General features: G+C 50.8%; 1 non-coding gene and 1 pseudogene across 1 annotated transcript; both read left to right on the top strand.

Annotated features, from left to right (window-relative positions):
• The first annotated feature begins 12,893 nt into the window (after positions 1–12,893).
• On the top strand, positions 12,894–13,998 carry LOC132234156 (doublesex- and mab-3-related transcription factor C2-like; annotated as a pseudogene).
• A 26,863-nt stretch (positions 13,999–40,861) lies between these two features.
• On the top strand, positions 40,862–40,963 carry LOC132236263 (U6 spliceosomal RNA). Its single transcript, XR_009453219.1, has one exon. It is a non-coding gene; the product is annotated as a U6 spliceosomal RNA (small nuclear RNA).
• Positions 40,964–71,248: the final 30,285 nt, after the last annotated feature.

Raw genomic sequence — 71,248 nt, 5'->3', positions numbered from 1 at the left:
TCACTGTTGCAACATCACCTCACTTTTATGAGGACGGCTACTATAAACAATCAAACAGAAAATCACAAGTGCTGGCGAGGATGTAAGGAAATTGGAGCCCTTGCGCATGCACGGTTGCTGGGAATGTAAAATGGGACCGCTGCTGTAGAAACTGTATGGGAGTTCCTTAAAAAACTAAACTTAGAACTCGCACGTGATCCAGCAATTCCACTTTTGCGTATACACCCGGAAGAATTGAAAGCAGGGGCTGAAAGAGGTACTTGCACACCTCTGTTCACAGCAGCATTACTCACAGTAGCTAAAAAGTGGAAGCAGCCAACTTTCCACTGACGGATGAATGAATAAACAAAATGTGGTGTATGTGTACAACGGAATATTATTCAGCCTTAAAAGGGAAGGAAAGTCTGACACATGCTGCAACACGGATAAAACCCTGAGGACATCATGCTGAGTGAAAGAGGTCAGTCGCAAAGAGACAAATACTACATGATTTCACTTACATGACACATGTAAAGCAGTCAGGCTCAGAAACAGAAAATGAAACGGTGGTTGCCAGGCGTGGGAGGAGGGGCACGGGGAGTTGGTGGTTAGTGGGTGTAGAATTTCAGTTTTGCAAGATGAAAAATTCTGGAGGTTGGTTGCACAACAGTGGAAAGGTGCTTAACACTATTGTGCTGCACACTTAAAAAATTTTTAATGGGTTTTTTACCCCTTAAAATTTTTTTTTTTTTTAAAGAAAGGAAATTCCGACACATGCTACGACATGGATGACCTTTGAGGACCCGATGCTGAGTGAAAGAAACCAGCCATAAAAAGACAAATGCAGTATGACTCCGCTTTTATGAGGTCCCTAGAGGAGTCAAACTTATTGAGACCGGAAGTAGAATGGTGAGAGCCAGGGGTAGGGGAGGAGGAGGAGACGTTAGTACTTAATGGGGACAGAGTTCCGGTTTGTGAAGATGAGAAAGTTCTGGAAATGGATGGTGGTGATGGTTGCACAACAATGCTACTAAACTGTCCACTTCAAAAATGGTTAAGATGCCTGCCGGACATGGCTCAGTGGTTGAGCGTTGACTTATGAACCAGGAGGTCACAGTTTGATTCCCGGTTGCCGGCTCGATCTCCAGTGTTGGTCCTGCAGGAGGCAGCCGATGAATAATTCTCTCTCATCATTGATATTTCTCTCCCTTTCCCTTCCTCTCTGAAATCAATTAAAAAAATATTTAAAAAAATGGTTAAGATGGTAAATTTTATGTTACATATATTTCACCACATTAAAAAATAAAATCCAGGTCAGGGGATTATAAGGGGCCACACACTGTTTTCTTTTCCTTTTCGCCCAGACAGTAACCAGGTGAGAAGGAAAATCTCTGAAGCATTAAACCATGGAGATTTGGGGTTTGCTTGTTACTAGAGCAGAACTGAGCCCGCCGTGACTCAGATGTGGCAGCTGACACCTGAGTCCTCTTCGTGTGTGCTGATGCCCTCAGTGAATCCCAGGGCTGGGAATATGATGAGAAGTGAGCACTTGCCTTGGGAGCAAAATTTAAGGGGCACCAAGGAACTCAATAGTCAAGGTGACTATTATTCGAATGCAGTGTTTTTAATAATCAAAATTAATGCAAAACATGCAGGGTGATTGAAATAGTAAAATGTTAAATTAAGACAGGATCTGTCAAGCAATGTGCCGAGACATTCATGGTAGAACAGAGGCCTAGGGAACAATCAATCTTTGTGCCTCGTTCGTCTCCCTGTGGTCCCTGCTCTGGTGAACACCCGTGACGTTCTGCCTGGGGCTTTCTGTGGGCCAGGTGGCTGCAGGTCAGAACTGATAGGGAGTTAGCATCCCTGGGAATGACCCTCCACCACTTTCGGTAGCTCAGTACCCCAGCTCCCTCACTGCTCAACTGTGTGTCCTACATATTCTCTGAGGTCCCTGGGGGGACTGAGCCCCAGGTGCCCACCACAGAAATGTGCTCATTCAAATTCAGAATTTGCTGCCTACGTCTCATCTTCCTGCTCTGCTCATGCTTTCTAAGACCCCCTTTTTATAAAGTACCTGCACTCAATCCTTGTCTCAGACTCTGCAGTCGGGAAGCCAGCCCAAGACAGATGTATTTCAACCTGTAGCCAACGCTGTAACTCCTGACTCACCTAATCTCTGGCCAGATCAGCTGCATTCGTGAAGTATTGCTATGCAACAAATTGCCCCAAACATAAGTGCTGAAAATAACAGTAATGACCTCAGTTTCTGTGGGTCAGGGGTGAGGTGTGGCTTCTCTGTGTTCTTTGCTTCAGAGTTTCTCATGGGCTGCAGAGTCGGCTGAGGGCTCGAGGAGAGAGGGTGCACTCCCAAGTGCACGCAGGTGTTGTTGGCAGGACCCAGTTCCTCAGTGGCTGTTGAGGAGGCAACGCTCAGCTCCTCACCACAAGGGCCTCTCCACAGGTAACCTAATCTGAAAGTCAGCCCTGGCCGGTTTTGCTCAGTGGGTAGAGCGTCGGCCTGCAGACTGAAGGGTCCCGGGTTCGATTCTGGTCAAGGGCACATGCCCGGGTTGCGGGTTTGATCCCCAGTAGGGGGCGGGTAGGAGGCAGCCGATCAATGATTCTCTCTCCTCATTGATGTTTCTATCTCTCTCTCCCTCTCCCTTCCTCTCTGAAATCAATAAAAAAAAATATTAAAAAAGAAAGTGACACTCATCACCTTGGTCTTTCTCTACTGTTAGAAGTGAGTCGTGCCCTGGCCGGTTTGGCTCGGTGGATAGAGCGTCGGCCTGTGGACTAAAGGGTCCCAGGTTTGATTCCGGCCAAGGGCACATGCCTGGGTTGTGGGCTATATCCCCCCCAGCGGGGAGCATGCAGGAGGTGGCCAATCGGTGATTCTCTCTCATCGTTGATGTTTCTATCTCTCTATCACTTTCCCTTCCTCTCTGAAATCAATAAAAACATGTTTTTAAAAAAAAAAAAAAAGAAGAAGAAGTGAGTTGTGAGGCCATGCCCGCACTCAAGAGGAGGGGATTACACACGGATAACAGGAGGCAGGGGTCACGAGGGCTGTCTTGGAGTCTGTCCGCTAATTTCCCTTTCTTAGTGCTGGTTCCATCACCAGCCCAGGTCCCAAGTGGAGTGTCATCCTGTCCATAAGGCATTCTTTTTTTTTTTTTTTTTTTTACTTAAATTTTTAAGTTAATTTCAGAGAGGAAGGGAGGAGAGACAGAAACATCCATGATGAGAGAGAATCATTGATCGGCTGCCTCCTACATGCCTCCTACTGGGGATCAAGCCCACAACCAGGGCAAGTGTCCTGACTGGGAATCAAACTGTGACCTCCTGATTCATAGGTTGATGCTCAACTACTGAGCCACGCTGGCTGGGCAAGGCATTCTAACCTTGCTCCAAATGGCTCATCTAATCTCACCTCCTTCCTTTATTCTTGTCTTGGCCTTCCTTTTCTTCTTAAAAGCACAGTCCCACCTCAGGGCCTTTGCACCTGCTGTTCTCTCTGCTGAGAACTCTCTTCCCCCAGACATCTGCATGGCTCCTCCTTCAGGGTCTTTCACAGGCTGCTGTCCAGGTGTTGGCTGGGGCTGCAGTCTCATCTGAAGGCTGGCTTGGGGAAACATTCCACTTCCTTGTACTTTTAGCTTTAACATGAACTCTGTAGCCCTGTCCAGTGTGGCTCAGTTGGTTGGGCATCAGTTCAATTCCAGATCAGGGCACATACCCAGATTTCAGGCTCGATCCCTGGTGGGGGTGTGTAGAAGGCAGCCAATGGATATTTCTCTTCCTCTCCCTTCCTCTCTCTCTAAAAATCAATTAAAAAAATCTTAAAAAACAAAACCCAAAAAACCTCAACTCCTTAAGTATGCATTCCTGTTCCACTATTTAGTCCTGCCTAATAAAGAGTTAACTCAGGCCTGGCCAGTGTGGCTCAGTGGTTGAGTGTTGACCCATGAACCAGGAGGTCACCAGTTGAATTCCTAGTCGGGGCATATGCCTGGGGTTGTGGGCTTGATCCCCAGTAAGAGGTTGGGAGCTGGTGGGGGGGCAGTCAATCCATGTTTCTCTCTCATCAATGTTTCTATATTTCTATTGATCTCCCTTCTTCTCTCTCTAAAATCAATAAAGACATATATATATATTTTTTTTCAAAAAGAGTTAACTCAGTGGGTTTGGGGTGCTCCAATCCTGCACCTTCCAAAGGAAGGCCTGTCCCCCTGATGCCCTTGCCTTGCTCCTGGGAGGTCATCTATAAGGCCCTGGCGTGTCCTGCCTGATAAGAGTGTCTTTGTACCTCAGATCTTAGACCACATCAGAGAGTCATGCTCACAATGTGATTCATGGCGGAGGCGTTGGGCCACCGATATGATCAGTTTGTCCTCTGAAGGGGCTGAGGTCAGCCACCTGAGTGGTCAGCCAGGCCCACGTGCTAAACTCCAGTAAAAACCCTGGACACCAAGGCTCAGGTGAGTGTCCCTGGTTGGAAGTACTCAGTGCAGGTTGTCCCACATCGTTGCTGAGTGGGTTGAGAGCTGGGGCTGCACTGGGAGGGGACAGCTGGAAGCTCATGCCTGAGTCCCGCCCATATGCTCTGTCCTTTGCTGATTTTTAAAAAAATGTATTTTATTGATTTTCTACAGAGAAGAAGGGAGAGAGATAGAGAGTTAGAAACATCGATGAGAGAGAAACATCGATCAGCTGCCTCCTGCACATCTCCCACTGGGGATGTGCCCGCAACCAAGGTACATGCCCTTGACCGGAATCGAACCTGCGACCTTTCAGTCCGCAGGCTGACGCCCTATCCACTGAGCCAAACCAGTTTCGGCTGATTTTTTTTTTTTTAACACACATATATATTTGATTTCAGAGAGGAAAGGAGAGGGAGAGAAAGATAGAAACATCAGTGATGAGAGAGAATCATCGATCGGCTACCTCTGCAAACCCCCCCACTGGGGATGGAGCCCACAACTCAGGCATGTGCCCTTGACCGGAATCAAACCCAGGACAACTTCAGTCGACAGGCCGACGCTCCATCTATCCACTGAGCCAAACAAGCAAGGGTTGCCCTTTGCAGATTTTAATCTGTATCCTTTCCCTGTAATAAATTGTGATCCGGAGCAGAACGGCTTTTCTAGGTTATGGGAGTCCGAGTGAATCATTCAGCCCTGACCCAAGCCCCCACCCCCCATCCACCCTCTTCTGAGATCGTCATCGTCCTTGTCACTGAATGTTATGTTCTTGCTCATTTGCTATTTCCTGTCTCTCCTCGGGACTGAACGGAACGGAAGGCTGGAACTCTGTCTGCGGCTCCCATGAGAGCAGAAAACCAGAGTGGTCTGGGGTTAGGTCCTAGCTCTGCCACTGTCTGGCGGTGTGGCCCTGGGTGCAACCTCACCTGTCTGGGTCTAGTCTCCCGATCTGTAAAACAGGAACGAGAAGAGGAGTTCCTCTTTCATAGACCATCGGGAGAGGGGTGGGCTGCTTCATTAAGGCCCAGAAAGGCCGCTGTAAGACTAGCTTCCAAGTGCTGGTCACTCTCCAGTAGCCAGAGCTCAGTTGAGGACAAATGAGTTAAGACAGTCCCTCTGAGGCCTTTGACATGGAGAGGCCGGAGGCAACCAGAGACGCCCAGATGGTGGAGAGGAGGACAGCAGAAGTACCAGAGACAGTTGGACCTCCGCCCTCTGGCTCTGGTCCCACACAGGCCTGCCAGGGCTATTTGGGACTGCCTGGGAGCCAGGCCCATGGAGCCACTGGGAAGGAGGCCCTGGGAAGAGACAGAGCTGGATAGCCAGGGAGAGGGCGGCGAAAAACCAAATCCCACGGCCAGGGCTCCTCGGAGGAAATGTGTGGGAGGGCTGGGGGTAAGGGGGGTCAGGGCAGCTGGAGCCCTGGCTGTGGGAGGGCACTGGACGGCCCCAAAGAAAAGCTGTGCTGGTGGCCGCCCGTCTGGCCTGGCCTGGGAGGACGCCGCCCATCTGCTGGGTGCCCTGGAGATGCTGCTGGGCGTCTGGACACAGCCCTACCCACCCCGAGGGAGGAATGTGCCCCATCCCCACCCCTGCTTCCAGCTTCTTCCACATAAGGCTTTCGTGGGTGCTCATGCCATATGAGTTCAGGACAAAGGAATCAGAAGCACATGGTCTGAGTCTCCAGGGAGCAGTACTTCTGGAAACAAGACTGAAAGGAAGAGAACAGAGCCAGAGGGGGAGCACTGGGGTGTGGACTTGAGAGGCAACGGGAGGAGGTGCCTGGCTCTGAGCAGGCTCGGCCCCTCAGGGTACCTACACCGCCAGGGCGCTCACGTCAGGGCCAGGCCGTGGCTGGGGATGAGGCCACTGCGGACCCACGTGCACCCTGGGGGCTCCCTCTGCCTCTCTGGGCCTCAGTGTCCTTCCTAGTGGCCCAGATGCTCAGGTCAAAACACTGGGGCCATCCATGTCTCTGTCTGTCTCTGTCCCTCTCCACCCCCTACCCCCACATCAGCAAACTCTGAGGGCTCTACTTTGAAAATCCATCCTAGCCCTAGCCAGTTTGGCTCAGTGGATAGAGCGTCAGCCTGCAGACGGAAGGGTCCCAGGTTCGATTCTGGCCAAGGGCACATGCCCGGGGTTGTGGGCTCAATCCCCAGTAGGGGGCATGCAGAAGGCAGCTGATCAATGATTCTCTCTCATCATTGATGTTTCCATCTCTCCCTCCCCCTTCCTCTCTGAAATCAATAAAGAAATATATATATATTTTAAAAATCCATCCTAATCATATTTCAAAAAATATGTTTTATTATTTTTTTTTAATTAAATCTTTATTGTTCAGATTATTACATTTGTTCCTTTTTTTTCCCCCCCCATAACTCCCCTCCTCCCAGTTCCCGCCCCACCCTCCGCCCTCACTCCCCACCCACTGTCCTCATCCATAGGTGCACGATTTTTGTCCAGTCTCTTCCCACATCTCCCACACCCCTTTCCCCCCCAAGAATAGTCAGTCCATTCCCTTTCTATGTCCCTGATTCTATTATAATCACCAATTCATTCTGTTCATCAGATTATTTATTCACTTGATTCTTAGATTCACTTGTTGATAGATGCATATTTGTTGTTCATAATTTGTATCTTTACCTTTTTCTTCCTCTTCCTCTTCCTCTTCCTCTTCTTAAAGGATACCTTTCAGCATTTCATATAATCCTGGTTTGGTGGTGATGAACTCCTTTAGTTTTTCCTTATCTGTGAAGCTCTTTATCTGACCTTCAATTCTGAATGATAGCTTTGCTGGATAAAGTAATCTTGGTTGTAGGTTCTTGGTATTCATCACTTTGAATATTTCTTGCCACTCCCTTCTGGCCTGCAAAGTTTCTGTTGAGAAATCAGCTGACAGTCGTATGGGTATTCCCTTGTAGGTAACTGAGTTTCTTTCTCTTGCTGTTTTTAAGATTCTCTCTTTATCTTTTGCTCTTGGCATTTTAATTATGATGTGTCTTGGTGTGGTCCTCTTTGGATTCCTTTTGTTTGGGGTTCTCCGCGCTTCTTGGACCTGTAAGTCCATTTCTTTCACCAGGTGGGGGAAGTTTTCTGTCATTATTTCTTCAAATAGGTTTTCAATATCTTGCTCTCTCTCATCTTCTGGCACCCCTATAATTCTGATGTTGGTACGCTTGAAGCTGTCCCAGAGGCTCCTTACACTATCATCGCATTTTTGGATTCTTTTTTCAATTTGCTTTTCCGGTTGGATGTTTTTTGCTTCCTCGCATTTCAAATCATTGACTTGATTCTTGCGCTCCTCTGGTCTGCTGTCAGGCGTCTGTATAATATTCGTTATTTCAGTCCGTGTGTGCTTAATTTCTAGTTGGTTCCCCAATATAAGATCGAGGGTCTTATTAGTTTTCGTGTAGATCTCATTAAGTTTATCGGCAGCTTCTAAACAGTTCTTGAGAGACCTTAAAAGTGTGGTTCTGAACTCTATTTCTTCCATTGACAATTTTGTCCTGTTTCTTTGTCTCCGCATTTTGTTATGCTTCCTTGGTGCACCCCCTAGTGGTCTTTGTTCGCAGTCTTATAGATAAATCTTGATTGTTGTAGCTAATTCCAGGGAGGGTTTGACCTCCAGGCCAAGTGGCTATGAGAATCAGCTGTGTCAGCAGTGAGAGAACTTCTGTCCTCTAGGGAGGTGCTAATCTAGCCTTTGCCTGAGGCTATCCGGCAAATGCCTCTGTGCAGGGCTTGGGCGGGGCGGGTCGCACAGGATCAACAGGGTGGGCCGGAGAGAGCAGTTATGGCGGCTCTCAGTCCTGTCCCCAGGGGCTCTGCCTCTCTGAGTCCCAGCACCCGCTGCAAAGCTCGGAGAGAAAGCTGCACTCGCTCTGACAGAAGCCAGACAGTCCCGCTTCTCCGTTTGAGTCTGGGTCCCTAAAGACTCGCCCGGATCTGGAGCTCAGAGTCTGCGACTCCCTCCGGATTGAAAACAACAACCGCGCCCTCCGCCGCCAGCCCGCTCGGCGCACTCCGCACCTCAGAATTTGACTTCAGCACTGCGCCTCCTCTGAGTGTCCATGAGCGTTTCTCTTTGCTCCTAGTTGTAGGACTTCCACTCAGCCAGCGTTCCTGTGGTTCTGGGTGATGTCCCTTCCGTTTTTGGTTTCACTTTTGAAGTAGTTGTTCAAAGCAGCAAACTCTGGCGTTAACCTATGCCGCCATCTTGGTTCTTCTTCAAAAATATGTTTTATTGATTTTAGAGCAAGCATGTCAAACTCGCGGCCCACAATGAATATTTTTGTGGCCCAGCCAATAAAACGCTGTGTAAGAAAAGTTTTAATAAAAATTTTGTAACTTAATTTTTACAATATTCTGTTACACATAATTATTAATAACGAACTACAACGTTCACTAATGACTGATTACTATAATCGTGTTGCATTCATTTCCCTTACACACCTTACGCACAGGTGCACCATTTCTCTCCACTAATACCAGCAGCGCATGTTTTAGCAGCCGACTGCCACATCCTTAGTCTTGTACTGACTTGCTTGGTGTGCGCAACAGGAAATATTTCGCTTTCGGAGAACGAGAAAAATAGGTTTATTTGCGTTACGCTTATTAATTTGTGCAGTTATTCAGTGTCTGGTAGGCTAATGTTCAAGAAAAAATATTAATTTTTATTAAAATGTTCCATTATTTTATGTTAACAATGACTCATTTATTTCAGCCCTTTGTATTCAGCATGTCTCTATCAAAAGAAACCTATGTTTCTATGAAAATTGAAGCTTTTGTTTTTTTTTCGTCCCACATAAACTTAAACCTTGTTTCTTTGGCCCGTGTTAGCCTTTGAGTTTGACATGCTTGTTTTAGAGCAAGAGGAATGGAGAGGGAGATAGAAACATCAATGATGAGAGAGAATCATCGATTGGCTGCCTCCTGCACGCCCCCTCCTGGAGATTGAGCCCGAAACCCAGGCATGTGCCCTGACTGGGAATCGAACCGTAATCTCCTGGTTCACGGGTCAACACAACCACGGAGCCACATCGGCCGGGCATGAATCCACCACTTTTCACTTCCTCCATGACCCTACCCTGGACCAGCCCCATTATCTCCCACTTGGACCAGTGCAGTGGCCTCTGCCTTGATCTTTCAGCTCCCACTCCACCGCCTCCTAGAGGCTGTTCCCCCTACAGTGGCCAGAGGGCAACCTCTGCTCCCACCTCACTCAAAACAAACAGGACCCACAAGGTTCTGTATGTCCTGCCCTGGCCCTCCCTGCCATTATCTGCATCCACTGTCCCCTTGCTATTTCCTCCAGCCCCACAGCTTCCTACTGATCCTGGCACACTCTCCCCGCCTTCCACCCCCCTTCCCGCCTCTGCACTTGTGGTTTCCTTTGCCTAGTTCCCTTCTCCCCTAGATCTCTACATGGCTCTCTGCTCGCCTCCCTCAGATCTTCACTCAAATGTCACCTCCTAAGAGAGCCTTCCCTCCTCCCCTGACCCCTGACTATGAACTGCACCCTCCTTTCTTTTTCTTTTTTTCTTTCTTTTTTTTTTTTTTTTTTTTAAAAATCTATTTGTATTGATTTCAGAAAGGAAGGGAGAGGGAGAGAGAGCTAGAAGTTGAAGTGATAGCAGTCGTCCTTTTCTTGTTCTAATCTCAGTGGGGAAATCTTCCATTATTTCACAACGAAGTTTGATATTTGCTAAGGGTTTTTTGGTACCTACCTTATATCAGAGTTTAGAAGTTCCCTTCTACCTTACTTCAAGACTTTTAAACATGAATGGACGTTGCATTGTATTATTGAATCTTGGGAGCTCTTTATATATTGTGGCTACAAGACCTTTATCAGATATGTGATTTGCACAAATTTTCCCCTGGTCTGTGGCTTGTCTTTTTGTTTTCCTGATGTCTTTCCAAGAGCACAAGTTTTCATTTTGATTGTGCTTTGGTGACAAGTCTAAGAAATCCTCGCCTAAGTCCAGGTTACAAAGATTTCCTTTGTATGTTTTCTCCTCGGAGTTTTATAGTCTTAGGTTTTACATTTAGTTACTTTTTGTGTAGGATGTGAAGTAAGGTCTATGTTCTTTTTTCTTTTCTTTTTTTTCTGCATGTGTCTCTCTTATTCGTAGGAAAATTTGGAGGGAGGTTATTCCTGTTTCTGGTAGAGTTAACAGTTGGCACAGGCTCCCCTGGCTGTAATTCTCCCACCATGGCCAGGGCAGGGCTGCAGGAGAGAAAACCATAGAAGCCTGTCCAAACAGGGCGTTGCCCAACCCTCGGGGCTGAAATCCAACCTCAAGGGTCCTTATCAGCACTTCCATCGCAGCTCTGGCCTCAGGGCCCGCCACCCCAACCCTTCCCCTTCCTGTGCTTAGCGGGGCAGAGCTAGGTGCCAGTGAGGCCCCAACCCACTCTGTTCCTTCTCCACGGGGCAGCCCCTGCCTCTGCAGCCTTTCCCGCCTGGGTCTGGGGTCTGGGTGACCCAGCTTCTCACTTTTGCTCCATCTCGAACTAGATCAGGCCTCCCCCTGTGCCCTGAGCCACATCTGTTCCGACCAACTTAGGAAGTGCAGAGAGCAAACATTCCCAGCAGCCCTGCCCAAGTGTGTCCTGGATTGGAGTAGGGCTGGGGCTCCTTGTCTCCTGGAGGTGGGGGTGGAGGTGCAACCCCAGGTGGCCTGTCCTCCCAGTCCCTCACCCCACCTGTTTCTCTGCCCATGGATGGTGGGGAAAGGCAACAAACCAAACCACAGATGGCAGACATGCGGAGGCCATAGGCACTAGAGACCCAGCCTGTGGCCAAGGACAGCTCGCTCTGAGGCCAAATCTAGTTGTTTATACATAAATATCTCTCTGTGTAGATGTTTTGTTGTCTGACCATCAGTCTGACCTTCTATTCTTCCTGTGAACACCTGAATGGGGTCAGATCCCATCTCTCTTCTGCTCAGAACCCTCTGTGACTCCCACCTCACCCGGGTAAAATCCAAAGTCTTCCCCAAAGCCCATAGGCCCTGCACAATTTGCCCCGTCACCTCTGTGCCTCACCTGCCACTCTCCCCCTCATTCCCTCCCTCCAACCACAGGCCTCCTCACTGCCCCCCAAACACACCAGCCACAGCCTAGCCTCAGAGCCTTTGCATGGACTGTTCCCTGTGCTTAGAGTGCCCTTTCCCAGATATTTTCATTCCTTTGGCTTCAAGTCTTGGCTCAGACACCACCTCCTATTTCAAATCTCAGCTCCTGCCCTGGCTGGGTTGCTTAGTGGTTACAGCGTCGGCATTTGGACCAAAGAGTTGTGGGTACAACTTCAAGTCAAGGAGTTGCCCAGTCCCGGTAGGGATACATGTGGGAGGCAATCAATTGATGTTTCTCTCTCTTCCCCCCTTTCCTACCCTTTCTAGAAATCAATGGAAAAAATATCCTCAGTGAGGATTAAAAAAAAATAACAATAATAATAAATTAAAAAATAAAATCTCTGCTCCCTTCCCCAGTCATCCCTATCCTTTCCCCCTGCTTTAATCTTCTGCATAGCATGTCACCTTCTAATATCACTGTAATTCACATCATTATCTAGCAGTGGTTCTCAACCTTTCTAATGCCGCGACCCTTTAATACAGTTCCTCATGTTATGGTGACCCACAACCATAAAATTATTTTCGTTGCTACTTCATAACTGTAATTTTGCTATTCTTATGAATCGTAATGTAAATATCTGATATGCAGGATGCATTTTCATTGTTCGCAACCCACAGGTTGAGAACCGCTGTCAGTCAGCCCCACAGGAACTTCTGTATCCCCAGCACCTAGGGCAGTGCTGGTGAACCTATGACATGCGTGTCAGAGGTGACACGCGAACTCATTTTTTTTGGTTAATTTTTCTTTGTTAAATGGCATTTAAATATATAAAATAAATATCAAAAATATAAATCTTTGTTTTACTATGGTTGCAAAGATCAAAAAATTTCTCTATGTGACACGGCACCAGAGTTGTTAGGGTTTTTCTTTTTTTAAAAATATATTTTATTACCCAACGCCTGGAACAGCACCTGGTGCAGTGAGCCCTCAGGAAATGTTGCTGACCGGGGTTCTGGGGGATACTTTCCCAGTTCCAGGTTCTAGTTCACAGGAAGTGACTATAGCTTGTTTTCTGCCCTTGGCTACTGTAAAACAGTCCCTTATAATAACCTTTCCTTTCCCTGACCTCCTTCGAGTGGCTTCTTTCCCTTAGCAGCACAGGGCCATCCCAGAACACATATAGGAATCTACATCATCACTATATGTCATAATAATGACATATCCCTGGGACAAAATCTAGGGGATATGTCAATGCTTAATAAAGGGAAGAGCCACAAATATTTAAAAATTAAAACAGATTTGCTTTTGCCGCCTCCCGAGTCTGACCCAGCTCGAGAGTGATCCATGGAACCCAATGAGATGCTTGCTGCCCACCACTGCTCCTCAGACTCCGCCAGGGGATGAGACCAGAGTCCCCCAGGGCACCGAGCTCATGCCTAAGAGAGCAGTCAGTCGCTCTCCAACCTGTGCCCGCTGCTGCAACCACGGTGTCCCTGCTCACCTCAAGGGCCACAAGCACCTCTGCCTCTTCCAGGCTTGCGAGTGTCACAAATGTGTCCTCATCTTGGAGCGCCGAAGGCTCATGGCTGCCCAGGTGGCCTTGCGTAGGCAGCAGGAGGCACAGCTGAAGAGGCCCCTGGCTCAGGAGCTGATGAGAGGGGCGGCTTCTCCTAAAGCTCACAGCCACGTCAAGAAGGCGGCCATGCGACCAGGGCTCCCCTCGCCCCTCCCCCCCCAGAAAGGAGAACATAGTGCCCCAGCCTCAGACCCTCCATGGGGCAGTCCCACTGGCACTGACCGCCCCTGGGAAGGAGAATTCCCAGGGGCCTCTGCTGCTTAGCCGTCCCCCAGAACCCTTGCCTTTGCCCTGGACTCCAAGTGCTTGGACCCCTGGACATTGGCTGCCTCCAGGCCTTTCCATGCCAACCCAGTAGTGTGCCGCTTGCCATGCCAAAAGCCTGTTGTCCCTCTGTATCCCTTCCCTGGCTTTGACCCTGGCACCTCCCTCCGGCTGCCCACTCATGGGCCCTTCCCAAACTGCCCAGGATCTCACCCAATACTGACTGCTCCTCTTCCTGGAGAACCCCAAGGGCCCTCTGCCCTGCCCCACACATGCTCAGCTTTGATACTTCAGCCCTGTGGTACCCCAGACGCTCTTCTGCTTCAACCACAGGCCCCCAGAGCCTCTCGCCTGGCCTGGACCTCTGCCTCCGCAGAGCGGCAGCTGCAGCAGGAGGCAGCTGAGGCTCTTGTGGGGCTGAAAGATTCACCCCAGGCTCCCTGCCTGACCCCTTCTGTCCCCACTAACTCTGCCTGGATCTCCCTGCTCCATCCAGCTCCTGCAGGAGGAAAAGGATTCCAGCCTGTTGGCCCTTCTCTCCCACCCAGTCCAGCCCCCTCCATGGCTCTGCATATTGGGCATCTGGGTTCCATCTCCCTCCTAAGCTAGAAGCCCAGAAGTGGGGGCCTTACTGGGGCAGGTGCAACAGCCTGCAGACGCTGCATTTTATTGAGGGATTTGTGCAGTAGGAGCTTCAGCTTTTTTTTTTAAGCCTTCAGGTGCTTTGTTATCTTTCGGTTCCTTTTTCAGCATGGGCATTTCCTTAGCCAGTGGTGGATATTTTCTTACCCCCTTGGGTCTTGGGACCTTTTTAATATCCCAACAAATATAGAACTGTTCAATTTAAGCTTCAAAATAGGTTTTTGCATGAATTCATGTTCCAGGATATTTATTTGACATGTGATTCTGTACATACCTGTGCACTTATGTCTGTCTCCATGCATGCAAAAACAGAAGAGTATTTTCATTTTGTGTCTAGGTTTCTGTGAGTAAGGAAGAAATAAAGCTTTGTTGTTGTTTTGAAAAAATTAAAAAAAAAATAAAAATAAAAATATATTTTATTGATTTTTTTACAGAGAGGAAGGGAGAGGGATAGAGAGTTGGAAACATCGATGAGAGAGAAACATTGATCAGCTGCCTCCTGCACACCCCCTACTGGGGATGTGCCCGCAACCCAGGTACATGCCCTTGATCGGATTCGAACCTGGGACCCTTCAGTCCTCAGGCCGAGGCTCTATCCACTGAGCCAAGCCGGTCAGGGCAAGTTAGGGTTTTTCAAAATGCTGACACGCCGAGCTCAAAAGGTTCGCCATCACTGACCTAGGCCAAGGCCAGGCACGCAGTGGAGCTCACTAAACATTTGTTGAATGAATTGTCCCCCCTCCCTTCCACCCTTTGTCCTTTAGTGGCTGGCTCCCCCTCCAGCACCGGGAGTGGTCACATGACCCCGGCCTGGCCAATGGGCACGTTCCGTCCTTTCTGGCCACAGTGATTGGTTCCTAAATGACATGGGCCCCCAGTCTGTCCAATGAGGTTTCTGCTAGAATGGTTGGCCCAGGGGCTTTCTTGTTTTTCTCCGGAGTTTCTGACTAAACCTAAGCCAGGGATTGCGAAGGTCTTTTCATCCCCATGGGAGGTGGCTGCTGGGCATGAAGCGCCCCACGGGAGGGGAGAGGTTCCTGTGCTTGACCCCTGCATCCAGCTATGCGTAAAGTCCACATGAAACAATACGTTCTTTTTTCCTTAATCAGTCAGTTTGGGTTTGGATTTTTAATTGCAACTAAAATAGACCTGCCCGATTCCTCCTTCCTCCCTCCCTCCCTCCCTCCCTCCCTTTCTCTCGTCCTTTTTCCCCTTCCTTCCTCTCTCCCTCTCCCTTCTTCCTTTCCTCCTTCCTTTCTTCTCTTCTAACACTAACTTAATTCTATTCCATCTTGGCCTGAACCACCATCCCCTGTCACACAGCCAAACCAAAACTGTACTGTTTACCTCCTGCCGGACGGCCTCCTCCCACCGCCCCCTCCCCAGGCCTACCTCTCCCCCTGGCCCGTGGGCCGCTCCCAAATGTGAGTGTGAATCCCAGCTCTCCCACTAGAGGGCTCTGTGCCCTCCATAAGTGACCCCACCTCTCTGGGCCCCGCTTCTTTCTTTTTCTTTCTTTCTTTCTTTCTTTCTTTCTTTCTTTCTTTCTTTCTTTCTTTCTTTCTTTCTTTCTTTCTTTCTTTCTTTCTTTCTTTCTTTCTTTCTTTCTTTCTTTCTTTCTTCCTTCCTTCCTTCCTTCCTTCCTTCCTTCCTTCCTTCCTTCCTTCCTTCCTTCCTTCCTTCCTTCCTTCCTTCCTTCCTTTCTTTCTTCTTTTTTAAAATATACTCTTATTGATTTCAGAGAGGAAGGGAGAGAGAGATAGAAACATCAATGATGAGAATCATTCATCGGCTGCCTCCTACATGCCCCCTACTGGGGATCAAGCCTGAAACTTGGGCATGTGCCCTGACCTGGAATCATGGAACCCGTGACCCCCTGGTTCATAGGTCAATGCTCAACCACTGGGCTGGGCCCCAGTTTCTCCATCTGTAAAATGGGAGCGTAAGATCCTGACCCCAGTTCCCAGGGCCGCCTCCTCTCTAGCTCTTCTGACAGTGGTCACCTGAGCTCCACTCTTGCCTGCCCTGCCTGTTCACTGTCATCAAGCTCTGCTGTGAGCTCCCTGAGTCCATCATGTGACCTACAGAAGCAGGTCTCACTGCATCTCGGCCTCCGGGACTACCACAGTCAGGACGCAGGGCCCTGAGCGGACTGTTGACATCACCCCCATTTCACAGATGAGGAAACTGAGCACCAGGTCACTCCGCCAGGATCTAAGCAAGGCTGTGTTTTCTCAGAGGGGTAAATGCACGATAGGTTGGAGAACTCCCAGGGAGGGAGTGATTCCTGGGGAGACGCTACAGTCAGAGCTTTGTGGGGGGTGACATCTTAGGGCCAGAGCTTCCCAGGCTCAGCACCATTTAGGGGAAGAAAGCCAGGCAGGGGGAACTGCAAGGGCAAAGGTGGGAACCAGCAAAGGGGTAAGGAGGACAGCAGCAGGGAAATCAGGACCTAATACTGGCATTGTTATGAGCCCAGGCAGAGGGCACCCCGGGAGGGGCTGGGTGGCTGGAGGGGCTGGTGAGCTCCCACTGGGGCTGTCACCTTGGGACCCATCAGGGCCTCCTCTCTGTGAAGACAGCTGTTCTCGGCTTGCCTCCTTCAGTTTGGCTCTGGCCCCATTTAACAGATGGGGAAACGGAGGCTCCATACAGGCCCCTCCTAGGTCAGAATCATCAGCTTTTCTAGGCCTTGCTGCCCCCCAAGTAAAACAGGATCTTAGGAGCCCTGGGCCCAACTGGGGGATCACTTTGAAACCAGACAGCAAATGGGTCCCGGCTGCCTGACACTACTTGAGCCAAGTAAGCAGAAACAGGGTTGAATCACGTATGAGCGTTTATTCCAATAATGCCGGCGGTATGGAAGAGCAGCAGGTCAGCCACACCCTCCCCCGCTTAAGCCAGCTGCTTATATGAGGTAGGAGAAAGATTCCATGGGGAAGAGGGCAAAAAGAATAAGAAAGGATATGCAGCCCTGGCTGGTTTGGCTCAGTGGATAGAGCATGGGCCTGCAGACTGAAAGGTCCCGGGTTCGATTCCGGTCAAGGGCATGTGTCTGGGTTGCGGGCTCGATTCCCAGTGGGGGACATGTAGAAGGCAGCCGACCAATGATTCTCTCTCATCATTGATGTTTCTCTCTCTCTCTCTCTCCTTCTCTCTTTCTCTCTGAAATCAATAAAAATATTAAAAGATAAATATAAAAAAAGAAAGGATATGCAAAATGAAATAAAGATGGATATTACAAGAAGGGAAAGTAGGCAAAAGGAATCGAAATGGGTATAATGGTTACAGATTGCAGGCAATGCATGCTGGGGGCTTGCAGAGAGCGGGTGCCTCCGAGACTCCATTGTTTTGGCTGCAAGGTGGTTAGTCTTTCCATGATATTAGGCAGTTCTCAGGTAAGGAAGATGGAGGAGCATTTCCAGGTTAACTCCCAGGCCCCGGGGGTACAACTCCCAGCCAGGTTGGAAAGTGCTTCCTTTCATCAGAGCAAAGCAACAACAGTTAACAGAGCGTGATTAATGGTTTTTATAACCATAGCTAGTCTCCACTATTCTGTTTCTCCTTCCCTCCCCAAACTACTCGGGGCCCTTAAAACCAGCCCTAAACCACCTCATCCAGGAAGTCTTCCCAGGTTTCTCCGGCCAGAGCTCTCCCTCCTCTGAATTCAGCCCTTGCCTGTGTTAGGCCCAGAAAGTGGGGTTTTTGCAGGCAGACTGGTGGTTTGGGGTCTTCTTGACTCTGCCTGGCCTACCACACACCTCTGTGCAGGGAAACTGAGAAGATGGGGGTGGGAGACTTTTAGGAGGGGAAGTATTTTGGTTCTCAGAAGGCTCACGAATTGCCTGATTCCCAGCAGATTAGGAGTAATTAACCCTTCGAGAGGCAGTAATTAAGTCTGTGCCTCTAAAACCATAATTAGAAGCTCCAGGAGGCCCCACACCCTCCCCAAGAGCCAGGCAGTCCCCAAAGCTGAGGCAGCAGGGACCGGGGACAGGGCTCTGTCCCCCCTCAGGGCTGAGGGAGATCCACATGTCCCTCGGGCCCCCTCCCTGAAGGCAGGGTCCCAGGGAACAGCATTCATGGGACCCGAGCACATCGCCCCACAGTCTCTTTTGGGGTTGCCAGACCACACCAGGGGACTTTGCTCTCGGTGGGATGAGGGCGGGGATTGGGCTGGGTTGGGGTCTGGGATGTGGGACTGGTAACAACCCTTGAGGGCTTTTCTCTCTGGCCAAAGGCAGCTGAAGCAGAGACCCAGCCTCAAATGAGGTGAGGACACCAGGGACACAGGGCGGCCGCAGGAGGAGCAGAGCAGCCCTGGGTGGGAGGGGGGCTCACAGAGGACAGGGGATGCCCTCTGTGGGAGCGCTCACCACAGCCGAGGCGCTGTGGTTCCTGGCTCTCCCAGGGGGGACAGAAGGAGGGGGTTGCCAGCAGAGCCGACCGCCTGCCCCAGTGCTCATGGAGTGCCTGGTTGGGGCAGCTGGTACACAAGGAACCGTGGACACGCAGGCCACACTGTTCCCTGCTTTGCCCTCTCCCAACAATCCTCCCCCCAGGAACTGTCTCAGGTCAACTCCCGGTCCCCCCAGCCCTAGGCCAGCTAACTCCCCGCTGCTCATGCCCCTTGGTGGGGTCATTACCATCCGTGTCATCAGAGGCAAAGGCCGGGACCATGAGATGGGCAAGCGGGCTGGGCTTTTCTCTGTGCGGGAGGCCTGTGCGGGCTGCGGTGGTGGGCGGGGAGGGTGTGCCCCGGGGGCATCTGTGTGGAGCTGGGTGGTGATGAGGGCCTTCTGGTCACAGTGAGGTTTATTCCTCTCCCTCAGGAATGTGGGGCTGCATTTGTCTCCAAGAGGAGCCTTGATGTCCCACCACCTCTCCTGCCATCTCTCAGCTCTGCCCAACCTGACTCCTTCCTTGTCCAATGCCCCAAGCTCCTTTCTGCCCTCGGAACTTTACCCTCGCTGTGCCCGCCACGGGGTCCCATGCCCCTCTCTTGACATGGCTGGGGCCATATCTCCCTCCAGCCGCATGGTGTCCTGGGAGAGCTCTCCCCACCACACCTCCCCCCCCCTCCCCACCTTATCCAGAGCAGGTGCCCCTCCCGCCACACCCCTCTGTTTATCTTCTTTGAAACACTGTCTCCCCAGCAGTGGCTCCAGGGGCGGATGTCCCCTTCCTCGCCTGTCTTCCCCCCGACTGTAAACTCCAGAGGGCGGGGAGGCTTACCTGTTGGGCTCCTCTGTGTCCTCGGAACCCAGACAGAGCCTGGTACACAGTAGGTGTTCAGTTAAATGTTTGCTGGTAGTGCTGGTGGATAAATGGACAAGGTTAGCATGAAAAGAGCGGCTGGGAAAAGGGGAACGTGCAAGAGAATTTCCTAGGTGTGGGCTGTATTGTATACTGAGGCCCCCCCCCCCCCCCCCAGGAGAAGTAAAATGCCCTCAGCGACCCCCTTCCTCAGGAATCGCACGCACCTCCCCCCGGTGGCCCACAGGTGGCGCTCGATCCTCGCGCTGCAGCGGCGGGAAGCAGAGGTGGAAAAATCCAAGCGTTGGGAGGTGGGGGTTCCCAGGTTCCAGACTCCAGATTTAGCCCCTCCCCTTTCTGCCTCTTGGGGTCAGCCCGGAATTTGGACGCCAGACCCTGGAACCCTGCCTCGGATCCCAGCTCCTGGGGTCTGAGAGGCACAGGGATGGAAGCTGAGGGTGGAGGGGAGCTGAGGGCTCCGCCCCTCTGCCCCACACAAGCCCCTGCTCCCCACAAAACTAGTTAAGTGGCTGGGTGGGAGCTGAGGGGGGAGGAAAGCTCCTACTATGCGCATGTCCCGCCTTTAGAGCTAGGCAGGGCGCAGGGTCCTTACTGGGCCCTCGGTGCACACTTGTGCAATAGTGAATAGGTGAATCCCCATTTTACAGATGGGGAAACTGAGGCTCGAGGAGCCTACATGGCGAGCCCAGCTTCACAGACCCCAAAAATGGCAAGACTGGGGTTGGAGCCCCAGGTTGCCCACCTCCAGGGACAGCCAGTTTAAAAACATTTGAAGATGGATGTTTTAGTTACCCACATCCCCCTGGAGAGCTAGACTTCTGTGCCCTCCTTACTTCAGCCCCCAGACGGCAGGCATGCCCTTCCAGCCTTTGCATCCGCGCACATGCCTGGGGTGGGTGGCATCTGGATTTCTGGCTGGGTCCTGGCATACACGTCCCCTCTCTGAGTCTGTTTCCTCCTCTGTAGAGTGGGTTTGGTGGTCATTAAGGCATCTCTCCAGTGGCCTGTGAGGATTGAAGGAGTTACACCCACCAAAACTCGACAAGCAGAGCCTGGCACACATGGGCAGCGCCCAGATGGGTGGGTGCTCTTGGTGGTCTGCACGTCCTGTGGGAAACACGCAGGGCTTGAGTGTTTCTGCTCCCTTCCCTCGTGCGAGGGCCTGGCACAGGTGGACCTGTGGTCTGAGGCCACCTGGGAACCCACTGTGCGTCTGTGTTTGAGGTGCTGCCCTCAGCTGCTTCCACGTGGAGGTCAGTGCATGTGCCAGGGTGTCCTGGCAGCCGGTTCCCGTAGACCAGGGTTCACCACCTTGCACTCCGCGTGGGTACCCGATCACTCTCTGCTGTGGGGGCTGTTCTGGGCCCTGTAGGGTGTTGAGCAGCATCCCTGGCCTCCACACCCCCATGGCTCAGCTGTGACAGCGCCACATGTCTGCGGACTTTGCTGAATGTCCCCTTAGGGGCAAGATCGCCTGAGTTGGACCCCACGGCTGAACACCCTTCCATTGTGTGGCACGCTGGTCAGGGCACGCATGTGAACTTCTGCCCCGGGTGCCTGGGCTTGGATGACCCAGACACGAGGATCAGGGCACTTGGCTGATCTGGGAGGCGCAACGGTCTGAATGTGAATGTGCGTGTCCCTCTCAAATTCTTATGTTGAAATCCTACCCCCAACGTAATAGTGTGAGGAAGTGGGGCCCCCGGGAGGTGATGAGGTCATGAGGGGGAAGCCTCGTGAGTGGGATCAGCCCCCTATCAAAGGGAACCCAGAGGGCTCCCTTGTCCCTTCCACCATGTGAGCACACAGCAAGAACGCGGCCATCTATGAACTTGGAAGTGGGCCCGCACCGCAAACCCTGCCGTGATCTTGGACTTCCAGCCCCAGATCTTCCAGAAATAAATGTCTGTTGTTCATAAGCCACCCCGTCTATGGTATTTTTGCTGTAGCAGCCAAAGCCGACTAAGACAGGAGATGTTCGCAGGGAACTGGGGAGGGGGAGGAAGGGAGACAGGCTGGCCCCGCTGGGATGCTGTGTGGCCCATGCACTGGCCAGGAGAGGAAGCCAGGCTCTTTACCCACTAGGTCCCTCCCACCTTCGGCCCAGGGCTGCTCCTGGGCGTCCATTCCTGAACTTGTGACTCCTGGCCATGTGCGCTGCTGTGCTGGGGGCCCAGATGTCTGGCTCTGCCGCGCCTGTGCCAGAGAAGGTGTGGGTGTGGGGGTGTGGTCGTTCCTGGGTGTCTCCGGGCTGTCTGAACGAGACTGCAGGAGGCCCCCCCCCCCCCCGAGTTCTGCAGCCGGCTGTGTGTGCATGGAGTGTGCCAGTGTGTGTTTATCTGCCACGCATGTGTTTGCGTCTGTATTTATCTGGCGCGAGTGTGCTGTCTTTGTTTTCCCTTCTGCTCCGTCTCCGAGAATGTGGGGGAAACTTCTGTTTTTAATCAGGGGCCAGGGAACTGTCGCGTCGTCGCCACGGTAGCAACGGTGCTATCAGGCTGGTGGGGAATGATCTTCCTGGGCCCTCCATGACGTTGGGCTGGAGGTGCCTTGTCCTGGGAAGAGCAGCAACAGGAAGGTGCCCTGTGACAAAGAGGGAAACTGAGGCACGTGGCTGCAGGAGGCCCCTCGGTCGGCAGCCCGGGGAAGGGAGTTAACATCTACTGGAAAATAATGATGTGTAAAGCATTTTACATGCATGAGAGCTTGGTGAAGCCCCTTACACCTAGAAGACAGTAAATTCTCATCCCCATTTACAGATGAGAAAACTGAGGCTGGGGTGGGACCCAGAGCTCCTGTGAGGCCGGAGGCTGTCAGGTCTCCAAGGCTTAACTCCTTGTTCCTTCAAACGTCAGCCACTCGGGGGCTACTTGGTCCTCCTCTGTGCCTCAGTTTCCCCTTCTGGTCATCGTGAGGCCTTCCCTGCTAGCCAGCCTGAGGGAGGCCATGGTGCCTGGCAAGGTGCCAGCTTTCCCATACTTTCCTCCCTCCCTCTGTGATCATAGAAGTTAATTAGTGTTAATTAATAACCCCTGTGGGGTGGAGGCGTGGCCTGTGGGTCCCTAAGCTCTGAAAGACCCGGAGGCTGGCGTGGGTCCCTGGTGTGTGGTGGCTGGAGCCTGGGGACCTGGGGACGGGCAAGGGCAGGCACCGAGATCAGGGCCCAGGGCCCATGGATGGCACCATCTGGAAGGCCTTCACGGTCAGGGTCGCTCCGGGTCCAAACCCAGAAGGCCGAGACCCAGGCCTGTGTCTTCCTGTGGTTTCAGAAACTCATCAGGGCTGGAGGGAACCCTCACCCCATTATCTGGGAGATGGAGCCTGCGATACCCAGAAAGGTCACCTGTCCGGCTCAGATCCGCATTCCGACCCCTCTGTGACCTGAGGTATGTTGCATGCCCTCTCCTGGCCTCGGTTTCTCCATCTATGTCACGAGGGTAATGTCCACCTTGCAGAGTTGTCGGAAAATATTAACAACCTGTGCATTTCATGGGACGTACACACTGTCCCCATGGAAGTCAGTAACCAGTAGCCACAGTTGTGACAAAAGGCCGCTGGGGTCAGCTCTGCTGCTTGCCAACTGAGTGACCTGAAAAAGGGCATTCAGTGGACTGGGTATCAGTTTTCTCATCTGTAAAATGGGGCTAACACGGTATGAATCTCATGGGTTTGTTGTAAAAATTAAATAAAACACACCCCTAAAATGCTTAGGACAGTGCTGGGCATGTTATATGTGCACAGTGAAATTGGTTACATCAAGGGCGAAAAGAAACAGCTGTGATTGGGCTAAAGCTTCGAGGCGTGGGAGTCCAGGTGGGAGAATGTCCCATCCTAACAGAAACGCCCCAAGAGTTTATCTCAGCTGTGGGCTGGAGCTGCCCAGTGATGCTGCAGTCTAGTAGCATCTGTTCCCGGGAGACCTGCAGAAGCGGTCTTAGCCCATCCTGAACCCCAAAGCCTGAGGCAGCTGGGAGAGCCAGGTTGCAGCTGGGAGGTGAGCCCAGGAAACAAGGGTGGGTGTTGGGTGGGGGAGTGTTCATGAGCGAGTCTCCACTGTGGGCTCGGTGCCGCTGGCGAATGCTGAGACCGAGCAGAACACACCTCCCAGAGTTTTCCCACGGGGGCGAGGGAGCTGGGGTACTTATCCACCGCCCCTCCCCCACGTGCCCACCCCGTCAGTCCTGGGGCCAGGGGTGCTCCCACAGTGGGTTTGCTCTCTGGCACGTTCTGTCCGCCGTGGGGCTGGTCCCAGCAGCGAGGGGCCGGTTGCTGGAAGCCGTGGGGTCATTGTGTCCAGAAGTGCCGTGGGGATATGGGTGGGCTCTGACATTCTGGGGAAGGCGATAAACAGAATAAGTCAGTCCCTGGGCATGTTTGAAGGGGTACCTGTCGGAGAAAAATAGGGAGATTAGAATAAGGCAGAGCTAAGGCGACGGTGCTGTGGGTGAAGGTTGCTAACACCTCTCAGCACCCAGTAGGCTACTAATAAATGTTCTGTGCTTCTCTCTAGTCCTCGGAGAGACAGCGAGAGAGGGAAGCCAGTGTGAAATAGATGGCTGGGCAGGGCGGGAGGGAGGGAGGGAGGGTGAGGCGGTAATGATGTGAAAAGTAATCGGCCCTTCTCTCTGGGAGGCGGTGAAACTCTAATTAGAATGAAAATGTGGTTTAATGAGGATGAAAACGGTAATTGTGCCGGGCAGCTCAGTCCCTGCTGCCACTTTCCCAGGGGGCCCCTTCTGGGTCTCTGAGGGGTTGGGGCAGAGGCATGGGTAAGAAGGACTTAGGGCTGGGGAGAGTATTGTTGGGCCTCAGTTTCCCTCCAGAGGGTCCACCCAGATGCCCTGCAGAGACCCACCAGCCCCCCTGGGCTGGTTCCAGGTGCCCAGGGTCCTGCTTTTCCATCCCATACCCTGTCCTCAATAATAATACAGCAAGCAGTGGAATCGAAACAGTGATGTTGTTTATTGAACACCTACTATGTACCAGGTACTGTTTCAGTCCCTTTACAGATGCTAAAGCATGTGATTGTTAAAATCATCCCCATTTTACAGATGGCAAAATTGAGGCACAGAGAAACCATGGGCCCTGATAGGAATATATTAAAGAGCGAATGAGAAAGGTAGGCTCAAGTAGCCAGGGGCCTCCTTCTTTCCTTAACCAGGTGGTTGCTGGGGGCACCAAGGGGTTGCCAGCCATCAAGGCCAGGGGACTCCTCCTGCCTGATTCCCACTCCTACCATTTCTCTGACTATGGTGCCACCCGGCCTTCTCTATCTACCCCTTCTGTCCACTAGAGGAGGGGGGCGTGGCTGGATGCGGAGAGGGGCGTGGCTTTTAGGTATTGATGGGCGTGGCTGCATTTACCAGCCCCTCGGAACCCAAGGAAAGCAGAGGCTGAGCCTTTGCAATGGGCTGCAAGCTGGAACGCAGAGCTGGGGCTCCTGACTCCCAGGCCTGAGCTTTCTTGCCGTGGGAGGCCGAAGGGTTTTTTAAGTGTCGGTCTGGATAAGGCTGAGGTTCATAAAATCTCAGAGTCTCCACTTTTGCTTCTGGAAGCACCACGGGTAAAATGCAGCCTACAGTGAAGACTCATCAGAACAGAAACACTCACAGGTGGGCCATAAAAGCAGGCCTTCCTGGCCTTTCAAAGTGGTCCCTGATAAAGATTAGATTCTTTGCCACCTATATGGCAGACAAAACAGTGAGTCTTAATATACAAAGAGCACTTACAAATCAGTAAGAAAAAGACATGCCAAGTGTGAAATTGGCACAGGGCATGAATAGGAGGCCTACACAAGAATGATAAGAAGTCCAAAAGACGCTCAGTCCTGCCATTCATCAGCTAAAGAATCATTTTTGCTGGGCAAGCTCACCACTGGCATGTGTGAAGTCTTGGGGATGCACAAGCACACCCGTGCTCTCTCATGGGGGTGCAAACTGATCCAACCTTCCTGGGGGGCAGTCTAAATATCTGTGTGTGTGGCCCTGACCGGTTTGGCTCAGGGGATAGAGCATTGGCCTGCGGACTGAAGGGTCCCAGGTTCGATTCCGGTCCAGAGGCATGTACCTTGGTTGCGGGCACATCCCCGGTGGGGGGTGTGCAGGAGGCAGCTGATCGATGTTTCTCTCTCATCGATGTTTCTAACTCTCTATCCCTCTCCCTTCCTCTCTGTAAAAAAAAATCAATAAAATATATTTAAAAAAACATTTAAGTGTGTGAACTGAAATCCGTCTTTAGGAATATGCAAAGACCTATTAAGGAGCCATTCAGGGTGGCTAGGAGCCCTGAAATCAGACAGCTGGGGTTCAAATCTTGGCTCTACCACCTGCAAGCTGTGACCTGCCTGGAGGTCAGGAGCCTCCATTTTCTTGCCCATACAATGGGTGTGTCCATGGGACTCCACCGGGCAACGTGTGTGAAATGAGTCGCTATTCTCTAGCCAAGCACCTAGCAGTTGCTGTCATCATCGTTACGAGAGCCTTTAAGGAAAGCCGGGAAGCAATGGAAGAGTCTGAGTCCAGGGGTTGACACAGTGGAAAATGAAAATGATGAAACCTATATTTACTGACACTGCATAACCTCTGTGACATATCACTTAAGGAACAAAAGGGAAACAGGCTTCAAACATCACAGGTAGCCACCTAAGTCAGGCATTTTGATCAAGAATCAAAGACACAATTTTTTATCTTGCCATGTAGTCTGCTCAGATTCGGAGCAGAAACAGGAGTTTCATGAAACAATATTTACCCTTTGTCTGTGCAGTGGGTTCTGATGCTTCCTGTTTGTTTTTGTTCCGTGTTTGAAAAGTGGATCGTTCTCACAAGTACAGTATATTTTTCTCTTTGAGGTTCTGGTTGGTGTCACCGGGACCCCTGGGAGAAGCTGGTGTCTAGACAGTGACCAAGAAAAGGGCGGGGGGACAGGGAAAGTGATCATTCTCACCCACTGGTTTCATTGCACCCCTATTAGTGGGTATATACAGTGGGGCCTACAATTTTTAGGTGGTGGGACCAGGGTTTGGGGCCTTGTCCTTCTGATGCCCTCTAACCTGTGTCATCAACCAGGAAGCTGTCCTCTCTCCCAGAGGGCACCAGGCCTGTGCCTGATGCTCTCACGTGTCCTCTGGGTCTCTGAGGCCATTTGCAATGGGACCAGCTGCCAGGAGAGGCCCTGGGGGTTAGGGAAACCATAAATTCAGGTTGTTGAGCACCTCCTCTATGGCACTAAGAGGACCTCAGAGAGGCTGTGCCCTGTGCTAGCGTGCCACAGCTGATACAGGGGACATGGCCTGTTCTGGGGTTAAATTATGCCCCAGATGAAATGACCAAGTCCTAATCCCTAGAACATGTGAGTGTGGAGTTGTTTGGATATAGGTGTTCGTAGATGTAAGTAAGTTAAGAATCTCAACATAAAAGCATCTTGGATTATACAAGGGGGACCCCAATCCGGACAAGTGTGGTTAAAAGAGACAGAGAGCCCAGCTGGCATGGCTCCGTGGTTGAGTGTCGACCTATGAACCAGGAGGTCACGGTTCGATTTCCAGTCAGGGCACATGCCCGGGTTGCAGGTTTGATCCCCAGTATGGGACATGCAGGAGCAGCGGTTCTCAACCTGTGGGTCGCGACCCCTTTGGGGGCCGAACGACCCTTTCGCAGGAGTCGCCTAAGACCATCAGAAAACACATATATAATTACATATTGTTTTTGTGATTAATCACCATGCTTTCATTATGTTCAATTTGTAACAATGAAAATACATCCTGCATATCAGATATTTACATTACGATTCATAACAGTAGCAAAATTACAGTTATGAAGTAGCAACGAAAATAATTTTATGGTTGGGGGTCACCACAACATGAGGAACTGTATTAAAGGGTCGCGGCATCAGGAAGGTAGAGAACCACTGTGCAGGAGGCATTTGATCAATGATTCTCTCTCTTCATTGATGTTTCTATCTCTCCCTCTCTCTTTCTCTCTCAAAAAAAATAGACAGAGAGAGAGAGAGATAGAGAGAGAAGAGGAGAAGACACAAGAAGAGAAAGATGCCATGTGAAGATGAAGGCAGAGATGGGGTGGTTCAGCCCCAGCTGAGGAATAACAGGAGCCCCCAGAAGCTGGAAGGAGCAGGAACCTCCCCTAGAGCCTTTGGAAGAAACACGGCCCTGCAGACACCTTGATTCCAGACTTCTGGCCTCAGAACTGTGAGAATAAATTCCTGTTGTGTTAAGCCCCTACGTTTGTGGTCATTTGTTATAGCCGCCACAAGAGACAAATAAATCCATTCTCCCACATTTCAGCATAAATGTTGCCGAATGTGCAGAAAATTTGAAAAAACTGTCCAGTGAACACCCACTATTACACCTACCGCCGAGAGTCTAGTTGACATTTGGCTCTATTTGTCACTGTCTATCTTTTTATCCATCTATCCACCCACCTGATTAAGACATTTTTTTTTAAAAAATTAAGAACTTTTTAGAGCAGTGTTAGGTTCACAGCAAAATTGAGTGTAAGGTTCAGAGATTTCCCACCGACCCCCTGCCCCCACACCGCAGGCCTCCTCCATTATCAACATCCCCCCTGGACTGTGCGCTTGTTAGAATCGATGAACCTGCACCGACACATCATCACCCCCCAAAGCCCATGTTTACATTACAGTTCACTCTCGTGTGGCACGTTCTATGGGCGTCAACAAATATAGAGTGACATGCGCCCACCATCATAGCCTCATCCAGAGTATTTTCCCTGCCCTAAACATGTTCTGTGCTCTACTTATTCCTCCCTTTCTTCTCCCAACCCCTGATCTTTTTACTGTCTTTTTAGGTTTGTCTTTTCCAGAATGTCATCGAGTTGGAATCATCCAGTGTGTAGGTAGCCTTTTCACATTGGCTTCTTTCACTTGGTAACATGCATTTAGGTTTCCCCCGTGTCTCTGTCCCTTCATGGCTTATTTTATAGCCCATTTCTTTAATGTATATAATTTTATATGTCTTTATTGATTTTAGAGAAATTTTAGAGAGAGAGGAAGGGAGAGGGATAGAGAGATAGAAACAGCCATGAGAAAAAAAAATCATCAATTGGCTGCCTCCTGCACGCCCCCCCACTGGGGATCGAGCTCTCAAATCCAAGTATGTGTCCTGACTGGGGAATTAAACCAGTGACTTCCTCGTTCATGGGTGGATGCTCACTGAGCCACACCAGCTGGACAATAGTTCATTGCTTTTTAGCATTGAATGATACTCCATTGTCTGGGTTTATCGCGGTTTATTTATTCAGCTACTGAAGAAACATCCACCTTATTTTTTTAATGTATTTCAAGGTAAGATCCTATGTCCTCCCCATTTATTTAATCACAGTAGCCAAATGGATCTTTTAATGGTCAGAACATGCTCCTGCCCTACTCAAAACCTTTATGGATCCCCCATCTCACTCCAGTGAAAACCACCAGCACCCCTGGCACCCCCTTATCCTCCACCGCCCCCCTGACCTACGTTGGTCTGCACAGTCAGTACTGGTTACAGGCGCCTACTGAGCGCTTGAAAATTACGGGTACAAATTGAGATATGCTCCAAGTGAAAACACCGGGTTTAGAAGGCTTAGTACTGATAAAAAGGATGTAAAAATCTCATTAATCATCTTTGTATGGACTACGTGTTAAAGGAGAGCATTTTGGCTATGTTGGGTTAAATGAAATACACAGTTACAATGAATTACATCAGTTCCTTTTCTACCTTTTTAATGCTGCTACTGGAAATTTTAAATTACATATGTGCCCACATTGGTGGCTTCATCATATTGTTGTTGATCAGCGTTCGCCTAGGATGTTCACTCTAAGCGAGCAGATGTCTTAGTCACTCAATAAATATTTGTTGAATGAATGAATGAATGAATGAATGAACGAACGAACCCAAGCTGATGGCACCAAGGAGGTGGCTCTACCGCCTCTCTGGGCTCCAGTGCCTCTCGAATGGGGGAAAGTGGGCGCACACAGGCCCCCATCACAGTGCAGACCCCAGGCATGGCTGACTGCTTGCCCCCCCCCCCAACCCCCAGCCCCAAGTCTCAGTGGCGGGACTTCCCGGGATGAAGAGGGAGGGATGTGCGGGGAGGGGGACCGGAGCCAGGAGTGAAGCTGCGCGGGAGCACCCTCCGGGGCTGGGCTGGCGGGAAGGGGCCGGGCTGCCCGGCAGGCAGGACGGAGTCGGGGTGTCTGCTATCGACCCGCCTGGGTGGCGGCAGAGAAGCTTTCAGACCCACCAGCGCGTCCCAGCGGGGGGACAGAGGTCGGGCTTCCCCCTCCCCTCTATGGGGAGGCCACGGGACTGCCTCTCAGCCCCATATCCCGCCCCGAGCAAGGCCCCCCGGCCTCTGACCTGGAACAGAGTCCAGAGTCGGGAATCCCAGATCCTGCACCCCAGCGAGGTCCAGGCCTGAGCGCCTTACGTGAGCGTGCAGCCCTGGGCCCCACCCCACCAGAGGGGGCAACAGGTCAACCAGAGGCCCCAGGCATTTCCCACCCCTGTGGTCCCCACCCCCAACTACTATCCTTCTGGTTTCTTCTGGTTTCTATCACCTGGGAGACTTTCATGCGCTAGAATCACAAGGGTGCCTGCCCTCTTTTGTCGGCACCTTCTCAGCACCGAGCTCCCTGAGATGTATCAGGGGCTCCCGTGTCAGCATCTCCTCCCTTTTGATTGCTGCAGAGTATTCCAGGGCATGAGCCACCTCGATTTGTTCATCCCGTCTCCTGCGGCAGGCACTTGGGTTGTTTCCAGTGTTTTGGTGATAACACAAAAAGCCGCGATGAACATTTCCAAAGGATCTTTATGCCAACATGTTCTCATTTCTCTTGGGTAAAATACCTAGGAATGGAATGGCTGGGCTGTATGATAAACGTGTAAGTGTACAAAACAAACAAACAAACAAACAAACCTGGCAAACTCTTCGATGCTCATACCAGCCGCGGAGGAGAGCGCCAGTGTCCACATCTCACCAGCACTTGGTACTGTCAGCCTCTACTTTGGCCATGGCAATGGCCTACAGCAGTGATGGCGAACCTTTTGAGCTCGGCATATCAGCATTTTGAAAAACCCTAACTTACCTCTGGTGCCGTGTCACATATAGAAATTTTTTGATCTTTGCAACCATAGTAAAACAAAGATTTATATTTTTGATATTTATTTTATATGTTTAATAGCCATTTAACAAAGAAAAATCAACCAAAAAAATGAGTTCACGTGTCACCTCTAACACGCGTGTCATAGGTTCGCCATCACTGGCCTACAGCCTGGACCACTGCCTGCCATCACAGCCACCATGAACCCACCTCTGTCTGCCTTCCCCACAGTTCTTTCTCCCCTCAGAAACCAGGAACATGGTTTGTCTTTAATATTTCCTTTCTTATTATAGAAAAATTTCATACAGGTGCAAAAGTAGAGAGAAGAATGTGAAGAGTCCACACGGTGCCGTCACCCAACGTTGACGATAATCCACATTTTACCCATTTTGTTTCATCTCTCACCTCCCAGGTTTTTATTAATGGACTGTTCCAAGGCAAATCCCAGGTACCATTTTCCTTCTGTTAGCTTCACAGGAATCTTCTCAAAACTTAAATCAGATGACATCACACCTGCCTTGAAATTAACCAGTGGTTTCTCACTGCTCTTAGAAAAAAAATTCAGCCCGGCTGGTGTGGCTCAGTGGTTGAGTGTCAACCTATGACCCAGGAGGTCATGGTTCGATTCCTGGTCTGGGCATATGCCCGGGTTGCTGGCTGCAGGCTTGGTTCCTGGTAGGGGGCACGCAGGAGGCAGCCAATCAATGATTCTCTCTCATCATTGATGTTTCTATCTCTCTCCCTTCCTCTCTGAAATCAATAATATATCTATATATAAAAAACTCTAATATGCAAATAGACCAAACAGCAGAACAACCCAACAACCGGTCGCTATGAAGTGCACTGACCACTAGGGGGTGGGCATGGAACATGGCGGGCATCAGTCGCAATGAGATGGTGGAGCAGGTGAATGGGGGTGCCAGACCAAGGTGGGGGGCCGGTGGCTGTCATAGGGTAAGCTTCTGGTGGTTACTGAAAATTCTTTGCTCCCACGGTGTGGTCCTGCCCAGCGCTCACACCTGCTGTCGGTGCCAGCCCCACTCCCACCCACTGACGGTGCTGGAGCCGCCGCTGGCACCTGCTGCCGGTGCCGGTGCCGGCCCTGATCGTCGGCCCCGTCAGTGGGTGCCAGTGGCTGCCGTCCCGATCGCCCCTGAGGGCTTCTCCACCTCCCCCTGCTTCTGAAGAGCAATTAGGGCAGCAGCCGCTGCTCGCATGCACTGATAGTGCCAACACCCACTGCTGGCGCTGGCCCCAATGTCAGTGGGTGCGAGGGGGGGCCTGCCCGGTGCCTTCAGCCCGTGGGAGTAGTGGGAGTGGGAGTGGGGCTGCTGGCAGGCAGGGAACCAGGGGCCATGGCGGGAAGGGCCAGGCGGGGGGCACAAAGGATGGGCTGAAACCCACCCCTGTGCCTGCCGCAGTTTTGCAGCCCACAGTTCTTTTCAAGGTGCACAAAGTCGTGCACTGGGCCCCTAGTATATATAATACTAGTATATTAAAGCCCTGGCCAGGTACCTCAGTTGGTAAAAGCATTGTCCACGGTAAAAGATATGCCAGTGTTGTGTGTTCAATCCCTGGTCAGGGCACATATGAAAAGCACCCAATAAATCATTAAATAAACTAAGAAAAAACAATTCCTTCCCATGGCCTTCAGGACTGGCTGCTGGCCTCTCTGCCATGTCTACTGCTTCCCCATCCTCAGTCCCTGCGTCAATCCCATTGTTCTGACCACACGCCAAGCTTGTTCCTGCCTCAGGACCTTTGCACATGCTGTTTCCTCTGCCTGGGATGCTCTTCCTCCAGATAGCTGCATGGTTCCTCCAGTAGGTAGCATCTAAAATGCTTTTAACGGCCCATGCCTCTTGATCCTCATGCCCTGTATAATTCCCTCCCATTGAGTGTGGGCTAGACCGCTCACTTCTAACCAATAAGTCATGGCAAAAGCGATGGGATGTCATTTCCAAGATTAGGTTCTAAGACTGTGACTTCTGCACTGCCGACCTCTCCATCTTGCTAGCACCCTCTCCTATCCTCCTGTGAGCTCACTCGGATGAAGCCAGTGGCCATTACATAAGCTGTCCTTCAGAGAGATCTACCTGGCAAACAACTAAGTGTGGCCTTCAGTCAACAGCCAGCAAGGAACTGACTTCTGCCAACAGTCCCGTGTGTGGTTGGAAGTGGCTCCTCTCCGGCTGAGCCTTCAGATGACCCCAGTGGAAGCCTTGGGTGCAGCCTCATGAGACACGCTGAGCTAGAGGACCTGCTAAGCCGCACCCAGGTTCCTGACCCACAGACACATGAGGTCGTCCGTGTTGCTGTTTTAAGCCACTAGATTTGGGAGTCATTTGTTATGCAGCAACAGAAAACAAACACAGCTCCCTCACCTCCTTCAGCTCCTTGCTCAAAAGTCACCTTCTCTGGTGACTCTGAAGCCTTCCCTGGTCACCAATTAAAACTGCACCTCCATCATCAACCATCCCCGCTCTCTTTCCCAGCCTATTTTCCTGGCAGGACTTAGCATCTATCTTATTTCATGAATTCATTGCCTGCTTCTCCTCACTAGAACATGGGCTCTGGGAGGGCAGGGGCCTCTGTCTGTCTGTTTTGTTCATTGCTGGATCCTTAGTCTTTTATTTTATTTTTTTTTAATTATTATTTTCAAATATATATTTTTATTTATTTCAGAAAGGGAGGGAGAGGGAGAGAGAGATAGGAACATCAATGATGAGAGAGAATAATTGATCGGCTGCTTCCTGCACGCCCCCTACTGGGGATCGAGCCCACAACCCAGGCATGTGCCCCGACCAGGAATAGAATCGGGGATCTTTCAGTCCACAGGCCATGCTCTATCCCCTGAGCCAAACCAGCTGGGGCTGGATCCTTAGTCTTTTAGAACACTGTGAGGCACATATTAGGCCTCAGTGGATTTAAAGAAACATAAATACTAGAGGCCCAGTGCACAAAATTCGAGCACTGGTAGGGTCCCTAGCGGCTGGTGGTGGCCGGCCAGGTACTCCCTCCCTTTCCCTGGCCAGCCCCACCCCTGCTTGAATTCCCAGTAGAGGGGACAATTTGCATACTATGCTTTTATTACATAGGATTGAACCAGTAATCCCACTTCTGGGTGTATACCCCAGAAATTGAAAACATGGTCTCAAAGAGATATTTGCACCCCCATGCTCATAGTAGCATTATTCACAAACGCTAAAACGTGGAAGCAACCAGGGTCCATCTACCGATGACTGGATAAACCGAATGTGGTGTATACGAACAATGGAATATTCTTTAGCCTAAAAAGGTAGGAAATTCTGTAATCTGCTGCCACACGGATGAACCTCGAGGACATTATACTGAGTGAAATAAACCAGTCACCAAATACTGTGGGCTCCCACTTGCTTGAGGTCCCTAGAGGAGTCAGATTCGTAGAGACAGAAAGTAGAATGGAAAAAGAAAAAAAAGGAAGTAGAAAGGTAGCTGTCAGAGGCTGAGGGCGGCGAGGGGAACTTCCTGTTTAATGGGGACAGAGTTTCAGATTTACAAGATGGAAAGGGGTCTGGGATGGGCGGTGGTGATGGCTGCACAGCAATGTGAGTGTATTTAGTACCACTGAACTTCGCACTTAAAAAATGGTTAAGGGGATGGGAGTGGCCGGGGAGAGGTCAATGGGGGAGAAAGGGAGACCTATGCAATACTTTCAACAATAAAGAATTCAAATTAAAAAAATAAGTAAATAAAACACACACAAAAAAATGGTTAAGTTGGGCCCTGGTCAGTGTGGCTCAGCAGTTGGAGTGTCGACCCGCACACCGAAGGTTCCCGGGTTCTATTCCCTGTCAAGGGTTCGTGCCTGGGCTGCAGGTTCGATCCCAGCCCCCTCGGGGCACATGTGGGAGGCAACCAATTGATGTGTCTCTCTCACGTGGATGTTTCTCTCTCTTTCTCCTCCCCCACTTCCACTCTTTCTAAAGAATAAAAAAAATCAATGGAAAAATATTCTTGGGTGAGGATTAAGACAAAGGAAAGGTTAAGATGGTCAGTGTTATGAGGCGCGTATAAAAAAATAGATGCACTTACTGTGTGATCCTGCCCCTAGGGGAGGAGCTTGGCTGCCAGCTGCAGGTTTTGCAGTCAGATATCTGAGTGTCCCCCCCAGCCACTGAGCTGAGCTGTATGGATACCATTCCTACCCACCCATCCCCTCCAGATGTTTTTCACGTCTCCTATCATCGTGGGAATTTCTCAGAGATGGGAAGAAGCCTTCCTGCCCAAAGATGGAGCCAGACAGCGCGCCTTCATGCCCCAGTGCGGGTGGAGAGCGCGGCTTGGGCCCATCCACTGGGGCTCCCTTTCCCTTGGCAGCGGCCTCTGGCCAGCCTGGATGGGCAGGGATCCATGAACCCGTGTTAGGCGGTTATTAGCCCTGGGGACGCTGTTCTGGGAGAATCACATGCTGCAGGGGCCTCTGACAGACCTCTCCCCATTCCCCATCCCTACAGGCATCAGCCACTGCAGGGCTCCCCAGACCGCACTCCAACCCTCTCACCCTTTATTTGCCAGCAAAGAGGAGACCCAGCCCGGGTTCCCGAAGGGTCTGGGTGCCCACCCACCACGGAGAAGCTTGAAGTCTGACCGTTGCTGGGTGTGCTTCTGTTCACCCTGTTATGGACTGAGTTGTGTCCCTGCAAAATTCATCTGTTGAAGCCCTGACCCCCAGTGGGACGGTATTGGAAGCCTTTAGGGAGGGAATTAAGGTTAAATGAGGTTGTAGGTGGGTCCCTGATCCCATAGGACTGGTGTCCTTGGAAGAAGAGGAAGAGACAGCGGAGGTCTCTCTCCGTGCGCACACAGAGAAGAGGCCACGTGCATACACAGGGAGAAGGTAGCCGTTTGCCAGGCAGGTGGAGAGCCCTCACCAGGATCCCAATCTGCCAGCACCTTGATGTTGATCTACCTGCCTCCAGAACGGAGGAATAATGTCTGTTCTTTATTAGCCATCTGGTCTATGACAGTGGTCGGCAAACTGCGGCTTGCGAGCCACATGCGGCTCTTTGGCCCCTTGAGTGTGACTCTTCCACAAAATACCATGTGCGGGCACGCACATACAGTGCGATTGAAACTTCATGGCCCATGCGCAGAAGTCGGTATTTTGTGGAAGAGCCACACTCAAGGGGCCAAAGAGCCGCATGTGGCTCGCGAGCCGCAGTTTGCCGACCACTGGCTATGACATTCTGTGATGGCAGCCCCATTAACTGACAGAGAAGTAACAGCTTCTTGCTCCTGGCAGCCCTCGGTACACCCTCCCCGCGCCCCCCCCCCGCCTCACCCCCCACCCCGCCACTGATTTCATCACTGGTCTCAACCTTAGCCTCACACTGGGATGACCTTGGGGAGCTTTCACAATGCTGACCCCTGACCTCACCCCCAAGGAGCCTGAGGTAATCGGGTGGGGCTGGCTTTGGGGAGTTTCCGACCTCTGCCAGGTGATTCTCACGTGCAGACAAGGTGAGGAACCACTAACCTAGAGCAGCGTTTCTCAGTGGGGCGATGCCGCCCGCCCCCCCAGGGACATTGGGCAATGTCTGGAGACGTGTTTGCTTGCCACAGCTTGGGCCAAGGAAGCCGCCAACGTCGTGGGAGGAGGCCAGGGGTGCTGCTAAGCACCCTGCAGTGCCCAGGCCAGGAGCCTGCCCCCGAGAACGACCCAGCCTCACATGGAAGGACAGTAAGTCCCCACTTAACATCACCGATAGGTTCTTGGAACTTTGGTGAAACGGCATATAATACAACCAGTTTTACCAGAGATGCATTGATATCAACAAGAGTTGAGTTCCTGTGACATCTCATCGATGTTATAATGAAATGACGTTGAATGAAATGATGCTATTAGAGGCACTACCATATCACCCAAGTCAAAAAGGCCCTCTGCAGAGGTCCACGTACCAAGCAAATGCTCCGTGAAGGTGCACAGCACCGTGTCCAGGGCAGGGCCTATACTGTGCCCATGTTGCAGGGGGGACTAAGGCTCGGAGGGGGAATGACTCGGCCACACTCAGATGGCACAGCGGGTGCTCGCACTGCTCTTCAGCCTGCAACGCCGTAAAAAGGGCCCCCCATTGACTGGGGAGAAGAGTCAATGTGGGCATAAAGCCCATTGGTGAAGCAAGCAGAGCCAGCAGCCAGTCCCAGGCTCTCTGGCTCTGTGTCCTCAGGCACTTCTCCGCCCCAGGCCTCAGTGTCCCCATCCATAAAATGGGGATATGGCAGTCATACCTGCCTGGGTGGCCACTGCACAGGAGGGTGGGATGGGACCCACCCAGAACAGGTGGGAAAGACTCAGCAGTTACCTGGGGGAAGAGCATGGCAGACAGAGGGAACAGAGTGCAGCAGCCCTGGAATGGAAGGACCACAGGAAGCGGGCTCCACCTTCCTTCTTCCCCTCCCTTCAGCCTGAGCCAAACTTGGAAGAGCCAATTGCAGTCCAGGCGATGACACCCAGTGGTGTACTTGAGCCAGATCAAACTGGCTCACAAGAGCCAATTATGCCCATCTCTTCCTAGCTCAGGGCTCAGCGACATCACTTTCACCGCTTGAAACTGGCCTCAGTGGGAGAATTTACACCACGGAAATTGAAATCAGGTCCCTCGCCCCAGTTGGTTAACCAGCACGCTGTGGCTTACACCCATGGACACCCTCTCACACTCTTAGTCTGTTCGGGCTGCTCTCACAAAACGTCATACACTGGGGCTTATTAACAATAAACATTTACTTCTCCCAGTTCTGGAGGACCAAGAACAAGATGCAACCGGAATCAGTGGTCTGGTGAGAGCTCCCTTCCTGGTTTATAAATAGCCATCTTCTCTTTGTGTCCTCACCTGGTGGAAGGAAAGGGAGCCCTCTGGGGCCCCTTTGATAAGGGCACTAATGCCATTGATGAGGGCTCCATCCTCATGACCTAGTCACACCCCAAAGGTCCCATATCCTAATACCATCAACTTGGGGGGTAGGATTTCAACATATAAATTTTGGGAAACACATTCAGTGTATAGCAGCCTCTCACCTCTTCGGTGACATCACTTTCACAGCTTGAAACTGATCAAGGTAGGAGACTTTACACCACAGAAATCTGTCAAACATTACAAATCTCAGTTGGTTTATATCATTGCTTACACCCTGAGGGTGGCCTCTCTCAGCTGATATCTTTCCACCCACCTTTCAAGACAGACCAAATCCCTTGCCCTCAGGAGGGGCAAGGCAGGAGGCCAGTCTGGAGGAGGAGGCAGATGAGAAGGAAACTTCACGACAGGGGGTCACAGCAGGGGAGGGAGAAAGTGAAGGCCAGGGGCTGCTATTTTATTTTAATTTAATTGATATTACTATTTTTTAATCCTCACCTGAGAATATTTTTCAATTGATTTTTAGAGAGAATGGAAGAGAGAGGGAAAAAACAGAGAGAAATATCGATGTGAGAGAAACACATCAATTGGTTGCCTCCCACACGCCCCACACCAGGGTCCAGGCTGGGGAGGAGCCTGCAACCAAGGTACGTGCCCTTGACCGGAATTGAACCCGGGACCCTTCGGTCCACAGGCCGATGCTCTATCCACTGAGCCAAACCCCCTAGAGTAAGGGGGGCTGCTATTTTAGATTGAGGGGTAGAGAAAGCCCCTCTCTGCCCTCTGTGCAGACCAGAGTATCTTCGTACCCCCCACCCCTGCCCCATCAGCCACCTGAGTACCATTCTGTCTTTTCAAGCCCCAATCTTTTCTGTCACCCCTTCCCTCTCCTCCCACCCCCCTGAGTCCTTCAGGCCCTTGCTCAGCGGCCCCGAGTCTGTCCTGCTCCCTGGAATTTTCCTTGTGCAGGAATTTCTCAGCTCCTGCTCATTTCTGCCCATTGAACTCACTTTTCACCCGAGTCGGCCTCGTCGCCTGCTGGGCAAGCCTCTGGGCTCTTGTTCAAATGGACGCACATGGGGTGACTCGGAGGTCACCCCGTCCTTTCGGAGGCTCATGGTCACAGCTCACCCTGTCCACACCCAACCTCACCCCCACTAAGGGGGCTCCTTAGGCAGGTGGCAGCCCCCACCCCACCCCTGGGCAGACCCAAGGCTGTGTGCCCGGCATGAGGATGGGCTGGGGAGGGCACCAAGTGCCCATTCTATGGTCCAGCCTTCCTCGCTCCGCCCTGCCTCAGTTTCCCCATCTGCTCACCCAGCCTCTTCCAGAGGAGGTTCTGGAGAAGAATTTCCAGACACACAAGGTTAAGGCAAGCCACCACTCCTGTGCTCCGTCACATGACAGCATGTGCGTAAGAGATCAGGAAATTCTAGATCTTTCTCAGACCAACACCCCGCTCAGATTGTGCCCCCAAATGATGGCGATTCCTGCTGAGCCTGAACTGGGCACAGTTTTCATCCTCCTAGCACCTGGGAACCCCCCAAATCGAGACACCCCTGCTGGGCCCTCTCTACCTCCCACCCCAAATCCAGAAGCTGAAGTCAGAAGCCACGTCCTCTGACTATAGATCATGGCGGGGAGGGGGGCTGGCAAATTTTAAAAGCTCATTAAGGCCTGACTTCTTTTTATAGATGAGGTTTTCCGCGTCTTTCCTTTCCTCCACCCCCTCCACCCCTCCCTGCTTTCCCAACGCCGTATTTATTTGAGTTAGAAAAATAATGAGGTCCCTGAGGTCGCACACAACACATCGGATCTCTAATCAAAGTATTGCTGTGGAATTAAACATATATAGGAACCTGTGTGTGCTGGTGCAGGAGCCGCCGGCCACGGACACGGGGCACGCTCGCCTGTAGCCACCCAGCCCCCCCCCCACTGGCCGCTGGGGAGGGAGGTAATTAGCTATTTTCTGGAAAAGTCTCTGGGGTGGAGAACAGAATGGAAATGCCCATGGCCCTCCCCAGTGGGGGGCTGCGGGATGGAGTGCAGCCCACTCAGAAGGCATCCTGGGGTGAAGTGAAAAAGAACTGAGGGCTGGATCCCACCCGGCTGGCTGCGACCAGGGTGGGCCTCGGGGGCACCTGGTGGGAGCCCAGATTGGGTGTAAAGGACAAGGAAACCATCAGAGAGGAGACCCCTCAGGGTGCACCCAGCCTGAGGGGCCAATGGACCCCACTATTTAAACCCCAGTGTGTCCCCCCTATACCCCCAAATTCCTGTCCACTGAAAACCTCAGCAATAAGGTCTTTGCAGATGAAATCAGCTACGGATCTCCGATGCTCTGAGCAATGGGCCCTCCATCCAGCAATCGGTGTCTTTATAAGAGAGATGGGATTTGGACACAGAGAGGCACAGAGAGGAGGAGGCCCAGTGAGGACGGAGGCGGAGACTGGAGTGATGTGGCCACAAGCCGAGGAACAGCTCCGGCCACCAGCAGCTGAAGGAGACCCAGAAGATCCGCAGGAGCAAGAAGACACCTTGATCTTGGCCTTCCGACCCCCAGAACCGTGAGAGGATATATTTCTGTTATTTTAAGCCCCCAGTTTGTGGCCACCCGTTACAGCCTCAGGAAGCCCTTCTGGGGACCTGCCTCACTCGGAATTAAACGCGGACTCCTGGCTGTGGCCCCAGGCTCCTCGGAGCGTGGCTCCCTAGGCCTTCTTGTCCACGATTCTCCCTCTTGCCCTGTGGTCAGATGCACACCTGCCTCTCGGCCTTTGCCTGTGCTGTTCCACCTGCCTGCAGCTCTTCCCAGCACCAACTCACTTGAACCTCAGCCTACAGACCAGGCCTCCCCTCCGTCTGCCCCACCCCAGCTTGATTTTTCTGTATATCCCTCATCACAGCGCCACGCCCAGGCTCGCGTTTGTTCAGTGTCTGTCTCTCCAGGACATCAGCTCCACGAGGGCAAGGATGTTTTTTCTCATCCACTCTGGTGCCCAGAACCGGGTCACAGTTATGGGAGGCGTTCGATCAAAAGTGCAAAACGAATCAGTGAATGAACAACGTCAAAGTCCATCTCCCTCATCCCTCCAGGCCTCTCCCGGCTCTCGCCTGGCCCTGGGGGCTTGTGGGGTGCTGGGGTTGGGGGGTTCTGGTTTCAGAAGGGTGGCCGTTCCTCTAAATTTGGCCAGTCCTAAAGCAGAGGGATTGCAGGGCCTTCAGGTCTGTGAAGAGCAGAGGGCCCCGCCCCTCCCCTCCCACCTGGCCTCCCTGGCCTGCCTGGGCCAGAGCAGTGCAGCTGTTGACATTTACAGAGTCTTGGGGTGGTGGGGGGACCACCGGGGTTTGCAGAGCTGGTGTGCATGTGTGCATGTGTGCGATAATGTGTGCTAGGGTGTGAGAATTTGTATAAATGTGTGTGTGATTGTGTGAGAATTTGAGATGTGTGAGTTTTTGCACATTTGATCTAGTGCCTCCGGTGTGTCAGACACTGTGCTGGGCACCAGGGGCCTGGGGGTGAAAGAGATAAAAATCCCTGTCTGGTGCTCGCTTAGGCAGCACCGATACTGAAATTGGACCGATACAGAGAAAGATTAGCCCTGCACAAGGATGACACGCAAGTTCGTGAAGCGGTCCATGTAAAAAAATCCTGCGTGGGGCTGGCGTCATGGAGAGACAGACACTGAACAAGCCTGTGTGTGTGTGCGTGTGTGTGTGTGTGCGTGTGCATGTGTGCATGTGCGTGTGTGTGTGCGTGTGTGCGTGTGCGTGTGCACGCGTGTGTGTACCTGTGCGTATGAAGTAGCAATAAGTGTGAAGGGGGGGAGTGAGTGGTGGTGTGAGAATCTGAGGTTGTGAGTGTGTGTGGATGTGTGAGGTGTGTGAGAACTTGAGGGGGTTTGTACGTGAGGGTGAGACGGTGATTGTGTGAAGGTGAGTGTGTGGGTGTGTAGGAGTGTGTGAGGATGCCAGAGTGCCTGATTGTGTGAGAATTTGAGAATGTCACTCACAGGAGAATTCCAGGGTATGTGACTGTGAGAATTTGAGGGTGTGAGTGTATGTGTGTGAGAACGTGTAGCTGGATGAGAATTTGTGTGAATGCGTGGGACTGAATTTGAGGGGTGAGAAGGAGTGTGAGCACATGCCTGTGTGAGTGCTTGTTGGGGGCCCGGCGACCTGTTTGCTCAGGGCACACCTGGACCCGGGCCTCCCTCCCTCAGTGTCCACATCACTCCACTCCTGCCCCCTCCTGTCCCCTCCTGCCCCCATTTACCCTTCTCCTTGGGGTTCCTTCTCTCCTCTCCTCTTCAATCTTTTTTCTTCTCTTTTTGGACTTTGACTTCACATTTGAGGTTCTGGGGCCTGTCCCCCCATCCCCTGTCTTTCTCCCCCGCAACCCCCAAGGACGGTCAGAAGGGCAGGCGGGGAGGCAGGGCCACCACCTCAGAGTCTTCTGCGCCCAGGAGGTCTCGGATCCTCCAGTTGCGCAGGGGAGGCCCAGGGCGGCCCTGGGACCAAGGAGGTGGGAGGAGGGAGACGGGAAGGGGGGCAGGGGGGGGGCAGGGGAGGCCGTGCTGCTGCCTGGGCAGACTGCCCCCGCCCGGAGGAAGGGGAAGGGGTCTGGAAACTGACCCTCTGACTGGCAGCCTCAGCCCTGGCTGCACATTACTGTCACCTGGGAGAATGTCTCCTGTCCTGGTGACCGTCCCCCCATCCTCCTCCTCCCAACCCCCACCCCCCACCCCCCGCCCTGCACCACCAGCTGGAAGTACAGGGTGGGAGCAGAGATGGGCAGGGTTCCCAGCCTCCACACTATTGACACTGGGGTCCCGATCATCCTCTGGGGCAAGCCCCTGTGCGCACTGTGGTGTGTGTGGAGCAACATCCCTGAACTCCACCCATCAGCTGCCAGTAGCTCCCTCTCTCCCAATCCGACAACCAAATACCGCTCCAGACGTGGCCAGTGCGCCCAGGGTGGGCAGATCACCCTGTGACAGCATGTGGGCTTGGGGGACACGTGGGCACCATAATGCAAACCCTGTACTGTCTCCCAGGGCCCCCCAAAGCTCTGGGTTGGGTGTCGGGGGAGCTTTCTTTTTGCAACATGCTCCTCAGAAGCCTCTAGGGCAGCGGTTCTCAGCCTTGGCTGCACATTAGAATCACCTGGGAATCTTTTTAAAATCCTGATTTCTGGGCCTCGTCCTCCGGAAATTCTGTTTCTTTGTTACTAATGTTGTGGCCCCCACCCATAACAACAACAAAAAACTCAGAATTTCCGGAGGATGAGGCCCAGAAATCAGGATTTTAAAAAGATTCCCGGGTGATTCTCATGTGCAGCCAAGGCTGAGAACCACTGCTCTAGGGCAACAGAAGGAACGTGGGCCCAGGCTTGGAGGGGACTGCGAGCCCAGGGTGACATACACGGGTGTGGGAGCCCCCTCAGCTGCGCTTAGCACTGGCGGCTCTGGAGGAAGCGGTTCCCACCTGCCTTCTCAGCAGCTCTGCCCCACGGCGGCAGATTAAGAATCAATTAAGAGCGGGAAGGAGGATTTGCCAGGCGGAGGCGGGAGAGCTGGGGGCACTGGGCCGCAGGGTGGATGGGGGTGACTGGCAGGGGCTGGGGGCTCAGCCGGCACAGCGCCCCCCGCCCCCCCCCCCCGCCGCCCCCGGCAGTGAGGGGGTGGCTCCCTGAGACTGCAGTCCGGAGAGCGGGTGAAACAAGGCCCGTTTGGTGGGTTGTTGTGAAGACTTAAATGTGTACAGATCTTTGGTGGATACAAATTCATCTTGTTTGACTCAGCAAACACTTATCTATCGCCCGGCGCTAGGTGAGTCTGCGCTAAATAAAAACAAAATGAATGATGGTGCTAAGCCCCACCCCCCGCGAAATGTGGCTGACGGCCGCGTGGAGACACTGCCGGGCCCCCACCCAGGTCCGGGCCAGGGCACCCGTCTTCCACCTGCTTCGGGTATTGGCTGCCAAGGGCTCCCACCCACCTTTCTCTGGAGAATGTCGCCTGCTCATGGGAGTCCCCTTCCCTAGAGATGCAGGGGGGGCTGTTCCCTCCCCCCAGGTGCAGCCCACAGCCCATGGCTGTCTGATTCGAGGGTGAGAAAGGCCAGCCCCCAGGCCTCTAGTTGGGACCACTGCCTGATGCAATTCGCCCTCCAGAGCTCCCCAGGGATCAGGCCCAGCTGAAAGCACCCATTGGCCTGGCCGAGCCCCTCCCTCTGCCCCGTTCTGCTTCCCTTTCTCTCTCTGCCAAGAGTCCAGGCCCCAACATCGCAGGCCTGAGTCCCTGTGCTTCTAGGTAGGTGCTATGGACTGAAGGTTTGTGGTCCCTCCAAATCTATATGCAGATGCCCATCGACTGACCACGGGGATAGTCCTAATTAAACCCAGCGAAAATATCCTAAGTCAAAAATGCATTTAATACACCTAAACCCACCAAGATCATAACTTACCCGGCCCTCAAGGTGTTCGGGAGCCTGACATTAGCGACGGTTGGGCGGTTATGTTGCTTCATCTCAAGGCGTTTTGCACACATGATGGAAAATGAAAACACAGAGGACAGTGACCAGAAGGTCCTGGCCACACAGCACGCGGCAGAGTGCGGGTTGTTTGCCCTCGTGACGGCGTGGCTGGCTGGGAGCGCCGGTCCTGCCAGCCTGGGGGCAGATCACAGCTCAGAATTCGAAGTTCAGTGTCTATTGAACACGATAGCACTTTCGCATGATCGTAAAGTTGAAAAATCCAAACTCAACCCATTGTAAGTCAGAAAAGTCCTAACGCCCAATGTAATGGCATGAGGAGATGGGGGTCTTGGGGGGGGCAATTAGGTTTATATGAGGCCATAAAGGGGGAGGTCCATGATGGGATGAGTGTCATCTTAGTGTCCCTATTGGAAGAGGAAGAGACCAGCTCCCTTTCCCTCTCCCTCTCCCCCTTGATCTTGGACTTCCAGCCTCTGGAATTGTGAGAAATAAATGTCTGGTGTTTAAGCCCCTCAGTCTATGGTATTTTGTTATAGCAGCCCCATCTGACTTAGATGGAAGGGAACCTAGCCTAAGACAGTCGCCTTAATAATATGCAGAGGCCCTAGCTGGTTTGGCTTAGTGGATAGAGCATCAGCCTGTGGACTGAAAGGTCCCAGGTTCAATTCTGGCCAAGGGCGTGTACCTTAGTTACAGGCACATTCCCAGTAGGAGGTGTGCAAGAGGCAGCTGATTGATGTTTCTCTCTCATCGATGTTTCTAACTCTCTATCCCTCTCTCTTCTTCTCTGTAAAAAAATCAATAAAATATGATGTACTAAAAAAAATATATATATATACAGAGCCCACTAAGCACACCAGTTCAAATGTAAACTGAATCCCATCCCCTACAAGCTCTAAGCTGACTTCCTTCTGCCCTCACAATTCCAAATCTTATTTCTATTTTTTAAATCATTTTTTCCATTGATTTTTAGAGAGAGTGGAAGGAAGGGAGAGAGACAGAGAAACATCGATGTGAGAGAAACACATCGATTGGTTGCCTCCTGAGCATGCCCTGACCAGGGCTCAGTCTGGGGAGGAGCCTGCAACTGAGGTATGTGCCCTTAACTGGAATCGAACCCGGGACCCTTAGGTCCGCAGGCCGATGCTCTATCCACTGAGCCAAACTAGCTAGGGGCCAACTCCGATTTCTATCTAATCACATCATAGTCCTGTTCCCCACCTCTTATCTCTCCGAATTCCCCTTGCCCTCTTCAGCCAAGATGATCCTTTTTAATTTGTAATTATTTGTCTGATCAATAATATATTCACATGTTCAAAAAGTATTAAATACACACAGAGGTGTTCTTTGAAAGCTCTCCCTTCTTGCCCTCATCCCCTAGTTTGCAAACCCCCAACGGATGTCCGCTATTATCAGAATCAGATGTATCTTGCCACATTGTCTTTATGCAAATACTGGCAAAATAAGAATTTATTTTCCTACTTTTCTGCCCCCTTTTTACAGAAAAAAATAGCAGATGTTATATTCTATTCTACCCAGAAAAATCTTTTTAAAGAATAAATAGCCCTGACTGGTCTGGCTCAGTGGATAGAGCTTCGGCCTGCGGACTCAAGGGTCCCGGGTTCGATTCCTGTCAAGGGCGTGTGCCTTGGTTGCGGGCACATCCCCAGTGGGAGTGTGTAGAAGGCAGCTGATTGATGTTTCTCTCTCATCAATGTTTCTGACTTTCTATACCTCTCCCTTCCTCTCTCTAAAAAATCAATAAAATATATTTTTTAAAAAGAATAAATAGGGTCATGGGTCTCCTCTGCTCAGAATCCTCCTAAGCTTTGACCTGGGCCTGTGGGCAGGGCAGTTCTTGATGGCGTGGGCCCTGTTTCCCCGTGCAGGGTGTTATGTGTCCTGCTCCCACATCCAAGTGCCATTAGCAACCCCAGGCATTGCGACAACACCAAACTCTTTTTTAAAAAAATATATTTTATTTGATTTCAGAGAGAGAGGGAGAGAGAAATAGAAACATCAATGATGAGAGAGAACCATTGACCGGCTGCCTCCCGCACACACACCCCTGGGGATCGAGCCCGCGACCCGGCCATGTGCCCTGACCGGGAATCAAACCATGATCTCCTGGTTCATAGGTTGATGCTCAACCACTGAGCCACACCGGCCCGGCTACACCGAACTGTTGCACAACCCCACCCCTCCCCCAGAGGTGGTATCCCTCTCATTGGGAACCACTGCAGCCCTTTCCAACCTCTCTTTGGCCCCACTCCCTCGGGCTCCCTCCACTCGGGCCACACTGGCTTCCTCACTGTTTTCTGAACACCCGGGCACACTCCCGCCCCAGAGCCTTCCCCAGGCCACTCCCTCTCTTGGATTCTCTTCCCCAGATACTCATTGGCTCACTGCTTTCTGGTCTTTGCTCCAATGTCAGCACTTGAGAGAGGGCTCCACTCACTATACATTTAGATAAGTTCCCTCACCTGTCCTTCTCTATTGCTACTTGGATGAATTACAGCAAACGTAGTGGCTTCCAACGACATTTATTACCTCACAGGTTCTGTGGGCCAGGAGTCTGGGCGCGGCTTAACGCAGTGGTTCTGGCTCAGGCTCTCTCATGCTGGTGGGGACGGCAGTCACCTGAAGGCCGGACTGGGGCTGGAGGAGCCTCTCTCACATGGCTGTTGGCGGGGGGCCTCTGTTCCTCTCTGTGTGTGCGCCTCTTAAAGGGGCTGCTTGAGTGTCCTCACAGCCTGGCGCTGGCTTCCCCAGACAAATGATCGGAGAGAGAGGCTGACGCTCTGCCACATCCAGTCACGTGTGTCACTGTTACTCAATAGGCGATGGTCACTCAGCCAGCCCACACTCAAGAGGGGGGTGGGTGGGCTCCATCTCTTGAAAGAAACAATATCAAATAATTTGGGATATATTTTAAATTTTATTTTATTAAAAATGTTGATTGAGCCCGGCTGATGTGGCTCAGCGGTTGAGTGTTGACCTATGAACCAGGAGGTCACAGCTCAGTTCCCGGTCAGGGCACGTGCCCTGGTTGCAGGCTCGATCCCTAGTAGAGGATCTGCAGGAGGCATCCAATTGATAATTCTCTCTTATCATTGATGTTTCTATCTCCTTCTCCCTTCCTCTCTGAAATTAATAAAAAATATATTTTTAAAAATGTTTATTGAGCCCTAACTGGTTTGGCTCAGTGGATAGAGCGTCAGCCTGCAGACTCAAGGGTCCCAGGTTTAATTCCGGTCGAGGGCATGTGCCTTGGTTGTGGGCACATCCCCAGTAGGGGGTGTGCAGGAGGCAGCTGATCAATGTTTCTCTCTCATTGATGTTTCTAACTCTCTACTCCTCTCCCTTCCTCTCTGTAAAAAAATCAATAAAATATATTTAAAAAATGTTTATTGAGATATAATTGACATATAACACTGCATTAATGTTAGGTGTACAGCATAATGATTTTATATACAGACTGTCCCCAACTACAAGGGTTCAACTTATAATATTTCTATTTTATGATGGTGTGAAAGTGATATGTATTCAGTAGAAACCGCTAGGCTAAGCTATGATGTTTGCTAGGTTAAATGCATTTCCAACTAAAGATATTTTCAATTTATGAGCTTATCAGGATGTAACCCCATCCTAAGTCAAGGATCATGTGTGTGTGTATGTGTGTGTATCTCTATATATAAAAGCCTAAGCGACCATTCGACTGTCCGACCGGTAGCTATGACACGCAACGACCACCAGGGGGCAGATGCTCTGACCAGTGGCTATGATGATCACTGACCACCAGGGGGCAGATGCTCTGACCAGTGGCTATGATGATCACTGACCACCAGGGGGCAGATGCTCTGACCAGTGGCTATGATGATCACTGACCACCAGGGAGCAGATGCTCAACGCAGGAGCTGCCGAGCTGCGGTGACTTGGCAGCTGTGGTTCTCAGGTGAGGCACCAGGAACCAGAGAGGGGGGAGCCGATTCCGGGGTGTGTCACCCGAGAACTGCCCTCTCATAATCCGGTACCCCTCGGGGGATGTCGGAGAGCTGGTTTCGGCCCGATCCCCGCAGGCCAGGCCGCGGGACCCCACCCGTGCATGAATCCGTGCACCGGGCCTCTAGTATATATATAATCAAAATGAGACCCACAGTACGTCTCGTTAACATCCATCACCACACAGCGTTATAATTCTTTTCCTTGTGGTGAGAACTGTTAAGATCTACGCTCTTAGCAACTTTCAAATATACAATATGGGGTCGTTAACTAGTCTCCATGCTGTACATCCCATCCCCAGGACCCATTTATCTTGTCGCTGGAAGCTTGTACCTTTTGACCGCCTTCACTCGTGGGCGAAATGGGTGTGGGTGGCACACTTTAAGGCCACCACGCCCTACTGTTTCCCTTCCCTTTTCCTACGGCCCCCGAACTAATGGGTCACTCATTTCCTCATTTGTGGGCTCTCTCCTTGGCCGCTAGAATGTAAGGTCCCCAAGAGCAGACCGTCTCTCCTGTCCCCAGCACAGAGCAGCTGCTTAATAGCTAGGTTTTAGTTTGGGTTCCTCAGAAGCAGAGCCTGAGATAAGGGTTCGAACGCGAGTCGTTTATCTCGGAGGTGACCCCGGGAAACACCAGTAGGGCGCAGGGACCGATGGAAGACAGCTGACAGCGTGTCATCAAGCCCGTTACCACTGTGGGCAACTGTAGCTCCATCACCCTGGGGGCCGTGGGGGGCGGTGTAGGACACTGCCGAGGGGTGAGGGACGTGGCCCATGTGTCCACCAGCCCCTGTCCGGTTGAGAGGTGCTCCCCAGGGATGTGGATGATTCCCTGGCGCTTCCAGCTGCCACGCTGGGCAGAGAAGCCATCAAAAGCTTTGGAGAAAGCCCTCCGGCCAGGAGCCGCTGCAGAGGGCAGACGCTGACGGCAGCAGGAGCTGCTGAAACTGGTGAGGCCAGAAGGATATGAATTGGGCACCAAGACCTTTTTGCTACAAACTATTAGCTGAATCATTGAATTAAAATTTTTCAATGTTGCCCATAGCCTCCAGGACAAAATTCACTTCTGAGCTGGCACATGAAACCACTGCGACCCAGCCTTACATTCTCGTGGCATCAGGGGTGACAAGCTCGAACGTCTACCGAAGTCACTGGGCAGGAAAGGGAAAAGGCCAAAGCCAGTCAAGGGTGAGGAAGATGTAGTTCCTGGACTTATTTCATTTTCCTTTTTTATTTTAATTTTATTTTTTTTTAAATATATTTTATTGATTTTTTACAGAGAGGAAGGGAGAGAGATAGAGTTAGAAACATCGATGAGAGAGAAACATCCATCAGCTGCCTCCTGCACATCTCCTACTGGGAATGTGCCTGCAATCCAGGTACATGCCCTTGACCGGAATTGAACCTGGGGCCTTTCAGTCCGCAGGGCGACGCTCTATCCACTGAGCCAAACCGGTTTCGGCCATTTTCCTTTTTAAAATTGAGATGTGAGTATGACTAGGTCCTGCTCTGTCACAGGGAAAGCAGCAAACACTGTGAGCAAGATGGTAAGCTGGTGACAGACCTTGTCCATGGTGTTGGGAGACAGGGAGTGGTGGGTGGAGAACTGGAGAACACGTTTCCATGATGCTCTGGTCAGCTACTGCCTGTGCGCATGTAGGCCCAGGGTTATCAGATTTTCTGGTGTTTTTTGTTTGTTTGTTTTTGTGTTTCTAGAAAAGCCTGGGTTTTTATACAGAATCCGTAACTATATCTCAATCCAAATATTTCTTAAAGCGAAGCACACCTGTGGGCTGACTTTAACCAGTTCGCACCCTCTTTGTTACCCTTAAAGCACATTACAGCGTCAAGAGACCGATATCGCCTTTAAAAACCCACAGCCGTGCTCAGCTGGGTGTGGCTCAGGGGCTGAGTGTTGACCCAGGAACCAGGAGGTCATAGATTCGATTCCAGATCAGGGCATGTTCTGGGGTTGTGGGCTTGATCCCAGTGTGAGGCATGCAGGAAGCAGCCAATCAATGATTCTCTCTCATCATTGATGTTTCTCTCCCTCCCTCTCCCTCTTCCTCTCCCTCTCCCTCTCCCTTTCCTCTCCCTCTCCCTTTCCTCTCTCTCTCCTTTCCCTCTCCCTCTCCCTCCCCTCCCTCCCTGAAATTGATAAAAAAAAAATATTTTTAAAAGATCCCAAGCATGGCCCTGGCCGGTTTTGCACAGTAGTTAGAGCATCAGCCGGCAAACTGAAGGGTCCTGGGTTTGATTCCGGTCAAGGGCTCAGTCCCTGGCCCAGTTGGGGCATGTGCAGGAGGCAACCAATTGATGTGTCTCTCTTATATCGATGTGTCTCTCCCCCTCCCTTCCACTCTGTCTAAAAAAAAATAAGGACATACAGAAGGCCCAGAGATATATGAAAACATGCTCAAAGTCACTAATCATCTGAGAGATGCAAATCAAAACAATGAGGTACCATCTCACACCTGTCAGACTGGCTATCATCAACAAATCAACAAACAACAAGTGCTGGAGAGGATGTGGAGAAAAAGGAACCCTTCTGCACTGCTGGTGGGAATGCAGACTGGTGCAGCCACTGTGGAGAACAGTATGGAGTTTCCTCAAAAAGTTAAAAATGGAACTCCCATTTGACCCAGTGATCCCACTTCTAGGAATATATCCCAAGAAACCAGAAACACCAATCAGAAAGGATATATGCACCCCTATGTTCATAGCAGCACAATTTACAATAACTAAGATTTGGAAACAGCCTAAGTGCCCATCAGCAGATGAATGAATTAAAAAACTGTGGTACATCTACACAATGGAATACTATGCTGCGGTAAAAAAGAAGGAACTCTTACCATTTGTAGTGGCATGGATGGAACTGGAGAGCATTATGCTAAGCAAAATAAACCAGTCAGAGAAACATAAATATCACATGATCTCACTCATATGTGGGATATAATGATCAACATAATTTGATGAATAAGAATAGATCCAGAGACAAATGGTAGGGGAGGGGGGGTTAGAGAGCAACCAAAGGACTTGTATGTATGCATATTAGCATAACCATAGACACTGGGGTGGTGGGGGCTTGCCAGGGTGGGAATGGCTGGGGGGAGGGGGGGCCAATTGGGGAAAAAGAAGACATATGTAAAACTTTAGACAATAAAAAAAACCCCACAAAAACAAACAAACAAACAAAAAAGTCAATGGAAAAAAATATCCTTGGGTGAGGATTAATAACAACAAAATCCCAAACCTTTGCAATGGTTTTCTTTCTGCCTGGCCTGCTTTCCCACTCTTTTGGAAAACTCCTATTCATCCTGCAAAACTCTAATCAGAAATTACCCAAAACTGACTCCCCTGGAATTCCCACTGGACATTTTCTTAGTTTGTTGAGCAGATTTATTTGTCTCTCCCCCCACCCCCAATCTGTGAGCGCTGTGGGTACCATCTGTGCGGGTCTTGTTCAGCTCTGTGTCCTCAAGGTTCAGAGATTAGCCGGACGGAGCACAAACAGAGCTGTTTGAAAGATGCCATTGCTTTGTCTACATCCAGTGGTATAGTGAGTGGTGTGTAAACTGGCCCTTAATTAAAAAGAAAAAAGGCCCTGATTTGTAGCATCTGCCAATTTCCATAGTATAAATACTCCCACCATAGTTGAGTTCAAAATAGCAATATTACGTCACAGGCTACTGATGTGACATCATTGAGCTGGGAAGAGATGTGTCCAGTATGAGCCAGCTCCAGCACAGCACTGCCTACATCTCCACCTCCCTCCTAGCGAGAACTTCCCCTCTTGCCTCAGTGATGAAATAGAAGCCCCTTCCCATCTTTCTCCTCAAAACGGCCATATCCATCTTTGGTCGTTTTTTTTAAAAAATATAATTTTATTGATTTCAGACAGGAAGGGAGAGGAAGAGAGAGATAGAAACATCAATGATGAGAGAATCATTGATCGGCCGCCTCCTGGACGCCCCCTACTGGGGATTGAGCCTGCAACCCAGGCATGTGCCCTTGACTGGAATTGAACCTGGGACCCTTCAGTCTGCAGGCAGACGCTCCATCCACTAAGCCAAACCAGCCAGGGCTATCTTTGGTGTTTTTTAACTTCTAAAAATCATTTTTAAAAAAATATATTTTATTGATTTTTTACAGAGAGGAAGGGAGAGGGATAGAGAGTTAGAAACATCGATGAGAGAGAAACATCGATCAGCTGCTTCCTGCACACTCCCTACTGGGTATGTGCCTGGAACCAAGGTACATGCCCTTGACCGGAATCGAACCTGGGACCCCTGAGTCCGCAGGCCAACGCTCTACCCACTGAGCCAAACTGGTCAGGACTAAAAATCTTTTTTATTGGAACATAACATACTGCAAAGTGTGTATATCATAAGCATACAACTCCATGAATTTTTATGAAATGAATACTCCCATGGTACTAGCACCAGATCAAAAATAGAACATTACCAGCCCCTACCCCCACCCCCGCCAGAAATCCCTTTCCCATCCTACCCCCTTGCACAATTTATTTATTTTTTAAATGTATTTTATTGATTTTTTACAGAGAGGAAGGGAGAGGGATAGAGAGTTAGAAACACTGATGAGAGAGAAACATCAATCAGCTGCCTCCTGCACACCTCCTACTGGGGATGTGCCCGCAACCAAGGTTCATGCCCTTGACCAGAATCGAACCTGGGACCTTTCAGTCCGCAGGCCGATGCTCTATCCACTGAGCCAAACCGGTTAGGGCTGCACAATTTATTTTTAAAAAAATATTTTTATTGATTTTTTTTTTTTCAGAGAGAGGAAAGGGAGGGAGAAAGAAATAGAAACATCAGCCGGTGTGGCTCAGTGGTTGAGTGTCAACCTATGAATCAGGAGGTCAGGTTTGACTTCCAGTCAAGGGCACATACCTAGGTTCATTCCCTGGCCCCATTTGGGGTTGGGTGTGTGCAGGAGGCAACCAATTGATGAGTCTCTCCTGCATAGATCTCTCTCTCTCTCTCTCTCTCTCTCTCTCTCTCTCTCTCCTTCCCCCTTCCCTCACACTCTCTCTAAAAATCAATAGAAAAAAATACCCTTCAATGAAGATTAACAGCAACAACAACAAAAACCAGCCCTAGGAAGTAGGTTCCATTATGACCCCTAATCTATAGATGAGAAACTGAGGCACAGAAAGCATCAGCCACATGCCCACAGTCACACAGGAACTGAGAAAGCTGGACTTCTAACCCAGCCCAGCTGCTTCCAGAACCCACTCTGACCTTCCACAGTAACCTTCCAGAGGGTGCACCTCAAGGCAAAGACTCTTCCCACTTCCACATCCTGGCCCCAGGTCCCTGCCTACAGTGAATTTCCTGGTCCTGTGGGGGGTGCAGCCGCGCCCCCAGCCTTGTCGTCCCTGTTGCATCCCAGAATACTTGGATGTGGCTTGACCTGCTACTCTTCTTCTAAGAGGAGCCCACCCAGAGATGATACAGGAGGGGCTTGGTGCAGTGCCAGTGCCCAACAAACTCTCAATAAATGCTTGAGCTTATTATTGTCATTGATGGTGCTAGGGCACTGGTTAAGCCAGACAGGCTGGGTTGAAAGCCCATCACCACCATTTATTTATTTAAAATATCTTTTTATTGATTTCAGAGAGGAAGGGAGAGGGATAGAGAGGCAGAAACATCAATGATGAGAGAGAACCATCGATTGGCTGCCTCTGGCACACCCCATACTGGGGATCGAGCCCACAACCTGGGCATGTGCCCTTGGCCAGAACTGACCCCAAGACCCTTCAGTCTGCAGGCCGATTCTCTATCCACTGAGCCAAACCATCTAGGGCTCCACCACTTACTAGCAGTGTGACCGTGGGTAAGTTACGTCACCTCTCTGTGCTGTAGTTTCCCCATCCACAAAATGGGAACAACGATGCTATCTATTTCATAGGGTCATTGCAAGAATTAAGATATAAAATGCTCCACAGTGCCTGCCACTAATGTCAGGTTTTTTGTTTTTGTGTTAATCCTCACTCAAGGATATTTTCCCATTGATTTTTAGAGAGAGTGGGAGAGAGAGAAAGACAGAGAGAACATCAATGTGAGAGAAACACATTGATTGGTTGCCTCCTACATGCACCTCAACCAGGGCCCAAGCCAGGGAGGAGCCTGCAACTGAGGTACATGCCCTTGACCGGAATCAAAACCGGGACCCTTCAGTCTGCAAGCTGACACTCTATCCACTGAGCCAAACCGGCCAGGACTAATGTTAGGTTTTACAATGGTTCTAACTCTTTCTCCTATTCAATCTCATCTCCTAGATCCCCAGGCATGGCGACAGCTGGTTCTGACTGGGGCCTCCCCAGGCTGCCCATTACCTGGGAAACTCCCCTGCCTTCCCCTTCCCTGGCTCCCAGCCACCCCTACACTAAGCCTGGGTTCCGGCACCGTCTCCTTTCTTCTCCTTTGACCCTGAGCCCCAGGGTGACCACAACCCCAGCCTCATGGGACAATTTTCTAGCACTTTCCCCTTTTTAAGAGATTGACTGCAATTTCTATAATAACATCACATTAGCTAGAAATTAATGTCCTCATTAAGACAGCAATTAGGCACATTAGTGCAGCAATAAAAGAGAAGCTCATGAAATAATTGCTGGTTCCAAAATGCCTTTAATTTAGTATTTTATATTGCACCGTGTTATTAATTTTTTCCCTCGGCAGAAGATAATAAGAGAAACGTTTGAATTGAATTGTGGGGAGGCTTAAAATAAAAGAAAATTTTTAAGGAAAAGAATGTTGATACCTAGAGACAGATGATCTTTCTTCTCTCCAAAGCCGCAACCATTCCCGAGTCCATCGGATGATGGTGGTGGTGGAGGTGGGCCGGCAGCCGAGCTGTGTCCTGGGACTCGCAGCCAAAACTGGAGTCTTTGATTTCAGAAGCACGAGGAGCAGTTCCATGTTTCTTTGCCCTAAACGACAAATACCTGTTTAGTTCATATTTTTTCCAATGGCTCCACCTCCTGAATTCAAATTTATGTATGTATGTATGTATGTATGTATGTATGTATGTATGTATTTTGTTAATACTCACCCAAGGATATTTTTTTCATTGATTTTTAGTGAGAGTGGAAGGGAGGGAGGGAGGGATGGAGGGAGAGAGAGAGAGAGAGAGAGAGAGAGAGAGAGAGAGAGAGAGAGATACATATAAGAGAGATTCATCGATTGGTTGCCTCCTGCACACGCCTGACCATGGCTGGGGAATGAACCAGCAACCCAGGTATGTGCCCTTGGCTGAAAATCGAAACCCACGACCCTTCCACCCTTCAGTGTGGAGGCTGATGCTCTATCCACTGAGCAACACCAGCCAGGGCCTGAATTCAAATTTATTTAGCAAATGTTTCCTTGGGAACTGGTGATTCCATCATGAGGGTCACGGGCTGTTGGCAAATGCAGGTGAAAATGCACTGGTAGTTTGGAAATAGCACTATTTTGCAGCTGGTAATGAAATCGTGGTTTTGGGACATGATCATCATGGATGGGGAAATCATTAGAGAAAAGGCAGATGAGGAGTGTGTCTGTGGAGCATCAGATGGTACCCAGCACAACCAGGTCTCCTAGCCCCACATCTAGAATCTTCTCTAGCTTTTAGAGCTGTCTTAGAATGGGTTCCCCTGAGACAAGAATTTGAGGGCAAGTAGTTTATGTGGGAGGGGCCCCGGGAAGCACCAGGGAAGTGAGACAGGGAAGGAAGAGAGACCATTTCAGGTAATGGTAACTGACATACCAACAAGAATTAGAGGAAGAGGCTGATGAGGGACTGGCGGGTGGCATCGCTGTGTGAGCTAGGGAGGGCCTCGCAGAGAAGTGGACACATGAACAGAGACCTAAGAAGGCCAGGGAGGGACCCATGTGAAGATCTTGGGAAGAGGGTTCCAGGCAGGGGCCCAGAGGTGGGAACAGGCTTGGAAAGGATGAGGGTCAGCCAGGAGGCTGGTGAGGCTGAATGGAGGGGAGAGGGGGAGAGAGCGGAGGGGATGCACTCAGAGAAATATCAGGAAGGAAGGAACGAGGAAGGATTCATAAGGAAATGGAGATGGTAACCAAACCAATATCAGTTACTGATTGCCCATTATGCTGCACAACAAACAACCCCAAACCCAGGGGCTTACACAATCACTAGCAGTTACGACTCTGCCATCTACGAGTCAAAGGCTGTTCGTGTGTCTTGGTTGGGCTCCTTCTTGAGTCTGTGGTCAGCTGTGGGTCCAGGAAACACACTCTGTTCACCCAGGTTGGACTCTCCACATGTGAGGGGCTCGCCTGGCTGCCGGCTGATCTAGGTTGGCCTCAGCTGGGAGGATAGGGTTCTCCTCCATGACCCTAGCTAGCCCGGGTTTTGTGATCAGAGGCAAGGTTCCCAGACAGCAAACAGAACCCTGGAGCACCTCTTGAGGCCCAGATCCAGAACCGCCCTGGCAATTCCGCTGCACCCAAATGGCCAAATCCAGTCCAGACCTGGCCAGTTTTGCTCAGTGGTTGGAGCGTTGGCCCTCGGACTGAAGGGTCCTGGGTTTGATTTTGGTCAGGGGCACATACCTTGGTTGCAGGCTCCATCCCCAACCCCTGTGGTGCGTGCGCAGGAGGCAACCCATCGAGGTGTCTCTCTCACATTGAAGTTTTCTCTCTGTCTCTTCCCCGCCCCTCCCTTCCTCTCTCTAAAAAATAAATCAATGAAAAAAATATCCTCCGGTGAGGAAATAACAACAAAATCCAGCCCAGATTCATTCACAGGGAGAGGGGAAAGCAGGCCCCACCCCCAGTGGGAGGAGCTGCCCCGTCCTGCCCAGCCCAGGCCCCTCGAGAAGGTCTTCTTGCCCATGTTTGCTCTCTCTAAGGTATACGTTTGTGTTGCTCAAAACCCCAAATTCCCGACAAGACTTCCCTTTCTCCTCTGGGGGTGTGACCAGAACTTAAATTTTTGTTGAAGCAATTGGCTCTCCTAGTGCTGACTGGAGAGTTGGTGTCAGCGTGGCAGGGCAGAGGTTAATTCATAGGGTGCACCTGAGCAGAGGAGAAATGGGCTCTCTCTCTCTCTCTCTCTCTCTCTCTCTCTTTATTTATTTATTTATTTTTTTAATTAAATCTTTATTGTTCAGATTATTACATTTGTTCCTTTTTTTCCCCCCCCATAATTCTCCTCCTCCCAGTTCCTGCCCCACCCTCCGCCCTCACTCCCCACCCACTGTCCTCATCCATAGGTGCACGATTTTTGTCCAGTCTCTTCCCACATCTCCCGCACCCCTTTCCCCCCCCAAGAATAGTCAGTCCATTCCCTTTCTATGTCCCTGATTCTATTATAATCAACAGTTCATTCTGTTCATCAGATTATTTATTCACTTGATTCTTAGATTCACTTGTTGATAGATGCATATTTGTTGTTCATAATTTGTATCTTTACCTTTTTCTTCCTCTTCCTCTTCTTAAAGGATACCTTTCAGCATTTCATATAATCCTGGTTTGGTGGTGATGAACTCCTTTAGCTTTTCCTTATCTGTGAAGCTCTTTATCTGACCTTCAATTCTGAATGATAGCTTTGCTGGATAAAGTAATCTTGGTTGTAGGTTCTTGGTATTCATCACTTTGAATATTTCTTGCCACTCCCTTCTGGCCTGCAAAGTTTCTGTTGAGAAATCAGCTGACAGTCGTATGGGTATTCCCTTGTAGGTAACTGAGTTTCTTTCTCTTGCTGTTTTTAAGATTCTCTCTTTATCTTTTGCTCTTGGCATTTTAATTATGATGTGTCTTGGTGTGGTCCTCTTTGGATTCCTTTTGTTTGGGGTTCTCCGCGCTTCTTGGACCTGTAAGTCCATTTCTTTCACCAGGTGGGGGAAGTTTTCTGTCATTATTTCTTCAAATAGGTTTTCAATATCTTGCTCTCTCTCATCTTCTGGCACCCCTATAATTCTGATGTTGGTACGCTTGAAGCTGTCCCAGAGGCTCCTTACACTATCCTCGCATTTTTGGATTCTTTTTTCATTTTGCTTTTCCGGTTGGATGGTTTTTGCTTCCTCGCATTTCAAATCATTGACTTGATTCTTGCGCTCCTCTGGTCTGCTGTCGGGCGTCTGTATAATATTCGTTATTTCAGTCCGTGTATGCTTAATTTCTAGTTGGTTCCCCAATATAAGATCGAGGGTCTTATTAGTTTTCGTGTAGATCTCATTAAGTTTATCGGCAGCTTCTAAACAGTTCTTGAGAGACCTTAAAAGTGTGGTTCTGAACTCTATTTCTTCCATTGACAATTTTGTCCTGTTTCTTTGTCTCCGCATTTTGTTATGCTTCCTTGGTGCACCCCCTAGTGGTCTTTGTTCGCAGTCTTATAGATAAATCTTGATTGTTGTAGCTAATTCCAGGGAGGGTTTGACCTCCAGGCCAAGTGGCTATGAGAATCAGCTGTGTCAGCAGTGAGAGAACTTCTGTCCTCTAGGGAGGTGCTAATCTAGCCTTTGCCTGAGGCTATCCGGCAAATGGTTCTGCGCTGGGCTTGGGCGGGGCGGGTCGCACAGGATCAACAGGGTGGGCCGGAGAGAGCAGTTATGGCGGCTCTCCGTCCTGTCCCAAGGGGCTCTGCCTCTCTGAGTCCCAGCACCCGCTGCAAAGCTCCGAAAGAAAGCTGCCCTCGCTCTGACCGAAGCCAGACAGTCCCGCTTCTCCCGTTTGAGTCTGGGTCCCTAAAGACTCGCCCGGATCTGGTGCTCAGAGTCTGCGACTCCCTCCCGATTGAAAACAACAACCGAGCCCTCCGCCGCCAGCCCGCTCCGCGCACTCCGCACCTCAGAATTTGACTTCAGCACTGCGCCTCCTCTGAGTGTCCGTATGCGTTTCTCTTTCCTCCTAGTTGTAGGACTTCCACTCAGCCAGTGTTCCTGTGGTTCTGGGTGATGTCCCTTCCGTTTTTTGGTTTCACTTTTGAAGTAGTTGTTCAAAGCAGCAAACTCCGGCGTTAACCTATGCCGCCATCTTGGTTCTCCTCTCTCTTTTTAAAAAAATATATATTTTGATTGATTTCAGAGTGGGAAGGAAAGAGATAGAAACATCCATGATGAGAAAGAATCCTTGATCAGTTGCCTTCTGCACGCCTCACACCGGGGATCGAGCCTACAACTCGGGCATGTGCCCTGACTGGGAACCGAACTGTGACCTCCTGGTTCATAGGTCGATGCTCAACCACTGAGCCACGCCGGCCAGGCTGAAATGGGCACTCTTGAGCTCACACAGTGCCTCTTGTGCAGTGTCCAACCTGCCCTACCATACCGGCCCCACCTGATTAGGGGATGGTAGAGGAAAAGAAGAGGAAAGGGATTCCCCCAGGAACCAGGGCACATGCCTGAGGAAGGACCTAGGAGGGAGCCATGGGCCAGCCAGGAGAGGAGGAGAAAGGTCCCAGCAGAACTGACCCAGTTGCCTTCCCCATCCCCTCACACACACACCCCCATCCTATATCCCAAGAAAATAAAGTGCAGCTGGGTTCTCGGTTGCCATGGCAACTGCCACAAAAATTTGGGGGGAACACCCTGGGGACATGAAGAAGCAATTTGCTCTCAGCTCTGGGAGGCGGGCGTGAGGGGAGAATGGGGGATCAGAATCTCCTGGGGAGGAAGGAGCAAGGGAGCGGGGCCAGGGTGGGTGATGTCCCAGCCTGGAGCCTTCCATGGCCTCATCTGCAGGGAGAGGGTGGAGGCAACTCTGGCTTCGGATCGGGGGCTGTTCCCAAGTCTAAGCCTTTACTTCAAGGCCCGCAGGGCAGCCACTGTCCCCACCCAAAGCCCCCACCACCCAGTGTCTGGGGGGTGGGGGCTTAGTATGAATTTCTTTCTTAATCCATCTTCCTCCCTCCCTCCCTCCCTCCCTCCCTCCCTCCCTCCCTCCCTCCCTCCCTCCCTTCCTTCCTTCCTTCCTTCCTTCCTTCCTTCCTTCCTTCCTTCCTTCCTTCCTTCCTTCTCTTTCTTTGTGTTCATTTCAAGTTCCACCTAGGGGACAGCACAGGCCTGACACTCATCAAATTCCCCAAACCCAGGAAGGGGTCCAACCTCATGCCCAGCCCCATCCCCGCCCCTCAGGCTGCGGTGGAAAGGCCCGACATCCCAGAGTGTGGGGAGGAGGGCAAACTTAAACCCCCAAAGGGACCCTGCAGCCTTCCCACACCCCCGTCCATCTAGTTTCCTTAAGCCCCCAGGAAGGCAGAGAGAGCACAGTGCGGTGGCAGCTGGGTTGTTTTTTTTAAAATCTGTTAATAAAACGCAAGTGAATCAAATCCGCTCTGAGGGAAAAGGGGGGAGGGGGCGGCGAGGCAGGGGCCGTGGTGTTTGCAGAAGTTGGAAATTTAATAAGAAGGAAAAATAAAAATAGCCACTGTGCTGGAGAGACAGAGAGAGGGTGGAGAGAAGCAGGGTGGGTGGGACTCCAGGCCGGGGAAAGCTGGTGCACAGGGGGCCGGGGTGCGGGGCTGGGAAAGCTGGTGCACGGGGGGGGGGGGGGGGGGGGGGGGTGGGGTGGGGTGGGGGGGTGGTGCAGGGCTGGAAGGTGAGGGCCTCCAGAATCTGGGGGGGGGGGGCAAGGAAGGCATAGCCGAGGCAACAGGAAGGGGGCTTGGGGCACCACCCGGAGTGGCCCAATCCCTGACCAATTTTCCGCAGGGGTGAGCAGGGCACCGAGGTGAGGGACTGGCCGACTGAACGCCTGAGTGAGAGGTGCAGCCCCTGGTTACATGGTGATCACAGTGCCCCCCACCCCCACTGCCTGAGCTACTCAGGGGACACATCCGCAGGCGGGGTTGGCAGGAACAGGTTGCTCACTGCGCCGGAGAGCTGGACCGAAGCCAGGGCAAGAACTGGTGTCATCCCTCCCCTCGCCACCCCGCATCTGCCCACAGGAAGGGGTGCCTTTTAAAGAGCCACACAAAAAAGGTGAACCTGGCCCAGCCTTCTGGCTCAGTGGTTGAGCATTGACCGATGAACCAGGAGTTCATGGTTCGATTCCCAGTCAGGGCACATGCCCGGGTTGTGGTGGGCTTGATCCCCAGTGGGGGGCGTGCAGGAGGCAGCCGATCAATGATGCTCTCTCATCATTGATGTTTCTCTCTCTCTGTCCCTCTCCCTTCCTCTCTGAAATCAATAAAACTATATTTTTTTAAAAAGTGGACCTAACCCAAATGTCTGCCAGAAGATGAGCAGATAAAGGCAGTCCGCTGTGCTGTACAGTGGAATATCATTCAGGCATAGAAAGGAATAATGTTTGCACACACTATGACTTGGATGAAACTAGAAAACATGCTGAGTGAAGGGAGCCATGAACAAAAGGACAAATATCGCACGATTCCACTTATAGGGCGTGTCCGGAATTCGTAAATCCAGAGAGAAAAGAGATCCGTGGTGCCAGTGGCTGGGAGGAAGGTGAAAATGGGGGGGGGGGGGGGGGGTACAGGTAGTTTCCTTTTGAAAATTCTGGAACTTTAGAGAGAGGTGGTGGTTGTACAACGTTGACTAAGATACTAAGTGTCACTGGATTGTATACTTTTATTTATTTATTTATTTATTTATTTTTAATTAAATCTTTATTGTTCAGATTATTACATTTGTTCCTCTTTTTTCCCCCCCATAACTCCCCTCCTCCCAGTTCCCGCCCCACCCTCCGCCCTCACTCCCCACCCACTGTCCTCATCCATAGGTACACGATTTTTGTCCAGTCTCTTCCCCCCCAAGAATAGTCAGTCCATTCCCTTTCTATGTCCCTGATTCTATTATAATCACCAGTTCATTCTGTTCATCAGATTATTTATTCACTTGATTCTTAGATTCACTTGTTGATAGATGCATATTTGTTGTTCATAATTTGTATCTTTACCTTTTTCTTCCTCTTCCTCTTCTTAAAGGATACCTTTCAGCATTTCATATAATCCTGGTTTGGTGGTGACTCCTTTAGCTTTTCCTTATCTGTGAAGCTCTTTATCTGACCTTCAATTCTGAATGATAGCTTTGCTGGATAAAGAAATCTTGGTTGTAGGTTCTTGGTATTCATCACTTTGAATATTTCTTGCCACTCCCTTCTGGCCTGCAAAGTTTCTGTTGAGAAATCAGCTGGCAGTCGTATGGGTATTCCCTTGTAGGTAACTGAGTTACTTTCTCTTGCTGCTTTTAAAATTCTCTCTTTGTCTTTTGCTCTTGGCATTTTAATTATGATGTGTCTTGGTGTGGTCCTCTTTGGATTCCTTTTGTTTGGGGTTCTCCGCGCTTCTTGGATCTGTAAGTCCATTTCTTTCACCAGGTGGGGGAAGTTTTCTGTCATTATTTCTTCAAATAGGTTTTCAATATCTTGCTCTCTCTCATCTTCTGGCACCCCTATAATTCTGATGTTGGTACGCTTGAAGCTGTCCCAGAGGCTCCTTACACTATCCTCGCATTTTTGGATTCTTTTTTCATTTTGCTTTTCCGGTTGGGTGTTTTTTGCTTCCTCGCATTTCAAATCATTGACTTGATTCTTGCGCTCCTCTGGTCTGCTGTCGGGAGTCTGTATAATATTCGTTATTTCAGTCCGTGTATGCTTAATTTCTAGTTGGTTCCCCAATATAACATCGAGGGTCTCATTAGTTTTCTTGTAGATCTCATTAAGTTTATCGGCGGCTTTTAAACAGTTCTTGAGAGACCTTAAAAGTGTGGTTCTGAACTCTATATCTTCCATTGACAATTTTGTCCAGTTTCTTTGTCTCCGCATTTTGTTATGCTTCCTTGGTGCACCCCCTAGTGGTCTTTGTTCGCAGTCTTATAGTTAAACCTTGATTGTTGTAGCTAATCCCAGGGAGGGTTTGACCTCCAGGCCAAGTCTGGATCGTATTCTTTTAAATGGTTGATTTGACATTAGGTGAATTTCACTTCAATAAGAAGAAGAAAGGTCCACAGAAAGATGATGGAGAAGCAGCTAGGCCCCTGCACACGACCAGTGACACCCCCTGCAGCCCCAGAAAACCCAGGATTGCTGACAGGCTCAGGCCCGGGCCTGCCTTGGGGGCCCTCTGGGAGTGGCTGAATGGAATTCACTCATTCACTCATTTGTTCACTCACTCAACAAATTTTTCCTGAGTGTTCATTTCATGGGGCAGTGAACAAATAACCCCTGCCACTGGAGCTGACCCTCGGGAGGGAGACAGACAGACCCCAAACAGCCGGTAGTACAGGAGGTGATGGCGTATGCTACGGGGGAATAAAGCCGGGATGGGTGGGGGTAGGCATGGGACTGCATGTCATTTTAACAAGTGACCTCACCGAGGAGGTGACATTTGAGCAAAGCCCTGAAGCAGGCAAAGAGCAGTCAGTCACATGGGTGTCTGGGGGAAGCTCATGCCAGGCAGAGGGAACAGCCAGTGCAAAGTGCTAAGCCTTGTTACCTGAAAGGAATACAGGAGCGGGGCATGAGAACTATATACACTGTACAGCTAATGTCCAACAGAGATTAGTCAGGTGCCTGCTACGTGCTGTCTGACATGGAACTTGGCTGCCCGGAGATGCAAGCAGACCCCGAGGAGCCTCCAAAGAAAATTCCTGCAAAGATTGAGGAATAGCGACTCACCCGTACTTATCGCTTACCCGTACCATAGTGGGAAAGCACGCCACAAAACATAGCTGTGAATGTTCACGTGAACCCCAACACGACTTTCCACTCTCTGCTTCCCCACACCCGCAAACTGCCATCGAAACTACAAACAGAATAAGCTTAACTTCTGAAGTTGGCTGGGTCTCTCTTCCTTCTCTTGTACGGAGAGTCCGCCACTCTGTCTGCGGAGTGGCTTTCCTGGCTTACCCGCTCTGTTCAATAAACATGCTTCCACTTATTTATTTATTTATTTATTCATTCATTTATTTGTTTGTTTGTTAGTCCTCACCTGAGGACATTTTTGCTTTGATTTTAGGGAGAGTGGAAGGCAGGAGGAGAGACAGGGAGAGAGAAACATCAATTGGTTGCCTCCCAATGTGCCCCAACCAGGGCAGGGGATTGAGCCTGCAACTGAGGAGCATGTCCTTGACCGGAATCGATCCCGCGACCCTTTAGTCTGCGCCCAAAGCTCTATCCACTGAGCAAAACCGACTAGGGCTATTTATTTTTTTAAAACATATTTTTATTGATTTTAGGGAGGAAGGGAGAGGTGAGAGAGAGATAGAAACATCAATGATGAGAGAGAACCATTGATCAGCTGCCTTTTGCATGCCCCACCTGGGGATCGAGCCTGCAACCCGGGCATGTGCCCTGACCCGGAATTGAACCATGACCTCCTGTTTCATAGGTCAGTGCTCAACCACTGAGCCATGCCATGCCGGCATTGCTTCCACTTTAAACTCTATGCTGGCTCATATATGAATTCTTTCCTGTGTGAAGCCAAGAATCTTCTGGCTTAGGACGCCAGTCCCCACTAGGAACTCGCCCCACTGGCATCAAAAGGAGCCCGCTAAGATGATCCCCAGTCTATGCGAGGACCAGGACAACAGTCACGGCAGCAAACCACAGACAGGACTGTGTGGCAGATAGAGCCACCACAGTCACTCGTGTAAGCCTCACAGAGAATTGCAATGACGTCGAAAATGTTATTAACTCCATTTTACGGAGGGGGAAACTGAGGCACGGAGTGATGGAGTGGCTCTTGGATTTGAACAGAGCACAGCAGTCTGCGGTCCGGGTAGGTGAAGTCTGTGAACTTCTCCCAAAGCCCCGCCTTGACAGGGTCCCCCGGCCTCCGGGCCTGCGCTGGAGCTGCCTCTGGTGCAGGGGCTCCCGGAGGGGTGGAGCTTGACCGAGGGTCCCCAGCACCAGGGAGCCAGCTTGGCAGATGATTGATGGTTTAATATCTTGCGCTGCAGCCCAGGCCCCTCCTCCCCCACAGCCCAGCAGGCAGCCCCCAAGGAGAGGCAGAGGTGGGGTAATTCGGTTAACAAAAAGAGAAGAAAAATTCCAGAGAAGCGCAGACCAGGGAGCGGGCTTTCCTGGACTCAGGTGGGAAGGAGGAGGTAGGTCCCCAATTCTGTTGGGGTCAGGGGGCTAGCAGCCCTCAGCCCCGCTCCAGTGCCATCTGACATCCTGCCTGGAAAATGGAAATGTGATGAGTGAAAGGTCACAAGCAGGATCAAGGCCTGGAGGAGACGGCAGCATGTGGCCTCCAGGTCGGAGGAGGCTGGAGGGACGCGGAGGGAGGTGGGAGCTGGGGGGTCTGTGTACCAGGTAAGAAATCTTGGGTCATTCTTGTCTCTCGCTCCCTACTGTTAGGGTCGCCAAAGGAGGAATGCATGAGGCCAAAAAGGGTAAAGAATTATGAGTTTACTAGAGGCCTGATGCACAAAATTCATATAAGGGTAGGCCTTCCGCCGAAACCGGTTTGGCTCAGTGGATAGAGCGTCAGCCTGCGGACTGAGAGGTCCTGGGTTCGATTCCGGTCAAGGGCATGTACCTGGGTTGTGGGCACATCCCCGGTGGGGGATGTGCAGGAGGCAGCTGATCGATGTTTCTCTCTCATTGATGTTTCTAACTCTATCTCTCTCCCTTCCTCTCTGTGAAAAATCAATAAAATATATTTAAAAAAAAAAAAAAAAGAGTAGGCCTTCCTTCCCCCGGCTGCTGGCACCAACTTCCTCTGGCACCCAGGACCCGGGCTTCCCTCACAGCCTCAGCTTCGGACGTCGGTCTAATTAGCATATTACCCTTTTATTATTATAGATTAAGTCATCTGGATACCCAGATGGGCTGAGCCCCAACATGGCACCAGCACCCAAAGATGGGGAGTCAGAGGATTTTAAGGGACTCTAGGTGGGCTTTTTCCAGGAAGAGAATTCTCTGTGCAGGTCCGGATTCTGGGAAAGTCCGGAGGGGAGAGATAATGGTCTTAGCAAGTGGGATGTGGTCTAAGCAAGTGGAATGTCCATTGTGACGTGGCCTAAAGGTCAGTTCCCAGGGGCGGGGGTATCCATTCAATTATTTGATCAGACCTAACACCTATCTCTTCATGTCTCCCCCTCCCCCCTACCCCGCCCCCTTGTTCTCTCTCTCTCTCTCTTTCCCAAACCTCCGACTTCCTTTCTCCAGGCCTTTTTGGGCCCCCACCTAGTCCAGTGCAGTAGCCTCTGCCCTGGTCCCCAGCTCCGCCCTCGCCTCCTAAAGGATATTCCCCCCATGGCCCTCAGATGGCGCCAGTGAGCACCATAGCCTGGTCTCCCAAGCCTCTACTCAGAACACCCAAGGCTTCTACCTTGGATTAATTTTCTGTTGCTGCCATCACTAATTCCCACAAACTTAGTAGCTTAAACAACATGCATGTATCATCTCAGGTTCTGGTTTGGGTCTCACTAAGATCCAGGTGTCAGCAGAATGCGAGGCTCTAGGGAAGGATGGTCACCTGCTCATTCAGGTGTGGGCGGAATTCAATTCCTGTCTTCATCTCTTACCACGTGACACCCCTCATTTCACTCCAGCCTCCTCAATGTTTCTCAGAAACAGCTGCAGTGGTTCTCAACCTTGGCTGCACATTAGAATCACCTGGGAATCTTTTAAAAATCCTGATTTCTGGGCCTCATCCTCCAGAAATTCTGTTTGTTTGTTACTAATGTTGTGGCCTCACCCCATAACAAAGAAACAGAAAGGGAGAGGGAAAGAGAGATAGAAACATCAATGATCAGAGAGAATCATTGATTGGCTGCCTCCTGCATGGCCCCCACTGGGGATTGAGCCCTCCACCTGGGCATGTGCCCTTGACCAAAATCGAACCCAGGACCCTCAGTCCACAGGCCAACACTCTAGCCACTGAGCCAACCCAGCCAGGGCTTTCTGTCCCTCTTCACCCAGGTTTCTGCGTGGGGTATGGACTGTCTCCCAATATCCCTTTTCCTTATCTTTCGTTGCAAGTAAATTATTTTTTTATCGTGATAAGATACACATAACCTAAAATTTACCATGGTAACAATTTTACAGTGTGCAACTCAGCGGCACTAATCACCATATTGTGCAACGATCACTGGTCTCTAGTTCCAGAACTTTTTCATCACTGTCAGTGGAAACCCCGTATTGATTTAGCAGTCGCTCCCCATTCTCCCCCACTCCCTACTTTCCTTATCTTTTGTATTAACAGAACACCTTCAGTTTAAAGCTGGGCACAAGGCCATCCAGGAAAAAGACTACATTTCCCAGCCTTCCTTGAAAGCTATGCCATGTGACTACATTTTGAGCAATAGCATGTGAACAGCGTGAAGAGGCAGAGTAGAGCCTCCCCTACTTCCCTTCCCACTGGCCAGAGGGTGGACCTGATGGGGAGTCCACTCTAAAGATGGTAGAACTGAAGACAGAAAGAGCCTGTGCCCCCACCACAGTGTAGCCACCCATCCCAGCCCTGGACCCTTGACACCCGGACGGTGCAGTGAGCGCTAAATAATGTTATCTCTTGTTTGAGCCACATAATGTTGGGTTTCTATTCCAGCAGCCAAAGTGATATTGTCACCAGCACACTACATGGTAATAGAATCTCAATTACGTGGCGTTACCTCAGCAGGTAGGCAGCTGGTGAGGGCTCCGGTAGGACGGTCTGGGAAGCTGGTGGCCCCTATTACGCAAGGACGGAACATTTAGGAAGCCTGATGCTATGGACCGAATGTGCGTGTCCCCAAAATTCACATGTTGAAACCTAATCCTACGTGTGCTGGTATTAGGAGGTGGGGCCTTTGGTGGGGTCGTTAGGTCATGAGGGTGAGACCTTCAGGGATTAGTGCCCTTATACAAGAGACGACAGAGAGCTCCCTGGCGCCTTCCAACACATGCGGCCACCAGGAGGAGACGGCTGCCTATGAACCAGGAAGTGGGCCCTCACCAGACACTGAATCCGCCTGCATCTTGATCTTGGACTGTGAGAAATACATGCCTGTCGCTCATAAGCCGCCCAGCCTGTGGTATTCTGTCACGCAGCCTGAGCAGACTCCGCTGCCATCTGTGAGAGCCTTGAAGACAGCCTGCCACTCCCGGGTGGATGGCTTCGCGCAATGCAGGCCAGGGCTGTTTCTGCGAGTCGGAAAGGACCTTCCGTGTCTCTTAAGCCACTGTACTGTTTCCCTCGCTAGCCACACCCATTCAGCTCCCGAGTTCAGATTGCGAGCCCTGGTGACAAGTTCAAACTGCGTTTTCCAAATAGCAAATGTTTGGACAGTGAGGGATATCTGCATTCGGGGAGTCTGTGGTCACAGCAGCCTAACATTTGTCTTAACGGATATCCACAGAAGAAAAACTCATCTTTCATCGACTACTGTGGGGATTTAATGAGGGATATAGAAAGCACCTAGCCTGTGCCTGGCACATAGTAGGTGCTCAATAAATGCCCATTGTTTCCATCACCATCTCTGGTTTGAGAAAAGGATGCCCCTTCCCAAACTGCGGGGGGGGGGCGGGGCGGACAGGCTTCTTTCATATCTTTTGTCCCAGACAAGAAGCAGCTCCTGTAGGGCAGACCCCTTCCCCACAGCTGGCTCTCCCCTGCCCCTCCGCCCTTCCTGCCTCCCTCTTCGTTCATTCCCTACAACTTGCCCAGGTCCCACCCTTCCTTAAACGCCCCGTCCACTAACCCCACAAACACACTGCCCGCAGCAGGGCTGGGGCCGAGTTTCTCACAAAACTCTTTTATGACCGTTTTCTGACTGTTTAGTGGTTAAAAATATCCACTCCGCCCAGACAATTTTGCTAAGCTGGTGTCAGGGGGAGAGAGGGAGACACGGGAGAGCTCACAAATGAAGCAAATTGCTGAAAATCGGATTTTTACTGTCTTATCTAGGAGCCACACGAGAGGAGAGGAGATTGCAGTGCTGCTGGAACTTTCTCACTTCCCTGAGTCTGGGGCAAGACAGTGGGGGAGGAAGGGGGAGAGAAGACTGGGAAGGAGAACAGAAGGGAAGACAGGCTCACGAGGGAGGGAGCTGGAAGAGACAGGGAATAAAAAAAAATGAACAGGAAGAAAGGGCAACGGCCACGTGAGCAATTAGGGGCATGGATTTGAATGTCGTGACCCTGGCCAGGGCCCCCACGGGGGCTGTGCCGCTTTCAAAGCCCCGTTACCCGTGGCGTCCAATTTTAAGTGCCCAGCAAGCTCATGTAAGAGGTAGGAGACACCCATTTTACTGTTGAGAAAACGGAAGCTGAGAGGAAGGAAGACTTTGCTCAAGATAAAGCTAACCTCCCAGCCATGGGAATGACCAAGTGAGAGTCCGGAACAGGGGTGGGATACCTTTTTCTGCACAGGATCGGAGAGCAAATATTTTCGGCTTTGCAGGCCACATGTTCTCTGTTGCAGTGACTCAAGTCTGCCATTGATTGCATGGTGAAAGCAGCCATAGGCAATACGTAAAGGAATGGGTGTCTGTGTGCCAATAAAACCATTTACAAACCAAGCGGCCCCCAGGATTTGGTCCCAGGGGCCTCAGTTTGCCAACCTCTGGTCTAGAACTAGCTATATTGCCCGATATGGTAGCCACTAGCCACATGTGGCTACAGTATTTACATGTAAATTCATTGGAAGTAAACAAAATTAAACATCCAGTCCTCAGTGGCACTGGCCACATTGCCAGAGCTCAGTGGCTGCCTGGTGGCCGTGCATTGTGGCTACCCTGTTAGACAGCCCAGAAAGCGACTCTCGCCCTCATCACAGAGAGTTCTATTGTTGTGCTGCTCTAAGTGGTTTGTCTTTAGTTCATGTTTTCTTGGGGTCCAAGTTAAAGGAGTGATTTGGGGGGCTTTCATTTATTCAGCCAACAAACATTTGTCCAGTACTGTCCGGGTGCCAGACGCTGGTGGTGGTGCTCAGGGCGGAAAGGAGGCTGAGAAAGACCCATTCGTGGCCTCTGCATTGCTGTATTGTCTCTCTGAGTTGCTCCTCCAGCCACATCTGTTTGTCTGGCTCTGATCTTCTTTCCGGTTTCTGCTTCTGTGCTTCCTCCTCTAGGAAGCTTTCCTGGATCACTCCAACAGGAGAGAGAGCCCCTCCCGGTGCTGGTGACCCTGCCTGATTCTTCATCCCAGCTCTCCCTGACCCTCTGATACAGAGCCATTATTTGCTTATTTGTTTCCACCTCCTCCACCAGAATTCAAAGTCCATTAGGACAGGGATTTTGTTCTGCTTTCTCTTGGCCGGAGAAGGCGGTTGCGAGCCCAGGGTTTGAAGCAGATGGCCTGAATTTGCATACTGCCCTCCCTCTTGGAGGCTGTGCGTGGGCTTTCTCTACCTCTGTTTCTTCACCTGTAAAATGGGAATAATAATAGTATACTGAATGGCGGTCCCCAATATATGTTCATGTCCCAATACTTGCACCCCGTGGATGTGGCCATTTTTGGAAAAGGGATCTTTGCAGACGTAATCAGGTCATTGTGGGTTACCTCAGTGGGCTCCAAACCCAATGACAAGTATTCTTTTTTTAAAAGTGTTTTTACTGGGAGGTTGGATAGGGGCTGGGAGGAGGGGGAAAGGGGGAAAACATGAGAGATATCTGCAATACTATCAACAATAAAAATGTATTTAAAATAAAATAAAGTCTTCAATAAAAATTTTTACATTGGTTTTTGAAGAGAGAGGAAGGGAGCGGTAGGGAGAGATATTTATTGTTCCACTTATTTATGCACTCATTGGTTAATTCTTTTTTTTTAAGTGTCAGTAATTTTTTAAAAAAAATAAATTTTATTGACTTTTTACAGAGAGGAAGGGAGAGAGATTGAGAGTTAGAAACATCGATGAGAGAGAAACATCGATCAGCCGCCTCCTGCACACCTCCTACTGGGGATGTGCCCGCAACCAAGGTACATGCCCTTGACCGGAATCGAACCTGGGACCTTTCAGTCCTCAGGCCGACGCTCTATCCACTAAGCCAAACCGGCCACGGCAAGTAATTTTTTTAAAAAAAATATGTTTTTATTGATTTTATAGAGAGAGGAAAAGAGAGGGAGAAAGAGATAGAAACATCAACATCGACTGGGGACCTCTTGGTGCATGGGATGACGCTCAATCCACTGAGCCACAACAGCTGGGCTGGTTAATTCTTGTACGTGCCCTGATGGGGGATCAAACTCGCAACTTTGGTGCAACCTTGCTGTATCGGAAAATGGCGCTTTAACCACCTCAGCTACCCAGTCAGGGCAACATGTACCCTTTTTAAATATATATATATATAATTGATTTTTTACAGAGAGGAAGGGAGAGGGATAGAGAGTTAGAAACATCAATCAGTTGCCTCCTGCACACCACCTACTGGGGATGTGCCCGCAACCAAGGTACATGCCCTTGACCGGAATCGAACCTGGAACCTTTTAGTCCGCAGGGCAGCATGTACCCTTTTAAGAGTAAAGCAATGACATGATCCAGCCCAGATGTGACACATTAGTTCTGCCCCAA

This window comes from Myotis daubentonii, chromosome 5, assembly GCF_963259705.1.
Source record: "Myotis daubentonii chromosome 5, mMyoDau2.1, whole genome shotgun sequence".
NCBI lineage: Eukaryota > Metazoa > Chordata > Mammalia > Chiroptera > Vespertilionidae > Myotis > Myotis daubentonii.
This window is presented reverse-complemented; position numbering and strand designations above follow the sequence as displayed.